Source organism: Mustela lutreola, chromosome 7, assembly GCF_030435805.1.
Source record: "Mustela lutreola isolate mMusLut2 chromosome 7, mMusLut2.pri, whole genome shotgun sequence".
Lineage (NCBI taxonomy): Eukaryota > Metazoa > Chordata > Mammalia > Carnivora > Mustelidae > Mustela > Mustela lutreola.
Genome location: NC_081296.1, coordinates 59288200 through 59360288, shown reverse-complemented (window position 1 = coordinate 59360288; position 72089 = coordinate 59288200). Strand labels below are relative to the sequence as shown.

Sequence of the window (72089 nt, the reverse complement as noted above, 5' to 3'; positions counted from 1 at the left end):
TCTTGGATCAGAAGAATAAACATTGTTAAAATGTCTATACTGCCTAGAGCAATCTATAATTTTAATGCCATTCCAATCAAAATTCCACCGGTACTCTTCAAAGAGCTAGAGCAAATAATCCAAAAATTTGTATCGAATCAGAAGAGGCCTCGAATCACTAAGGAAATGTTGAAAAACAAAAATAAAACTGGGGGCATCACGTTACTTGATTTCAAGCTTTACTACAAAGCTGTTATCACCAAGACAGCATGGTACTGACATAAAAACAGACACATAGACCAGTGGAACAGAGTGGAGAGCCCAGATATGGGCCCTCAACACTATGGGCAAATAATCTTCGACAAAACAGGAAAAATATACAGTGGAAGAAAGACAGTCTCTTCAATAAATGGTGCTTTAAAAATTCGCAGCTATATGCAGAAGAATGAAACTCGACCATTCTCTTACACCGTACACAAAAATAAACTCAAAATGGATAAAGGCCTCAACGTGAGACAGGAATCCATTAGAATCCTAGAGGACAACACAGGCAGTAACCTCTTCGATATCAGCCACAGGAACTTCTCCAAATGCAACGGAAACAGGAGCGAAAATAAACTTTTGGGACTTCATCAAAATAAAAAAAAAAAAAAAGCTTCTGCACACCAAAGGAAACAGTCAAGAAAACAAAGAGGTGGGGTACCTGGGTGGCTTAGTGGGTGAAGTCTCTGCCTTCAGCTCAGGTCATGATCTCAGGGTCCTGAGATCAAGACCCACATCGGGCTTTCCACTCAGCAGGGAGCCGCCCCCCCCCACCCCGCCCTGCCTGCTTCTCTGCCTACTTGTGATCTCTCTCTCTCTGTCAAATAAATGAATAAAATCTTTAAAAAGAAATCAAAGAGGCAACCCACGGAATGGGAGAAGATATTTGCAAATGACAGTACAGACAAAAGGTTGATATCTTCTCTATAAAGAACTCTTCAAACTCAACACCGACAAAACAGACAATCATATCAAAAAATGGAAGAGATTATGCTAAGTGAAATAAGTTAAGCAGAGAGAGTCAATTATCATATGGTTTCACTTATTTGTGGAGCATAACAAATAGCATGGAGGACATGGGGAGATAGAGAGGAGAAGGGAGTTGGGAATAATTGGAAGGGGAGGTGAACCATGAGAGACTATGGACTCTGAAAAACAACCTGAGGAGTTTGAAGGGGCGGGAGTTGGTAGGTTGGGGTACCAGGTGGTAGGTATTATAGAGAGCATGGACTGCATGGAGCACTGGGTGTGGTGCAAAAATAATGAATACTGTTATGCTGAAAATAAATTAAAATAAATCTTTAAATAAAATGAGCAGAAGATATGAACAGACACTTCTCCAATGAAGACATACAATGGCTATCAGACACATGAAAAAATGTTCATCCCCAATTTTATTTTTATTTTATTTTATTTCTTTTCAGTATTCCAAAATTCATTATTTATGTACCACACCCAGTGCTCCATTCAGTATGTGCCCTCCACCACCAGGCTCACCCAACCCCCCACCTGCCTCCCCTCCAAAACCCTCAGTTTGTTTCTCAGAGTCCACAGTCTCTCATGGTTTGTCTTCCCCTGTGATTTCCCCCATATTTTAAATTTGGCTTTCTTTAGTTCTTTGAACATGTTAATCATAACTGATTTGAAGTTTTTGTCGGCTAAATCCAGAATCTGGGTCTTCCAGAGACAGTTTCTATCGTCTGTTTATGTCCCTCTGAGTATAGATATTATTTACTGGTATTTTTTGTATATTACATAAATTTTTGTTGAAAAGTGGATGTTGTATGTAACATGATTTAGAAACTGTGAATTCCAATTCTTCGTCACACCTGGAGGACTTATTTTTATTATTTTATTTACTTAATTTTTTGTTTTTTATTAACATATAATGTATTATTAGGCCCAGGGGTACAGGCCTGTGAATCATGAGGTTTACACACTTCACAGCACTCACCATAACACATACCCTCCCCAAAGTCCATAACCTAACTACCCTCTCAGAACCCCTTCCCCCAAGCAACCCTCAGTTTATTTTGTGAGATTAGGGGTCTCTTATGTTTTGTTTCCCTCCCAATCCCATCTTGTTTCATTTTTTCCTTCCCTACTCCCCAACCCCCCCACATTGCCTCTCAACTCATAATTTGGCTATTGTTGATGATGTTGCTAAAAACATTTTGGTGCATGTATCCCTTTGAATCAGTATTTTTATATCCTTTGGGTTAATACCTATTAGTGCAATTGCTGGGCCATAGGGCAGTTATCTTTAATTTTTGAGGAATCTCCACTACTGTTCCAGAGTAGATGTACTGATTTGCACTCTCCCCAACAGTGTAGTAGGGTTCACCTTTCTCTACATCCTCACCAACATCTGTTGTTTCCTGTGTTGTTAATTTTTGCTATTTTGACAGGTATGAAGTGATATTTCATTGTATTTTTGATTTGTGTTTCCCTGATGATGAGGGTTGTTGATCATTTTTCCTGTGTCTGTTAGCCATTTGTATATCTTTGGAAAAATGTCTATTCATGTCTTTTACCCATTTCTTACCTGGGTTATTTGTTTTGTAGGTGTTGAGTTTGATAAGTTCTTTAGATACTAACCCTTTATCAGATTTTTTTCAAAGATCTTCTCCCCTTTGAAAGGCTGCCTTTTAGTTTTATTAATCATTTCCTTCACTGTGCATTTTATCTTGATGAAGTCCTAATAGTTTGTTTTTGGTTTTGTTTTTGTTTCTCTTGCCTTTGGGGATGTGTCTATCAAGAAGTTGCTTCAACCTAGATCAGAGAGGTTGCTGTCTGTCTTTTCTGTTAGGATTTTGATAGTTTTCATTCTCACATTTAGGTCTTTCATCCATTTTGAGTTTATTTTTCTGTGTGGTGTAAGAAAGTGGTCAAGTTTCACTCTTTTGAGTGGTGCTGTTCAGTTTTCCCAACACCATTTGTTGAAGGGACTGTCTTTTCTTCCATTGGATATTACAATTTGTTGAAGATAAGCTGACCATTCATTTCTTGGTTTTATATTCAGTCCCATTGATCTATGTGTCTGTTTTTGTGCTAGTATCATACTCTCTTGATGACAACAGCTTTGTAGTGTAACTTAAAGTCTGAAATTGTGATGCCTCTGGCTTTGCTTTTCTTCTTCAAGACTGCCTTGGCTCTTTGGGGTCTTTTACTGTTCCATTCAAATTTTAGGGTTGTTTGTTCTAGCTGTGTGAAAAATGCTGGTGTTAATATGATAGGATCAGATTAAATGTATAGATTGCTTTAGGTAGTGTAGACATTTTAACAATATTTGTTCTTCTAATCCATGAATATGAAACATTTTCCACTTATTTGTGTCATCTTCAATTTCTTTCATCAGTGTTTTATAAATTTTCAGAGAACAGATCTTTTACCTCTTAGGCAAGATTTATTCCTAGGAATCTTATGACTTTTCTTTTTGCAATAAATGAGATTGATTCCTTGATTTCTCTTTTTGCTGCTTTATTATTGGTTAATAAAAAATGTAGCACATTCCTATATGTTGACTTTGTATCCTCTGATTCTGCTGAATTGGTATATTAGTTATAGCAATTTTTTTTTTTGAGTCTTTTTGGTTTTCTCTATTGAGTATCATGTCATCTGCAAATAGTAAAAGTTTGACTCCTTCCTTGCTGATTTGGATGCCTACTATAATATGTTTTTTAAGATATATATATATATATATATATATATATATATATATATATTCTAAAGATTTTATTTATTTATTTGACATTCAGGGATCACAAGTAAGCAGAGAGACAAGCAGAGAGAGCAGGGGAAGAAGGCTCCCCGCTGAGCAGGAAGCCCAATGCAGAGCTGGATCCCAGGACCCTGGGACCATGACCTGAGCCAAAGGCAGAGGCTTTAACCCACTGAGCTACCCAGATGCCCCCAAGATATTTCTGACTTATTGCTGGTTCTTAGTACAGACTAAATATTGAAATTAGCATGTAACATGAGTTCTGTAAAAATGAACTGAGTAAAAATCCATAATTACCCTTAAAATAGTTAATCTCAACCTAGGTTGATTGGGTCACTTAGGGGACATTTGTTAATGTCTAGAAATATTTTTAGTTATCTCAGTGTGGGGATTGAGCTTTGCTGCTACTGGCATCTATTTGGTATAGGTCAGACATACTGCCAAAAATCCACAACATATAGGACCCACAAAAAGACTTAGATTCCTCAAACTATAGTGCTGAGTTTGGTTGACAAACCCTGCCTTATGTAAGTTGGTTACCTTCCTATATTTTGCAAATCATACTATGCTTTCAAAACAAAAGAATGTGAGTGCTGTATTTATTTTCTTCTTAATATGTCAAAGGTTTCAGTTAAAGACTTACTGCCTGTTTTCTTGAAAATTTTGTGATTTGGGTTTTGCTTTGATAACAGCTCAGCTTTTATTGCTTATATATTTTTGCTTTTAAAACACTTTGGAAACTTTTTATATTTTGTTGTACTCTCTGTGACTTCCTGCACTCATTTATTTTACCATTTATTGAAAGGAACAGGTGATAGTGTACTTAATACTATTTATGCAGGGGATGCTACAGGGGCTGTGGGAAAATAATTAACATATAGATAATAATGTCTATGAAGAAATGTTTTACTTATAATATTCAATTTTATACATTTTGATAAATACTTTTCTTTCATTTTACATGTGAGAAGCTGTGTAAAATACAAAATATAAGTAGAATTAAGAGGAATGTGGACATATTTCTGATTTCATGGGAAAGCTCTAAATATATCATACTATTTCCTGTGTGTCCTGTAGTGTTTGCATAAATACTGCTTATCAGAATACATTCCCTTCTATAGAGGGAATACATTCCCTTCTTTCTCTAGAGCTGCTGTAACAAATAACAAATTTTGTGGCTTAAGAATCCAGGAATTTATTTTCTCAAGGTTCTGGAGGCTAAAATCCAAAATCAAGGTGTTGTCAGGTCCATGTTCCCTTTGAAGACTCTGGGGAAGATTTTTTTTTCTCTTTGCTTTTCCCATCTTCTGGCATTCTTTGGCTGATGAAACATAATTCCAATCTCTGTGTCTGGCTTCATATAGCTTCCTTCCTTGTGTCTCTTTGTGCCCTTTTCTTTCTCTTATAAGAACAGCTGTTGGATTTTAAATCAATCCTAGTTCAGTGTGATGTTATCTTTATCCTTACCTTGATGACATCTACAAAAACTGTTTCCAAATTAGATCACATTCTGACATTCTGGGCAGACATGAATTTTTGGGGGACACTATTCAACCTCATACACCTTTTATGCCTACTTTGCTGGGACTTTTGCTATGAGATTTATTTTGAGAATGGGATTTAATAGAATGCCTTTTCTATATCTATAAAGAAGTTAGTGTGATATTCTCCCTCTTCATATACTTGATATGGTGTATTCCTTTGATTGATCTCCAAATATTAAAACAACTTTGCATTCCGGGATACAACTAACTTACCCTGGTATTTTCTCTTACATATATCAGTGTTTCTATTTTGTTCTTACTTTTTAGATTTTTGTATCTGTGTTGAAGGGCTATGCAAACTGGTTTATTATTTTCCTTTCTTATAAAGTTATTGTCTTTTTAATACTCTGGTTATTGGAAGGAAAACCTTACTACGGGTCAATAACCACTCTGTTTCATGGTCAAGGAAGAAGGTTCAAACGGGGAGAGAGACAGAGACAGGGAGAGGTGTAGCAAAGAGGAAGGGAATGAATGGGGATAATAGGAAGAACTGACTTGGTCAACTCTCCATGAAAACATGGTAACTGATTCTCTTCCTAGTGGTCTCTATTAGAAGATAGAAAATGGAATGGTCGCAAAATATACCTTGTCATTTTAGTTTGCTCATGGTAAAGGACTCTGGAGTTTATGTTTTATGATACAGAACCCATAACAAAATATTAATGTTTACTCTCTGCTTATTGCAATAAAAAAAAAAGGCATATGTCATGACCAAATACCTCCCTTTTTGTAAGTGATATCCTTCATGCAAATTGGAGACTTAATCTGTTATATCTGGGCCACGTAACATCCTCATGCATCAAAAGAGAACCTGGGGAGTTATATTGGCACTCTCAGACATCTGCTTCACTTGTATCTTGCAGTTACATGTATTCGTGAATTATTAGAAAAGTGTGTAACTGAGTAAGAAGTTTGATAGTTGTGTCTTTGGTATGACAGACCCTTTGTTTTATATCTGTCAGATAAGCTGTTTCACCTTTTAAAATCTATATTTATAAAAGAAATTTAGAATATTTTTCTTGTTACTTTTTTGGAGAATTCCCTAGTGGAATTGTTTAAGTATTCCTTTTTCTTTTTATTGGAGTGGAACATGTCAGCCAGGTTTCAACCATTAGGATGAAATTACACAACTTACTGGAACACTGATAAATCAATTTAAGGAATCATTAGGTGTAACATGTTGAATGAGGTAATTTAAAGGATAAATAGTTGCATTTTCCTCAGCTAATCTAATGCGTGAACACTGGATCCATGAATGAGTTTTTGCTAGTTACTGCCACTGTAGACTGTTTGACCTATCAGCAGCACAGGGAGAGCCTTGAAATGGTACCATGTTTTTTTTTTTTTTTTTTTTTAATTTTTTATTTTTTATAAACATGTTTTAAGGACTGAAATCAATCAGTTGAGAGTAGTTACTGACACTGAACATTTTCTAAACTGGAGAGGACAGAGATTTGTCCTTTGGGATTCATTTATATATTTTGAGTATTTATTATCTTTCCTAATTTGGGCTCTTGGCACACCACTATCCAAGTGTTCACAGTGTCTGATTTCAAGTATGATGCAAGTATGAAGTCTTGCATAATATTTCCTTACCAAGACTCTTCACTTTGTAGCTAAGAAAGTACATGAAAGCATGCAGAACTAAGGAACCTGTTTTTCCTTCCTACATTGCATGATTAGGATCTATGGATCTGATAGAACATTGGAATAGCCTGTCAAAATTACAACTGAAGCACCAGCTTGAAGATGATACTGTAAAGAGTTGGGGGTCTGTGCTCCAAGATATGTGCTTTGATCTATGACCTTCAGATGGTGCTGTGCCCTCTGTGGTTAAAATATACAGGTTTTTGGAGAACAGTGTGGAGATTCATCAAGAAATTAAAAATAGAACTTCCCTATGACCCTGCCATTACACTCCTGGGTATTTACCCCAAAGATACAGATGTTGTGAAAAGAAGGGCCATCTGTACCCCAATGTTTATAGCAGCAATGGCCAAGTTCGCCAAACTCTGGAAAGAACCAAGATGCCCTTCAACAGATGAATGGATAAGGAAGATGTGGTCCATATACACTATGGAGTATTATGCCTCCATCAGAAAGGACGAATACCCAACTTTTGTAGCAACATGGATGGGACTGGAAGAGATTATGCTGAGTGAAATAAGTCAAGCAGAGAGAGTCAATTATCATATGGTTTCACTTATTTGTGGAGCATAACAAAAAGCATGGAGGACATGGGGAGTTAGAGAGAAGGGAGTTGGGGTAAAATGGAAGGGGAGGTGAATCATGAGAGACTGTGGACTTTGAAAAACAATCTGAGGGGTTTGAAGTGGCGGGGGGGTGGGAGGTCGGGGTACCAGGTGGTGGGTATTATAGAGGGCAAGGATTGCATGGAGCACTGGGTGTGGTGAAAAAATAATGATACTGTTATGCTGAAAATAAATAAATTTAAAAAATATATACAGGTTTTATAACCAAAGGGGTAGAGTAAACAGTAGTGTCTCCTATCAGATCTCAGTGAAGTTTTTGTGGAGTTTCTGTTTTCTGTTCTCAAATTTTAGGTTTTGTTGTAGTGGGGGGAATGCTTCTTTTGGGAGACAGTATGGGTTATGATAAACCTAAAATGTTTACCTGCTTTTCTTTCATTTGGGGTTCTTCATATTGGAAGAACAGCATTTAGAAGATTGAGTTACCTCCTTTTTTTTTTTTTTTTTATCACATATTGGTTAAATACCAGGTTGCTGCTTCTTAATGGGTGATACAGTGAAGAGTTTGGCTAAAACTAGGGATCACTGAGCCATGCCTTGTTGCCTTCATGATGGATGATAACAGTAGTGAAGCTACTGTAGCAACAACAGATTGGTAAGAACAATAACTAGAGTTCATACTGCTCATAAAAAGCTGACTCACCTCAGCAGGCAAGTAACATAGATCATCAGAAGAACTGCCTGAAGATAGGGATATTTAGAATGGGTAACAGAGGAGACTATGACTATCAACTATGAGCAATGGTGCTGCTGTATCTTGTCACTACTGTTTTAAGTCTTCTTTTTGTGAAAGTTAAAACAGCCATTACTTTGAAGAATCTGTGACAGGATAAGGAAAGGGGAACTAAGTTCTTTAAAAAGTGGGATATGCTGCGGCAGTTTTTACTTCCAAACAAGATGTTCCTCTATTGCCAGCACTTTATGGTTTCTCCTCTGGCTTTTTATAATGCACAGTATTCTGTTTGGGAAAGATTGGACATGCTAATGAATTTAAAAATGAAAGAGTATTCCAGTAGGGTGGAGTTAAATTGGCAGAGGAATAGGGCATGCTAAGTTTTGCTGGTCCCTCAAATACAGCTGGATAGTTATCAAATCATTCTGAACACCTGTGAAATCTATTGGAGATCTGAGGAAAATGCTGCAATCCTGTAAGTAGAAAAGTGACCACTTTTTGGAAAGCAGGAGGTTCAGAGACTTGAGTCTGGGGTGATATATCTGAGGAAACAATGGAGGGGAGGGAGCCTGCTTAAGGAGGCTAACACAAAGTATTTTAAGTAGCAGACCACAAAATTAGAACTTTTGTAAGTCTGCTACTGTGGGATATGTCCCTGGCTGAGAGGTGCTTATGTGGTGGATGGGGCTGACTAATTTTACTTAGTGTAATATCTCTGGTTCCATCCATGCCATAGCAAATGGCAAGATTTTCATGGCTGAATAATATATTATATATACCACATCTTTATTTGTTCATCATTCCATGGATACTAAAGTAATTTCCATCATTTGGCTACTGCAGAGAATGCTGATATAGATGTTGGGGTGTATGTATCCCTCTGAATTAGCATTTTTGCATTCTTTGTGTAAATACCCAGTAGTATTTTCCAGCACCTCAGTTCCAGTGACAGGTCTCATTTCACAAGCAGACCAAAGCACATCTAATTAAAAGTGGCTGTATTCAGGCCAGGGACCAAACACTTCCCACTATAGGCAAGCAGAGCCTCTGTGGATGACTGGCCTGAAGTACAGAGCAGCCAAAACACAACAGCAGAGTGCAGGAAGCACACACTGGGGACACTCCCTGAAGCAGTAGGCCTTGGGTACTACATGACTTCTTCACAAGGCCATTACTTTCAGAAGCAGGAGATATAAGTGCTTTTCTAACACAGAGAAGAAGATAGAGACTTAAACAAAATGTGAAGAGGAATTCATCCCAAATGAAAGAACAGGATAAGGCCATGGCCAGAGATCTAGGTGAAACAGATATAAGTAACATGCCTGATGGAGAATTTAAAGCAACAGTCCTAAGAATACTCGCCAGGCTTGAGGAAAGAAAGAGAGAGACCATTATCACAGAGATGAAGGAAGTAAAAAAAGAATTAGAGATGAAAAATGCAATAAACAAGATTGGAAACAGGCTTGTTGCAATGAACAGCAGGCTGGAAAAAGTAGATGAATGAATTAGTGACCCCAAAGTCACAATAATAGAAAATGATGAAGTTCAACAAAAGAGAGAAAGAAGAATCATGCAACATGCGCATAGACTTAAGGAACTCGGTGACTCCACCCTATGTATTTTGATGGGAGTATTAGTCTATTTACATTTGAAGTGTTTTCTAAAGCAGGTGTATTTTGCATTCCCATTTATTGATGAAGATTCCATTTTTTCTTCATCCTTGTCAGCACTTGTTAAAATCTGTTTGATTGGAGCCTTCCTGGTTATATGTGAAATGATATCTTAATTTTTTGAGAGATGATATCTTAATGGGGCTTTGATTTAAATTTCTGTAATAGTTAATGATGTTGAGCATTTTTCAATTTAATTAATGATTATTTGATCTCTCTCTCTTTTTTTAAATGTCTATTCTTTTGTTATTTTAATTATTGAGTTGCAAGAGTTCTTTATATATTTGGATATGAGGTCCTTATTTTACATAATTAGCAAATTTATTCCCATTCTATGTCTTGTGCCTTTCTTGATGGTGACATTTGGAACAAAAAAAAAATTTCAATTTGACAAAGTCTAATTTTATTTTATTTTTCTGTAGCTTTTACCTTTTGTATTACATCTTTGAAAGTACTTTTTAGGTAAGAGTAACATTGAAAACAAAACACTTCCAGTAAAGACCATTCTCTGTATTGTGGGTTCGGCTTTTCTGCCTTTGGACACAATTTGCAACATCAGCTCTTCTTCCCTGGGTCTCCAGTCTGCTAGCCTTTTGCATTTGGTAGTCTCCACAACTGGGTGAGCCAGTTTAAAATCAACACACACACACACACACAACTGGACACACACACACACACACCCGGATACTCACACACACACCCATACCCTGTTGTTCTATTTTCTGGAGAACCCGACTAATACAAAATTCATGCTGTGTCTGTTTTCTATCAGTGATTTCCTCTCTTTTGTGTCATATTTTGATTTCTGCTTATTTGGATTTAATGTACTTTTTTTCTCCTAACTTTTTAAGTGAGAAGCTTAGATAATGCTCTTTACTACTTAAAACACAATATTAATCTAAGACATTTCAAAGTTCTCTTTAGTTGCATAACAAATTTGACATATTCTAATTTTATTATAATTCAGTTAAAATATTTTCAGATTCCATTGTAATTCTTCCTTGAAAGTGTTCAGAGATAGGTGGTTAGTTTTAATATACCTGGGCTTTTCTATATATCTTATGGTTGTTGCTTTCTAATTTAATTGAATTGTGGTCAGAGAACATATGTTCTTAAGGTGCTAATATTTAAAGTTTTTGAGATTCCTTTTATGACTTATCTTAGAGAATATTTTTCTTTTGATTTAATTTTATTTTTAATTATGTAAAATAATTTACATGATTTCAATGTTAAAACTGGAAAATAAGATATATTCTGAAAAATCTAGCCCTTATCTCTGTTCTTTGATCTATCTCTTCCTCTCTCCATAAGAAACCATTTTTAATTTTTGGTTTATTGTTAAAAATATGTTTCTATAAGTATTTATAAAATGTATGTTTATAAGTTATATATACATACAAGCCTAATACATGTATCCCCATTTGAACATAATAAATTAACAACCTGGAGATATTCTTTCTCAATTTACTGTTTTTATTTAACATATATCTTGGAGATTCCTCCATAGCTGGTTTTGGAGATATTCCTCAGCAATTTTTATAGTACCATAGTGTTCCATTATGTAGAATTTATATAGTTTTTTTTTTTCTCATTGTCTTTTGGGTATTTTCCAATTTTCTACTGTTAAAAACAATGCTGCCACAAGTAACCTTGTGCATTGGTTATTTTGTATTTTTGAAATGTGTTGTTAAGATAGAATTAGGATTGTTGGGCCAGAAGCTAGTAGCATGGTAGATTTTATAAACAATGTCAAGAGGTAACTATTTTGTATTCTTTACAATGCAGATGGTGCCTCTTTCTGTATAGCTGAACCAACAGTTTGTATTATTAACTATTGAAGTCAGATATTTCATACCTTATGGTCAAAACTGATATTCACATTGGTTTTACTCTGTATATATCTTAATATGAGAGCTTGAACTTTTTTATGTATTTAAGCATCATTTATATCTCCTTAAATGTCAATTGGATATTCATGTTTTGCCCAATTGTTTGATTGTTCGTATTTTTTAGAAGTTCTTTACTGTTAAAGCTATTATTCTTTGTGATGTGAGTTGTAACAACTTTTTTTCTAATATCACATTTATCTTTTCTGCCTTGCTCAAAGGCATTAAAAACTTAAATTTGATATAGTTAATATTATCAATCTTTACCATATTCAGGGGTTAAAAAGATATAATCCATGTTTTCTGTTAATATTTGTATAGTTAAGAAAAAAGACTTAGGCTTGAATTTAGTTAGAAATTGTCCTGGCATATGGCATGAGGAATAGGTCCAATATATCATTTCCTGTATTGTCCAGTTGTTTTACCATGACATTACTAGGTTCTCCCTTCCTCCACTGATTTGAAATACTGCCTTTATCATATACTTATTTTCTTATGTGTTTTTAACCTGCTACTGTGTTTCTATTATTTTTTTTTCCTGTGGCTAACATAATTTTGATTCTCTTATCATTTGACTCTCATATTAATTCAAGCTTCACTTTGGAAAACTACATTCTTTTTTTTTTTCTTAGAATATTTAATCTTCAATATTAGCCTGATTCAGTGATTCTTGCTGGAGAGTGGAGCTATTTACCAGACTCAATTACCAAGTTCTTTTTTTAAAAAAAAAAATATATTCCTTGTACTTCTATCTTGACTTTTTGGCATGTCTTTCTAGCATGGTATGGTGTATGAGCATGGGTACACACTTCCAAATAAATATACACATACAACTATAATGTCTTCAAATGAGCATTTGTTAAGATTAATAGATATCCTATCTTTCAAGTATGTTGGGATAAAATAAGGGTTGAGAACTTTTTGTTTGTTGGCATAGAGGCTTTTTATAATAATGATAGTAGTAGATATTTATTGCGTCCAGATAACTTGCCACAAAATGTGCTGTTTATCTGATTTATATCTATTGTCTCATTATCTATCATAATAACCATATGTATAGGTATTATTATCCTTCTTTTGCACACATGGAAACTGATGGTTAGGCAAGTTAGACAAAATGCATGGTCATGGTTAGTAATGCATAAGTAGAGTTGAGCCCATCTCTTTTGAGTTCAAAATCTATGTTCTTAAAAGCTAACCATGGGAAATGACATGGGTGGACCAAATTGATGTACTTTGTGCCAACCTGTTGAGAGACTCGGATCCTTCTGTGTACATTTTACTGCATATGAGCTCTTCCTGTATGCACAGGATGTAAAGTGCTTATTAGGCAGACTCCCTTTTCCTGTCACTCCTGATGATGAACTCATGGATTATGGGTTGCTCTAGTGATTGGAAGGAACTATGGACTGTAGCAGTGTGAAGAGTTTCTTTTCTAAATCTCTTTAAAGTTATGTATGTATGCACAGGATGTAAAGTGCTTATTAGGCAGACTCCCTTTTCCTGTCACTCCTGATGATGAACTCATGGATTATGGGTTGCTCTAGTGATTGGAAGGAACTATGGACTGTAGCAGTGTGAAGAGTTTCTTTTCTAAATCTCTTTAAAGTTAGTTGATAAATATTCTGAGCACTAAGAATATTTTTTGAGTGAGGCATATGGCAGTTTCTTCCTTGATGTTTTTAGGGAAAATGTTAAAAAAAATTATAAATCAGGCTAGTTTCTGTCTCTCCCTGTATTATGCTCAGGACTGCTCAGGTAGTCACAGGAGTGTACAAATATTGACAGATTTTTGCTATTGTTCTGAGGATTAGTGAGATAATATTTGGAAGGCAGATCAACTTTTTATCTGTACCTAAAAATATAAAATGCAAAATTTCAAAAGGATAAATTGAGACAATGTATGTGAAAGTTCTTAGAAAATTACTAATGTATATGGAAATGGAGGTAAGATTTTCATGAGGTTTACTAAATAATTCATCAACTTTGCTATGTCATTGTCTTAGATTAGCCTTATAGTTACAGGAGATCTAAGACTTTTCCCTAGAGTTCACATTCCATTTTCTCAACCGTTTCATTGCAGTCTTCATGTCCTTGTTCCTCAGTGTGTATATAATTGGGTTCAAGAGAGGAGTGACCACAGAATAAAACACAGCAAGGGATTTATCTAATGACTTGATGGGGAACGGACAGGCATAAATGAAGATACATGGTCCAAAAAACAAAAGAACTACAGTGATGTGAGCAGTCAAAGTGGACAGGGCCTTGGATGACTGGTGTGAAGGGCGTTGTCGGATGGTCACTAGGATGATAACATAGGAGATGATTAGGAAAACAAAAGAACACAGAGTGAGCACACCACTGTTAGCAATGACCATGATATCCAACCTATAGGTGTCTGTACAAGCAAGTTTGATAACCCTAGGTAAGTCACAATAAAAGCTATCAACCTCATTGGGACCACAGAAAGGTAAGTTTACTGCAAAGGCCAGCTGGCTCACTGAATGGAGGAAACCTGTCCCCCATGCAGCTGCCACAAGCCCAACACATACATTGCCACACATAATGGTAGTGTAGCGAAGGGGGTTACAGATTGCTATATATCTGTCAAAGGCCATGGCTATAAGGATCACCAACTCACTCCCACCAAAAAAGTGAAGGAGAAATATCTGAGCAAGGCAGCCCTTGAAAGAGATGACTTTGCGTTGACTGAAAAAGTCAGCAATCATCTTGGGGGCTGTGACAGAAGACAGACACAGGTCAGTGAGTGAGAGGTTAGCCAGCAGGAAGTACATGGGGGAGTGAAGGTGGGAGTCAGAGGCCACAGTTATGACAATAAGAAGGTTTCCACACACAATTCCTACATAGAATACAAAAAAGAACACAAATAGGAAAATCTGCAATTCCTGAGAATTGGAGAGTCCCAGAAAAATGAACTCTGTCACCATGGAGTAATTTGTGTCACTTATTGATTCATTCCAGGAAACAGCCTGTGTAGTTACCTTGGAGAATAGAGTAAGAAGGAAGTCAGAATTATTAGACTCCAATTCAAAGTCTCATTTTGTATTATTCTGCTCACTCATATAATGACTTTCTGTGGTCTATTACACAAACACTTTCAAAATGCACACAATCTAAACCTACTATTTTATCTTACACTCTTCCTGGTGATGCCTTATCATCCACTTATTCAAGTCTACTTAGTATTTCCACTTATCCTAATAATTATCCTAATAAAATACCTTTGTTCATGCTATTCTCTCTGCCAGATTACATCTAGACTGCCAGCCTACATTTAGCTCCTTTTCCTTGAGCTCCCAAACAGTTTTTTATTCTGTAACCACTCTCTTAGCTCTTAAGTAAATGCAATATTATGTGATCTTTACATTTATAGCACCATTTTACAACATCCATTTTTGAAAAAGTACTCTTAGAGGTTTTGTAGCCCATCATGATAATTTTATATTTTGGTCATTGGAAACCTCTCCAACAAACTAAGACAAATCCTTATTCACAGTTTTGCTATGTGAGGCAATTTGTAATGCACAAGTTTTGAATGTAGTCTGAGGACATTTTAATGTCCCTACTTAAGTCTTATTTTTACAAATGTGGATACTAATTATATTCAATTCTTATGGTTATTATGAATTTCAAATGAAGTAGTTAAAGTAAAGTTTTTTTGGAGAGTTTTTGTATTTAGCGAGTGCACAATAGATTTAGATAACTATTAGCAGTAAGATTTATCACCTTCTGATTCATAGAGGAACCCTGGCTCCCCAATAATCATTAATGAATTTTACTTGTATTCTAGAAATAACAATCGTAACAAGAATTTCAGCTCCCTGTTCTTCTGTTTTCCCATCTTTAGAATGAATGTACTGGCTTAAAAGATCTCAACATGCCCACTAATCTAATACTCTATAGGTTATGAGTGAGGGACAGAATTCCAAAATAATTTTCATAGTCTCTCAGAAGCTTGGATAGAAATGTGAGAGCCAAGACAGATGTAGAGATCCAGTCTTAGGAGAAGTTAAAATAAATGAGTATTCTAGAATAGAAGGTGTGAGGCCTTATAGAGAATGGAATTCATACTTACCATTTAGTGATATGGAAGTGCTTAGAAGAAAAAGATTTAATCCAAAATAAAATTAAAGATGAAAAATAGAATAAAAAATAACAGGGAAATAATAAAAGGCGATTCAGTGGTAAAATGAAAAGTGAGAAAAATGCAAAAAAAATATCACATGAGAGATAATATGAAAGAGTTTAATAGGAGATAAAATTAAAAAAAAAAAGGATTCTGGAATGTCTCCTAAGGTATATAATTATGAGTACAGCACAGAATTATTGAAGAATTATGTGCAATTGTTTAATACAAATTTCTAACAGTGAATCGTCTATACATAATAGCCATTGTTAAAGTAGTAAGAACAGGGCATTTGTCAACAGGATGTGGGAGATTTTTTAAAATGATGTAAATGATTTTATTCTGAGTAATGTGGAAATAGATGGGTCCTAAAGAGATCTGAAAGTATAGTGTGTTATTACCAAATTTCTTGGGGAGTAGTAGTATTTATTTTCAACATTTTCCTAATTGTGGATATTGTGTTGCCTTTACACTTTTCTCTTTCATATCCCAATTCCATTATTTAGCCCTATCCACTAATGCTCTCTATTACTCTTTTCAAAGTTCTGTATGAATTTAGCAATTCAATTGTATTTCCACGTATAAAAAGTCAAATAATAAAACAAGCATAACCCCTCTCTTCCCTCTGCTTAGCACAGTAATAAATACAATCTAGCGATCATTGACAACAGAGAGGATGGGATTCCTGTTGTGAGATCATTTCTGATCTCACTTATTGATTAGGATCATTCTTAAGAATCAAAGTATGCAACTTATAGTGGAACTTCATTAATTACTTATGTACTGCAACCATTTCATTTCACTGAGAGGACAAACTCGATACTCACATCTCCATAAGAAATATACCAACAGTAATGGCTGGTAAAACAAAAAGACAGACTTTATAGCATGGTAACAAGAATTCAGATATGCTGCTCCTCAGCAAGAGGAATTTCTTGCTCACTGTGTTAAGACATCTCATTTCCTGAGTGTATGCTATGGAGGAGTGAGTGATGATGATGGATTCTCAGTTACAGGGGACCTGCTACCTCTGTAATCCTTTCAAAGCTCATATCTGATTCCTCAAAAATGGCTCAAGGAGTTTGAGAAGAATTCTATTGATTCTAAGTTAAAGATTAAGTTTATTGAAGTCAAGTTCTCCAGAGTCTTCGACACTGGCTATAGCATTCATGAAGAGCCAGCTACAGCTATAGGGAAAGAAAATCTTTCCCTATGTACTAAATTAACTTAAAATTCAACAATGAGGGTGTTACGTTTGTCCTAAATATCTTTTACCCCTCTTTAAAGAAAAATACCTAAAGTCCTCATAAGTTTCACTGAGATTGAAGTCAGGAGACTTGGGGATTTTAGTACAAAGTTACCGTGTGATTTTGGCATGTGATTCAGAATTTCCAAGACTTAGTTTTCCTGTTTACCAATGAGCGCATTGGACCAAAAGCTCTCAAATGTGAAATTCCATAACTCTAGCCAGCTACAGCTATAGGGTGAGTTATGATTTATGATTTACACCTATATGTGAAAGAAATATCCCAAGCCAGATTGTATTGTAGGAAGGATGGAAAGAGATAAGTAAGACAACACTGCTTCTGGTTATATGGAAAAAGGATCATTAAATAGAAAGGAAAGACTCAGAAGGACTAAACACTTAGAACACTTATGTAACATATACTAAGTTTTATAACACACCTAGGGCAATCCTTGTTAATATTCATACTAACTCTTCTAAATATTTGAACTGACCTCACAGGACCTTCCACTTTCCTTGAAGATGCACATGCAATTGAATTCTGCCAATGGGTTCTTACTAATAGAAACAACTCATTGTCAATAAAATGCTACACTCTGGTTACTTTCACTTTCATCATTCCACCCACCTCCTTCATATCTGGAAGGTGATGAACAATTTTCAGAGCAAGGAAGAGTACAGATTTTCCTTTTTGTACTTTGTCTTGAATCAAAACATTTCCAAGAGAATAAAGTGTGTCTGATTGGTGTTCCTTAGTAAGTCACTTGGTTAAGAGCCAGTTATGAGTTGACTGGAGGCAAGTGAGGAGATCTGGAAATAGTCAGCCTGAAGTTTGAGCACTGAGACTAAATCATATAGTCTCACAGGTTTTCCCTTGAGGATACACACAGAATCTTTTTGAGTCAGGGGCTGTTGTCACAGTTTCTCAGCTTTCTTAGGTATTTCTAGTACTTCACTGAATCTAAGGGTGATTTTGTATTTCTGTGAAAATGAAAGTTTATTTCCTTATATCTATATTTCCCATAATTCTCTTTATATTCCAATATAGTGACATACAATGTGATGTTACTTTCAAGTGTATAAAACATTGATTTGACAATTCTCTACCTTACTCAATGTTAAGTACACTAAGTATAGTCATTGTCTGTCAACATACATTATTACAATATTATTGACTTTATTCCATATGCTATACTTTTCATCTCTGTGACTTACATTCTTTAAAACTGGATGTTTGTATTATGAATCCCCTTTATTTCTCCCATACCCCACCCATCTGCCTTGTGGCATCCACCAGGTTTTTCTCTCTAAAAGTCAATTTGTTTTTTATTTGTTTTGTGTTTGAGATTTCACCAATAAGTGATATCATATAGTATTTGTCTTTCTCTGTTTGTGTGTGTGTGTGTGGGGGGGTGTCTTTCTCTGTTAAAGGTGACTTTTTATTTTTTTTTTTAAGAGTCATAGTGAAAGTAAAAAGATAAAGTTCTAATATTAAAATCTGGATGGATTAAGTAGACAATAAACAATAATGCTTTAGATACTATACAAAGAGAATAGCATAGAGCATTTATTACCACTTTCAGATAAAATATAGGAAAAATACCTTCACCAGTAAAAAGAAAGTGTCATTTATTTTTTACTTTTTTTTTTTTTGAGCAGCTTTAATTACAATTCTGCAGCTACAACTGAGCTGAGTCACCACAATTAATGTTTCTTAAATCATTCATTGGGATGTGTCCAGCTGATTTCTCAGTCATGCTCCTTGGCTCAACCGGCTTCCCAAGTTTTACCTGGACAAGTAAAATAAAGATGTCAGCCATCTTCTTTGTCCTAAGCACCCTGGATTAAATATAGGTATATTATATAAGGTGAGATCTGGGTTGGATGCTTTTCTTTAGGTAATAACATCCTTAAAATGCTTTGATAATTGTAGATACTGTTTTAGGGTGAATCAAGAAATTCTTTGAGGAAGACTGCAAGGATGATAGAAATCTATTGGAAAAAACGGAACATAGACAAATTTTGCATTATGTAAAATAGTAGAGTGTTTTCTAAAGCAACATTGTACAAAATACTTTAACAGTTAAAGACGGTAAATAATTCTTAGGAATTGTAGCATAGTGCTGCCTGCCTATTTATCTAACATAAAATATAATTAGGATGAGAAATATTTCTTTCTTGACTTTTAATGGGTGCTAGTTCAAATAAACTCACATTTTATCCATTGGATCCACAAAATTTCCACAAGAAATATTGATTTCTAGCAATGCTTATAATAAATATGAAAATATTGATAAATAAAATTCAACCATATATACATGTATGTATTTACACAGAGATAAAAAACATGAAAATTGAATGTACTCATTGATGATAATTGCCATTTAGTATTGTAGGTAGGAAGGAATATATAATACTTTATTTTTCATACTTAACAGAAATAACTGCAGCTCTATTTGAAAGTGAAGTTTATTGATACAATACCTTCTTTATGTAGAGTTCTCAGTTTTTTAAGGGCAGTAATGAAACTGTCCTTAATCCATAGTGTTTGTGGTGGTCATAAGGGTCCTGATGGTTCATGACATTCACCTCGTGCTCTTACTGGTGAAGTCTGTTATGGCATCTCGCTAGAACTTACAACTCTTTAACTTAGCCTTCTCATTGCCCCTTCATCTCTGTTCCTTAAAGTATGGATGGCAGGATTTAATATGGGACTGATGGCAAAGTCTATGATGGCAAAAATGTATCCATTGACTTGGTAGGGAAAGGCCACACATAGAGAAACATGCATGGAACAAAACATGAAACCACTACAGGATGTGAGCTGACAGAGTGATGAATGCTTTAGATAAATCTTTTGAGGAATGTTGTCTGACAATTATCAGAACAAAGATGTATGATACAATTAAGAAAAAGAAGGTGCCCCTAGATATGAAGCCACTGTTGGTAGTGACCACAAATTCTAGTTTTTAAGTGTCCATAAATGCAAGTTTAATAACCCTAAGGAAATCAAAACAAAAGCTCCCCACATTATTAGGGCCATAGAAAGGTAAATTTATGACAAAAAGAAACTGAGACACAGCATGAGTCACCCAGTAATCCAAGCAGCTACTATCAAAAGCATGCACATTTTGGGACTCATAGTAGTTAGATAGTGGAGAGGCTTGCAAATTGCTGTGTACCTGTCATATGCCATGGCTATGAGCAGTACCATCTCAACTCCTCTATGACATGAATAAAGAACATTTGTATCATGCAGTTGTGGAAGGTGTTAAAGGTGACTGATTTTGCAACCACTGAAAAGATCAGAGATCATCCTAGGAACTGTGGTAGATGAAAGCCCCAGGTCAATGAAGGAGTGATAGGTTGTGTAAACGAAAATCCAAAATCACTGTTAACGTAATGAAGAGGTTTCCCAAGATAATTCCCACAAAACACAAAGAGAAGAAAAGGAAAAGGAAGACCTGTATTCCCAAGGACTTTACAAGTCTTAGTAACACAAACTCAGTTACCACAGAGCCATTTACTTGGTCCATTGAATCATAAGGAAGGGAAGACTCTGAAGTGACCTGAAAGAAATGAAAGAAGGATCAGCTGTGAGGCACTAAAAACTATGTGTTAACTGTTGATAATTTAAATTGGTTATTGACAGATCTCTTATTTAATTGATAGTAAATTATTAACAAAATCATGGGAACCCAGAGTATGGGTTGGGTAGTATGACCAAAGCTGCACTCAGAGGCCATCTATTGCATTAAATTTGCTCTTATTTATTCGAGTACATGAAGTAATCAGGCAACTTAAGAAGTTAGAAAGGGATGTCCAAATTAAACTCAAGGAATTCAGGTAAAAGAAAATAATAAAAATTAAAAACAAAAATAATATGTATTGTGGGTTGGGCCTGTGCCTTCAGCTCAGGTCAAGATCTCAGGGTCCTGGGATCGAGCCCCGCATCAGGCTCTTTGCGCAGCAGGGAGCCTGCTTCACCCTCTCTCTCTACCTGCCTACTTGTGATCTCTGTCTGTCAAATAAATAAATAAAATCATTAAAAAAATTTTTTTGAAACAAAAAATAGACGGAACTTTTAAAAGAATAATAAAAACTTAGAAATGAGTATAGAATAGTAACAGTTAACATAACAATAGTTAAGACACTTCTGAAGTCTGTTTCTCATAAGTCCTTAAAAACAATTTGCTCAAAAGGAACACATAAATCGTACTTGTAATTAAAATGTTATAGAGAGGCAAAAGGTTTGTATCTTTATAATACAAAAAAGATCAAACCATTCAGTAAAACTTTCAAAACCTGCTATACATAATTGATACCAAGAAAGAATTCACAAATGTCAACTCTGTGTGTAGGTATATTCATTTCTTCTTTACAAATCAAAGAAATATGATAAAATATATATTAGTTTCCTATTAAATTACAAAGAATTTTGTAGTTATTATCAAAACCAGGAAACCTCAATGAAATAGATATATTCATACATTGCTGAGGAAATACTGTCTGATTCAAGCATTAAAAAAAACATTTTGAACTATGTATCAGGAATCTTGATCCTTATCATTTGGTGCAATAGTACTCCTTACAGAGTTCTATTTAACAGAAAAAATTTCTGGCACAGAAATGTTCATTACACTCTTCAGTGGAAAAACTGAACAATTTAAATGCCAAATATTAGTTTTAAATCTGTTACAATATTTGCATATAATGGAATTTAATAGTTACTAAAATAAATATTTATAAAAGAGCTTATAGTAGCACTAGGAAGATTTTTCTCTAGAATATTAAGTGCAAGAAAGTAAACAAATTGCATAGTCAATATTTTAAATAACAGTAAATTGATTCTTATTTTTTTAGAATTAAAAAAATCTCTTTAGATTTGAAATATTATTTGGTATACGTACTTTTGTTGTTTTTATAATTTTTTATTTTTTATAAACATATATTTTTATCCCCAGGGGTACAGGTCTGTGAATCGCCAGGTTTATGCACTTCACAGCACTCACCAAAGCACATACCCTCCCCAATGTCCATAACCCCACTCCCCTTCTCCGAACCCCCCTCCCCCCAGCAACCCTCAGTTTGTTTTGTGAGATTGAGTCACTTATGGTTTGTCTCCCTCCCAATCCCATCTTGTTTCATTGATTCTTCTCCTACCCACTTAAGCCCCATGTTGCATCACCACTTCATCATATCAGGGAGACCATATGATAGTTATCTTTCTCCACTTGACTTATTTCGCTAAGCATGATACGCTCTAGTTCCAGCCATGTTGTTGCAGATGGCAAGATTTCATTTCTTTTGATGGCTGCATGGTATTCCATTGTGTATATATACCACAGCTTCTTGATCCATTCATCTGTTGATGGACATCTAGGTTCTTTCCATAGTTTGGCTATTGTGGACATTGCTGCTATAAACATTCGGGTGCATGTGCCCCTTCAGATCACTACGTTTGTATCTTTAGGGTAAATACCCAGTAGTGCAATTGCTGGGTCATAGGGCAGTTCTATTTTCAACATTTTGAGGAACCTCCATGCTGTTTTCCAGAGTGGTTGCAGCAACTTGCATTTCCACCAACAGTGTAGGAGGGTTCCCCTTTCTCCACATCCTCGCCAGCTTCTGTCATTTCCTGACTTGTTGATTTTAGCCACTCTGACTGGTGTGAGGTGATATCTCATTGTGGTTTTGATTTGTATTTCCCTGATGCCGAGTGATATGGAACACTTTTTCATGTGTCTGTTGGCCATCTGGATGTCTTCTTTGCAGAAATGTCTGTTCATGTCCTCTGCCCATTTCTTGATTGGATTATTTGTTCTTTGCGTGTTGAGTTTGCTAAGTTCTTTATAGATTTTGGACACTAGTCCTTTATCTGACATGTCGTTTGCAAATATCTTCTCCCATTCTGTCAGTTGTCTTTTGATTTTGTTAACTGTTTCCTTTGCTGTGCAAAAGCTTTTGATCTTGATGAAATCCCAATAGTTCATTTTTGCCCTTTCTTCCCTTGCCTTTGGCGATGTTCTTAGGAAGATGTTGCTGTGGTTGAGGTCGAAGAGGTTGCTGCCTGTGTCTCCTCAAGGATTTTGATGGATTCCTTTCTCACTTTGAGGTCCTTCATCCATTTTGAGTCTATTTTTTTTTAATTTTTTATTTTTTATAAACATATATTTTTATCCCCAGGGGTACAGGTCTGTGAATCACCAGGTTTACACACTTCACAGCACTCACCAAAGCACATACCCTCCCCAATATGCTGGGAAAATTGGACAGCCACATGCAGACAAATGAAATCGGACCATTTTGGGTGCACTTGTAAATGGGATTGACTCCTTAATTTCTCTTTCTTCTGTCTTGTTGGTGTAGAGAAATGCAACTGATTTCTGTGCATTGATTTTATATCCTGACTCTTTACTGAATTCCTGTACAAGTTCTAGCAGTTTTGGAGTGGAGTCTTTTGGGTTTTCCACATATAGTATCATATCATCTGTGAAGAGTGATAATTTGGCTTCTTCTTTGCCGATTTGGATGCCTTTAATTTCCTTTTGTTGTCTGATTGCTGAGGCTAGGACTTCTAGTACTATGTTGAATAGCAGTGGTGATAATGGACATCCCTGCCATGTTCCTGACCTTAGCAGAAAAGCTTTCAGTTTTTCTCCATTGAGAATGATATTTGCGGTGGGTTTTTCATAGATGGCTTTGATGATATTGAGGTATGTGCCCTCTATCCCTACACTTTGGAGAGTTTTGATCAGGAAGGGATGCTTTACTTTGTCAAATGCTTTTTCAGCATCTACTGAGAGTATCATATGGTTCTTGTTCTTTCTTTTATTGATGAGTTGTATCACATTGACTGATTTGTGGATTTTGAACCAACCTTGCAGCCCTGGAATAAATCCCACTTGGTCGTGGTGAATAATACTTTTAATGTATGTACTTTGTTTTTTTATAGAAACATCAAAAGGACACCAGGGTGATTTATTTTCTTGAGTATTCTATTCTTGGTTTCAGCTCAGGTCATGATTTCAGGGTCATGAAATGGAGCCCCACTTCAGGCTCTGTGCTCAGCATAGAGTCACCTTCAGATTCCCTCACTCTCCTTCTTCCTCTGTCCCACCCCTGCTGATGGTCTCTCACTCTCTAAAATAAATAAAATCTTTTTAAAAAAATCAAAGAGGAATCAGGTAACATGATGCCCCCAGTTTTATTTTTGTTTTTCAACATTTCCTTAGCGATTTGGGGTCTCTTCTGATTCCATACAAATTTTTGGATTATTTGCTCCAGCTCTTTGAAGAATGCCGGTGGAATTTTGATCGGAATGGCATTAGAAGTATAGATTGCTCTAGGCAGTACAGACATTTTAACAATGTTTATTCTTCCAATCCAAGAGCATGGAATGGTCTTCCATCTTTTTGTGTCTTCTTCAATTTCTTTCATGAGTGTTCTGTAGTTCCTTGAGTACAGATCCTTTACCTCTTTGGTTAGGTTTATTCCCCGGTATCTTATGGTTCTTGGTGGTATAGTAAATGGAATTTATTCTCTAATTTCCCTTTCTGTATTTTCATTATTAGTGTATAAGAAAGCCACTGATTTCTATACATTGACTTTGTATCCTGCCATTTTGCTGAATTGTTGTATGAGTTCTAGTAGTTTGGGGGTGGATTTTTTTTGAGTTTTCCATATAAAGAATCAGGTCATCTGCAAAGAGAGAGAGTTTGACTTCTTCATTACCAATTTGGATACCTTTTATTTCTCTTTGTTGTCTGATTGCTGTTGCTAGGACTTCTAATATTATGTTGAACAAGAGTGGTGAGAGTGGGTATCCTTGTCATGTTCCTGATCTCAGTGGGAAGGCTGCAAGCTTTCTCCAATTGAGGATGGTATTTTCTGTGGGTCTCGACTATTCTCTTACACCATACACAAAGATAAACTCAAAATGGATAAAAGACCTCAATGTGAGACAGGAATCCATCAGAATCCCAGTGGAGAACATAGGCAGTAATCTCTTTGATATCAGCCACAGCAACTTCTTTCAAGATATGTCTAGAGGGCACGAATTGCATGGAGCACTGGGTGTAGTGAAAAAATAATGAATACTCTTATGCAGAAAATAAATAAATTAAAAAAAAGATATGTCTCCAAAAACAAAGGAAACAAAAGTGAAAGTAAAATTTTGGGACTTCATCAAAATCAAAAGCTTCTGCACAGCAAAGGAAACAGTCAATAAAACAAAGAAGCAACCCACAGAATGGGAGAAGATATTTGCAAATGACAGTACAGACAAAAGGTTGACATCCAGGATCTATCAAGAACTCCTCAAACTCAACACACACAAAACAGACAATCATATCATAAAATGGGCAGAAGATATGAACAGACACTTCTCCAATGAAGACATACAAATGGCTATCAGACACATGAAAAAATGTTCATCAACACTAGCCATCAGGGAGATTCAAATTAAAACCACATTGAGATATCACCTTACACCAGTTATAATGGCCAAAATTAGCAAGACAGGAAACAACATGTTTTGGAGCGGATGTGGAGAAAGGGGAACCCTCTTCCACTGTTGGTGGGAATGCAAGTTGGTGCAGCCTCTTTGGAGAACAGTGTGGAGATTCCTCAAGAAATTAAAAATAGAACTTCCCTATGACCCTGCCATTGCACTCCTGGGTATTTAACCCAAAGATACAGATGTAGTGAAAAGAAGGGCCTTCTGTACCACAATGTTTATAGCAGCAATGGCCACAGTCGTCAAACTGTGGAAAGTACCAAGATGCCCTTCAACGGACGAATGGATAAGGAAGATGTGGTCCATATACACTATGGAATATTATGCCTCCATCAGAAAGGATGAATACCCAACTTTTGTAGCAACATGGACGGGACTGGAAGAGATTATGCTGAGTGAAATAAGTCAAGCAAAGAGAGTCAATTATCATATGGTTTCACTTATTTGTGGAGCATAACAAATAGCAAGGAGGATGTGGGGAGTTAGATAGGAGAAGGGAGTTGGGGGAAATTGGAAGGGGAGGTGAACCATGGACTCTGAAAACACAATCTAAAGATTTTGAAGTGGCGGCGTGGGTGGGAGGTTGGGGGAACCAGGTGGTGGGTATTAGAGAGGGCACGAATTGCATGGAGCACTGGGTGTGGTGCAAAAATAATGAATACTGTTATTCTGAAAATAAAAATAAATTAAAAAAAATTAAAAAGAAAGTAAATTGATGAATTGGAGAAGGAATAAGAAAATCCTAGAAAAAATTCTTAAAAGACAAATAAGGAAGATAAAATGATAATCAAAAAAGGCATTGGTAGAAAGTTGCATATCATTGCATATGTTGCTTGAACAAGTTTAAACCAAAACACATTGATAAACTATAAGCACCTGGGTGTGAATTTTAGTTGGGTTTCATTCAATGCTGTAGGTATCTTTTGGCTGAAAGGATGGAAAGTATTAGTAAAGCTGTAGGGAATCTGGCCACTTACATAAAGACAGGTTAAGACTCGGGTCCATATACACTATGGAGTATTATGCCTCCATCAGAAAGGATGAATACCCAACTTTGTATCATTCCTATTGGAGATAAAATATTCCTCAGTCATTCAGGGCCCGGGAATACCCTTCTTTAAAAAAGAAGTATAGATACATATTAAATAAATAAGATGATCAGAATTATAAGTTTGTATAGAATTGGGAAAGAACTTTGAGAGAATCTTGTTCAGTTACTTCATTCAACAGGTAGAGAATGGGGCTCTCTGCTTAGTGGAAAGACTGCTTCCCCCTCTCTCCCTGCCTACCTCTGCCTACTTGGGATCTCTGTCTGTCAAATAAAATTTTAAAAAAAGAAAGAACAGGACAAAAATATTTTCAATAAAAGAAAATTTTTGACACAAATATTTTACAGAAGAGCAGACACTGAAGCAGAGTTAAGTGGGTTAGGGAGAGGGATGCAATCATGACAGGTGCAGTTTTATAATTCAAAAGCATCTTTCCTATCTGCCTGTTCAGCCACAGGATATGCATTTTTAGGAGAAAAAAAATTCAGAGAGCTTTATCTTAATTTCTGTGCACAATCTTTCCTCAAAGACTAAATCTGTATTAGGTTCTTCAAAAAGGGAAATAAGCTAATTAGGTGCAAAGAAGAATGACCTTCTGATGTCTCAGATAAGAGCAATACTGAGCCCAGTATTAGTTTCTCTTGGGGGACTAAATGTTTGAGTCATATTTGTTTTCCCATGAGAAAAATAGAAAAGAATTCCTGGTGATAAATGGGGGTTGAGGGAAGAGGGTAAGTTTTGAAGGTAGGATGTTGGTTTGTGTAAAATATCCCTTTATAGATTTGATGATCTTCAGGATGAATTGTTTGAAAGCACTGAGATGAAGGGATAAGGGTGAAAACATATCTTGAGTGGACAGACATACCTTCACTTGTAGTACCAAACTTGAATAAATAGATATAAAGCCCATTATATGTCAAGATAATTTCTGGGGGTAAGGATAAATTGATCATTTTCCTAATATCAATTATAGCCAGTGTTAAACTGTATATATTTACCTATGGTCCCAAACTTTGAAGTGTTGAGGATAAAGGTCTTCTTGAATGCTTCTGACCCTTATTTTTCCTGAGCTGACTGGTTACAAGTAAAATTTGTATATTATTGGATCCTTTTTTTTTTTTTTTTTTTTTTTTTGCTACCAAAGTACTTTTATTTTTTTTATTTTTTTTGTATAATACTCTCTTTTTTTTATCTTTAAAAAAATTTTATTTATTTATTTATTTATTTATTTAATTTTTTATTTTTTATAAACATATATTTTTTATAAACATATATTTTTATCCCCAGGTCTGTGAATCACCAGGTTTACACACTTCACAGCACTCACCAAATCACATACCCTCCCCAATGTCCATAATCCCACCCCCTTCTCCCCAACCCCCTCCCCCCGGCAACCCTCAGTTTGTTTTGTGAGATTAAGAGTCACTTATGGTTTGTCTCCCTCCCAATCCCATCTTGTTTCATTTATTCTTCTACCCACTTAAGCCTCCATGTTGCATCACCACTTCCTCATATCAGGGAGATCATATGATAGTTGTCTTTCTCTGCTTGACTTATTTCGCTAAGCATGATACGCTCTAGTTCCATCCACGTTTTTTAAGAGATAAAGGTGACACAAATAAGAGGAAAAAAGAGGAAAATGAGGGAGTTGTTTTGAGTTGTTCCTAATGGGAGCATGTTACCTGGGGGAGATACCCATTCAAAGGACCTATAATAAGGCATTGAAACTAGTCTAGTGTATCTTTGTAAAAGTAAGTCTTTATCTATTTTTGATGTGGAGATACAAAGAATCTGATCTCCAGGCTATAATGGGGCCCCAGAGTGTGAAGGATCTATCTTTGCTTAGAGCTGTATTTGTTCAGAGTTGTATTTTATTTTCTCAGTTCGGAAAAAGGAAAATCATAATTCTCTTGACTGCAGATGATAATTTCAAATTAATTTTCAAAAAGTATCGACATTACAAAATATATAAACAATGATATAAACTGGAGAATACTGTGGGCTGATAAATTAAAAAATAAATAGGGATGCATGGTCAAGTACATGAATCAGTATATATAAGATGAGGTAAAGCTATTCATTTGCCTACAAGAAGCACAACTACTCTAAGATGAGAGGAAAATTTCTCCTGTTTCTTCCCAACCCCCTGAGACTATTCTGCAACACAGTTCCCCCACAAAATCATTCTTTCATGTCAGTGTGCTCCAGTCCTGATATTCTTGGATTCTAAGTCAGACACTATCCCAGGCAGAACAACATATTAAGATGAATGAGTACATTTAGGTATAAATAAAGTCGGAGGAGTTTACCAGGCAGACATAGAGAAAGCTGTGATTTGAGAGCCATTCTCTGAGGAATGGATCTTCAGTTTGCTTGGCAGAAGAAAAAGCTGCTGGGTCAAGAGGAGCAAAGGTTGCTAAGATAGGGTTTATGGGACCTAGAATATCAAAGGGCTGAGACCACGGATTTATATAGACTGCCTCAGTTGAGATTGGCCAAGCTTTGAATTGACTTAAGTCTACAAAATGTTCTCATTAGTAGATTTCACCATAGAGTACTGAGGACATACAAGCAGAGAAAATTAATAGAGAAAAGGAGAAAGAAAAGGGAGGAATTACTGTAATCCTATGACCTTTTATTGAATGTACAAAGAAAGTCCAAACAGTATTCAAGAAATTATTCACATTACTTGTTTTTTACTCTTTGTTGGTTTTATTCATTTATTTAATGAAAATAGTTATTGAGCATTTTCTGTGGAGTTGTCACTTGTTTTATAGCAGTAACCATGATGTACCCAGCCCCTTTCTCACATTAAACTTAAAATGTAATGAGGAAGACATACTTTGAATAAGAAATTATGAGTGTGGCTGATGTTATGAAAGTGGCACTAAGGAGTGATATAATATATACAATGGAAAGAGCTCTCCTGGACCCAGGTTCTTGGAAGTGTTTCTTAATAAAATGATGTTGAAACTGAGAATTGGGGAATGAACAGATGTTAATAGGCAAAGCATAAAAGACGGTGGCTTCAGACAAAATGATTAGCTAGTGCAAAGCCTCAAGATGAGAGAGAATAAACTTTATTGTTTTAAGGTTTTATTTATTTATTTTTGAGAGAGAGAGAGGGAGAGAGATGGAGAAAGATAGCAAGCATGAATTGAGGGTACGTCAGAGGGGTAGAATCTTAAGCAGACTCTGTGTTGAGCATGGAACCCGATGTGGTACTCAACTCAAGGCTCCATCTCACAATCCTGAGATCATGACCTGAGCTGAAGCCAAATTTTGATGCTTAGCTGATTGAGCCACAGGGTGCTCAAAGAAAATGAAAATTTTAGGCAATCAGAAGAAATCAAATTGCCTCTAGTATTGTAGATAGGGCAAGAGCATGTTGTTCTCTGAGTCTGGAGAGGAGGATGGGGGCCAGATCTTGGATGTCCTGATAAATTTTGAAAAGGAGTTTATATTTTAATATAATAACAATGGTAAGTGTGTGAAGGGTCTTAAGGGAAATATCATGTGCTTAGAATTATATGTATTTTTCAAAAATTTTCATTCTGAATGCCAATAATGGGAATTAAGGGAGATGAGATTTGAAGGGGGGAAGACATTTAGTGACTTAATATCCTATTTGAAAAATGAATTGTGAAGACTTAGACAAGAATGATGACATTTGGGCACCTCGTGGGTCAGTCTTTAAACATCTGCCTTCAGCTCACGTCATGTTTCCAGAGTTTTGGGATCGAGCCCCACATTGCAGGGAGCCTGCTTCTCCCTCTCCCACTCCCCCTCTTGTGTTCCCTTTCTCACTCTGTCTCTCTTTGTCAAATAAGTAAAAAATCTTAAAAAAAAAAGGAATGGTGACAAATGGAAGAAAACAAAGGATATATTAAAGATGTGTTTAGATGTTGGAATTAATATGATTTGCTGATTTATTAATTGTTGGGGATTAGGAAAGGGAAGAGTCCATTATTACTTCTAGATTTTGCATTGGGGAACTGGGTTAATATTGGTGCTGCTTATTATGACTAGAGGCCTGAAAGAGCAGTGGGTTGGAGGATGAGATGATTGGTTAGTTTCCAATGCTGAGTAGGAGATGCCCTTGAAACATCAAGTCAGCAGGCAGTTAAATTTATGAAATAGGAATTCAAGAAATAATACACTGGCTTAAGAATGCAAGCTTTTAGCTGAGATGGTAATTAAAGCCAAAGGAATAGATGCCCCCAGGGATAGAATATGGAGTGAGAAAAGACCAAAGAGGCAATTCTGAGGAACACTAATTTTGGTCATGGAGCAGATGTGAGAACCCCAGGAAACTGCTACTGGGAAGAAATTCCCAAAGAGTAGAAGGAAAAGCAAGAGAATATAGTTTCTCAGAACCCCAGTAAAATATTTGAAAGAGGGAGTTGTCAGCAATATTGAAGTAAAGAAGAACTTCCCATCCAGATGAATACCAAAGAATTAAAAAAAGTATTAGTGATTAATTTACATGGATAAAGAAGAGATATTACTGGACAGGTTTTTGAAGAAATACAGGAAAAAAAATATAGGCATTATTTTCCTTAATTGAGTAGATTTTATTTAGAGAACAGTAGAAACAAATTTGTCAAAAAGTTATGTGTAACTTTAATAAAGCACTTAGTCCATTTGTAGAAATACTCAATTGAATTGAATATGCCTCACCATTCTTGGCTTTATATTTATTCAAGACTTCAAACTCAGATATAAAAGCTCTTGGGGTCTGATATATATTGCCTGATTGGCAAACCATATTCAAAGAAACCAGAATCTATAAACAGATGCCTGACTGATTATTTCTTTGTGAAACATCTATTATTTCAATGAGTTTCTTTTGTTCCTTGATCATAAACTGGGATAATTGAATTTGTAACATATTCATTTTTAGAATAATAGAGTATGAGACAAAAGTTTACAAATCTCTGGGGTGCCTCCTTGGCTCAGGTGGTTCAAACTCTGACTCTTGATGTCAAATGAGATCATGATCTCAGTGTTGTGAGTACTGGGCTGTGTGCTAGCCATGGAGTCTGCTTAATATTCTCTCTCTGCCTCTCCCTCTGCCCCTCCCACCTAAATAATAATTTTCAAATCTTTGATTTGTATTTACTTAAATTATGTATCATGTTAAAAAGTTTCTCTTAACTTACAACTGTTCGAATCTAAACAAATATAGTATCCTTAAAATAACTAACAAAAAGTAGATTTTCTCCTTATTCTAAGTTAAACTAAAATAAAATAGAAATTTAAAAAAAATAGACTACTGGGGCACCTGGGTGGCTTAGTCGGTTAAAGTGACCAACTGGATTTCAGTTCAAGTCATGATCTCAGGGTCCTGGGATCAAGCCCAGTGGTGGGTTCCCCATTTAGTGGGGAGTCTGCTTGTCTCCATCTTCCCCTCTCTGCCTCTCCCCATACCACTGTTCACGCACCCACTCTCTCTTTCTAAAATAAATTAATCTTTAATAGGCCATTGATTTAGATTTATCCAAATGCACCTTATCTATTAAAATCGTAAGTTTACTCTGAGTTATATTTATCAATTCTTTGAGGTTTGTTTTCATAATTGAGAGTAAATACAATTAGCAAGTCACAGAAAATGTCACCCAGAAAACGGCACTCAAATATTAAGTTTACTTCAGAAAATCAGCTCAGTTTTCTATTCTCATCTCTCCTCTTGATGGAAGTAGGTAAAGTCAATTTATTCTCTGTGGTTAACAAAATAAAGTCACCTCTAACTAAACAATCAATTTATACAGGGGACCTTTGCTAAACTGCCACCTCCTAAAAGAATTCTTACCGTTGCAGTGATAACAGTCACATAACTTGCTGTGTTCTTGGTGAACCTGAAGCATGTTGTATGTGGATCTGCTCCATTCATTGTGAGATCCCACTAGGACCCACAATCCGTTTGCCCAGTCTTCTCATGGCCACTCTCATGTCTTTGTTTCTTAATGTATAGATGGCAGGATTCAAGAGGGGGGTGATAGAAAAGTCAACAATGAAAAAGTATTTATCCAATGATGTTGTAGGAAAAGGCCACACATAGAGAAACATGCATGGTGTAAAAACCAAAATCACTACAGTGATGTGAGCTGACAGTGTGACAAATGCTTTGGACAAGTCCCCTGAAGAACGTTTCCAGACAGTGACCAAAATGAAGATATAGGATATAATTAAAGAGAAGAAGGTAGCCATGGATATGAACCCACTGTTAGCGATGATTACAAACTCCAGCTTGTAAGTGTCTACACAAGTGAGTTTCATGACCCGAGGAAAATCACAGTAAAAACTATCTACTTCATTAGGGCCACAGAAGGGCAAGTTTATGACAAAAACAAACTGAGACACGGCATGAATTATCCCCACTATCCAGGCAGCCACTATAAAGGAAACACACATTTTGGGGCTCATGATGGTCAGGTAGTGGAGAGGCTTACAGATTGCAGTGTACCGGTCATATGCCATGGCTATGAGCACCACCATTTCACCTCCACCCACGAAATGAATAAAAAATATCTGTATCATGCATTTGGGAAAGGTAATGATGTTGCAGTTAGTGAAAAGGTTAGAGATCATTTTGGGGACTGTGGTAGAGTATAGACCTATATCAAGAAGAGAGAGGTTGGCCAATAGGAAGTACATGGGTGTGTGTAAATGAGAGTCGGTAATTACCATGAACACAATGAAGAGGTTTCCCAGGATAATTCCCATGTAGAATACAGAGAAGAACCAAAAGAGAAAAAGATGCATCTCCCATGAATTTGAAAGTCCAATCAATACAAATTCAGACACCACAGAGTCATTTGTTGCATCCATTGGTTCAATCAGTAGAGAAGATGCTGAAATATTCTAAAGGTAGAAAATAAGGCAGAAGTGATAAATATGGGAAGTGAACATTGATATGTTGTTTGCCCATCATTGATTTGTGTAAAATATGTTACATGTGTCTAATTTTGAAGTTATAACACCTACAGAGAGGGCAGGAGAAGGGAAGATTAAAAAAATAGAAATGAGGTAATAAAAAGTCCAGCTAGGGTGACAGGAAAGAAATCATATGAGAATAAGTAAGGCAGGTAAAATGGAGGAATTAGGAACAAAGAGTAACATCTGCCTGGTAGAGATTCTTTACCATGTTTATTTTGCAATTTTGGGCTTCTTCAGTCTTCTCCTTATATGTTTGAGAAAATGTTTTCTGTGTCTTAAATAGTCAGCTATGATTTGAATATTCAAACTCTTAATCATATTTGTGCACATGTATATACCATAGCAGAATGTACTGTCTGATTATTCTTTTACTTTGCACTGCAAAATTTCAGGCATTAATCACTCATGGAATAGTGAATAGTGACTAGCCAATGAATTTAAGAGTGTTGACTCTATGAGGACTCATAGCTTAAAATGAATAGGCTTAGTTCTCTGATAGTTTCCAGTATTGCCCCTGCAACCAGTGATTTGGAGAATTAAGATGTACCTTAAATTGGTAAAATTCTAAACCCCAGAGTGGCAGCAGACTCAGAAAAAGGGCTTCTCCTTACTTTGCTAGGATTGAGAGAGCATTTGTGTTTTTGATATATCTGTTCTAGCATTAGTGAGTAGCAATTCAAACAAAATATTTACTCATGATACACAAAAAGCATGTAAAAAATACAGGACTCCAGAGAGTCATGAAAGATAGAGGTCATGCAATCAGGTCTTCCAGTATTTGAAGCTGAGCTTAGCTAAAATGCTATTTGAGGGTGAGTAAAATTGCTGCAACTTTTTCAAGGGGAATATATGTTTTGACTGTGAATAGGTAGAAAGATGAAGATGTGTATATATAATCTATCATTATTTAAAGTGAAAAATTAAATGTACAATTAAAAGATACAATTAGATATGAGAAGATTCAGAAAGGGGAATTTGATAAGATTAGTTTCAAAATGAGTTTGGCCATTATAAATGATGCAAATTTACAGTTGTTGAGATGTCCACTAAATTATTAAGTAACAAAAATTTTTTATAAAGGACTATGTATTATGTGATGTGCTCATTATTATTATACACTACAAAAATATGCAAGTATTTTTGCAAGATCAACATTGCAAGATCACTTTGGATAATGACATTTTAGGTCATTTTAATAATAAAAACTATGATCATCAGTGTTTTGTAGTTTTCTAAATTGTCCATGTTTTTTTTTTTTTTAAAGATTTATATATTTATTTTAGAGAGTGAGAGGGAGATCATGAGTAAGCAAGGCGCAGAGGGAAAGCTTGAGAATCTCAAGCAGACTCCCTGCTGAGCACAGAAACCTGGTCATGTGTTTGAAATAAAAATTTGAAAAGGAGGAAACTGACCTATAAATACAGAGAAGAGACTGGTAGTTGCCAAGGGGAAGGTGGTGGGGTTATGGGCAAAATAGGGTAAAGAGGAGTGGGAGATGAAGGCTTCCTATTATGGAATGAATAAGTCACTTGGATAAAAGTTACAGCACAAGGAATAGAGTCAGTGATATTGTAGTAGCACTGTGTATTGATAGATGTTAGCTACACTTGTAGTGAGCATAATCAATAATAATCATGAAAAGGAAATGAAAGCAACAAGAGAAATAGGGGCAAGAAAAGGAAAAAGAATTCTGTGAAATATGACTGAAGTATGCATATATGTGACACAAGGTAATTATTAATTATTACCATTATTATTATTTTGGTACTAGTTTTTTACTTTAACTACTTCTGGTTAAACCAACATCTTTCAGCCAATAAATGACAATTCCTGGGTATGCTATGAAGAAAACCTTCATGCTTCATACCTAATTCCAACCAGAAGTGTACCTGCTTCCTTGTTTAGAGAACATTAATATATGTGAAAGAGATTTGGGTCAAGGAATATAAAATATTGGCAACTGGATGGCATTTTACAGAATGAGGATGTGTTTGTTATTTGTAATAGGCAAGTCCTACACCAAGAACAGGAAATGTATAATATAATACATTATTTACCTTGCCAACTGAAATTTCTTGTTCCTAATATTTCCTTATGTTTTCAGGTAAGACTGAAGAAATCTGTCTGAAGAGAAAAGCTAGAAATTTTTAGTGAAAACAGACTTACCAGTAACTCTTCATACTACTTTGTTTTGATTACCCTGCTTAAAGAGGATCTCATCTTTCTTTCTTTTTTTTTTTTCCTTTTCTTTTTCCCATTCATTTTCTCTTTTTTCTAATTTAAGCATAGTTGACATACAATGCAGCAAAAGTTTCAGGTGTACAGCTTAGTGATTTGACTAATGTTTAAACATTATGTTTTGTTCAGGACAAGTATAGCTACCATCTGAAGAGGATGCCATCTTTTGTTCAAGACTTACAAGAAATTACCTCTAATATTTAGTTAGTTTATCCTGAAATACTGTGTTGCTGCTTAGTGTATAAGGGAAGAGTGAATTTAAACCAGTTAATAATTTTTAGTTCTTTCTTTCTCTGATTGACTTATTTCACTTAGCATAATACCCTCTAGTTCCATCCACGTCACTGCAAATGGCAAGATTTCAGTTTTTTGATGGCTGCATAGTTTTACATTGTATATATGTACCACATCTTCTTTATCCATTCATCTGTTTATGGTCATCTAGGCTCTTTCCATAGTTTGGCTACTGTGGACATACCTTTCTTAGAGGTATGAAGACCTCTTAGACTTCTTTCTTAGAGGTATTGGAGAATCAGAAATTCTCTGAAAGCAGAGTCCCCTAAGAGTTGGTTGCTCTCCTTGCTGGATATTTTGGCTTTAACATTCAGAACATAGGAAGGATATTTTTCAAGTAGGCTATGCAGAAAATCAGATAGAACTTAGGTCTTTAGACTTTAGTGATTAAACATAGCCTCTCCTCTAAGAGGCCAAGATCAATAATTAAAACCATCCTAAAACTGAAAGCGTAGGAGGCAAATTGGTTCAAAACTCATTTTGCCAGTGTTCTGTCACTAATGTACCATACTCATGAATTTTCTTTTAATCTCTACTCTTAACCATCTTAGCTTGCTTCTCACAGAGGTTCTTTTCACAACCGATGGACACCAGTTCTACTAAGTCATATTCATTCTTATCATTCTCCAATTCTTGACCCATTCATTGGCTAACATCATTGGATGATTTGATCAGATGATCAAATGTGTCAAATGGAGGGAACTGACTCACCCCAGCTTTTCCTGCATTAAGGCAGAAAATAATTTCCATTGTTGTAATCTGTTGGAAGCATGGGTGGAAATGGAGTGGGCAAGACATATTTGGTACCCACAGTGGGAAAGACATATTTGGTACCCACCTAAGAGGATGAAGCAAGTGGTGAGAGATGCAAGATCCTTGAGATACCAACCCACCAAAGAGACATCATAAATATCAGTCATTTCAGAATATTCCTTAGGCTTCAGGCATAATTTTGTGATTAAAATAGAACACTGTTCAATAGACTAGAATAAGTAGATAGAGGAGGAAAGTATGCAAGTGGGAAAAAGGGAAAGAAAGTAGAATGGAAGTATAAGAAGATAGAGATTGCTGTGGTATTGCTCAACATTAGGAATATTTGTCTGACCTACCTGTTCTGTTCTTAGGTATGCAGCCGCATTTGTAGAAACTCAATACTTTTGATTTCCGCTGTGTAGTATAATCACCTCTCAGACAAAATATATGTCTCTTTCCAGTAAGAATACAGTTAATTAGTAGCAGTAGGTGGTAGTGACCTACTGATGTTTCTGAGATTTCAAATTATCAGCCTTATATTGATTTCTCTTGGGAACCAGGCCATGAGTTATGTTAATTGGCTCAAGAGAAAAATAGAAGAGTTACTTATTGATGGGAAGTAAGAGAAGATGCATGATGTTAGAGTATCTCCTGCTTATTTCGCAAGTTAATATTCTGGATGTGTGGGTGATAACTCATTTAAGACAGACTATGTGGAAACATGATCTTAGATTTACTGATTTGGGAAGACTGAGAAGTTTCTACATTTGTTGCAGATGTCCTCATTATGGAGTGAGATAGAGTGAGCCCTATGTATGAATATTTCTTTCCAGAACAAGCAAGAGTATTTATCCAAGGGGAACAATCCCATAAGCATACTAAATTGTTGGACAAATGAAAAGATAAAAATATACTATTCCAAATTAAATGTTAGCAAATTATGGCCCATGGGCCAAATTTGGACCATAGCCTCTTTCTCAAATTTATTGGAACACAGGCACATCCATTTGTTTATGTATTGTTTATGGCTTCTTTGTGCTACCAGAAGCAGAGTTGGCCGACATACGACCCACAAAGTCTTTGGCTTGTTCCATAAGAAGTTTGATGATACTACCCTAAATTAAGCTTTAGTTTTGGCCAGAAAACCCTGAGGTGGTAAATGAGTTTATTCCAGACACCTTAGGAGAAAAGAGAGGAGGTGGGGACCAGATGCTCAAGTACTAGTGGTGAAAGGTCCTGAACCAAGCACTGCCTCCACTTTAATTGTAAATATTAGTGATATTAAGGGAGTAAGAAAAACAAAAAGGAGTGCAAAGCTTTAATAATCAGGACAGTGACACAGGGAGTATCATGTGATTAGAACAAGATGTGCTTGTGATGTGCGTGTCGGCAGGGAGTATGTGGAGCACATGACCTTCAAAGATAAATGTTCCTCCTAAGTATTTACTCCCTGGATGAAGGAATTGAGCTGCAATGAGGATCTAGCTGTTTTCAGCCCAGAAACTTCAAAGGAGGCCCAATTTGCCAAACACTCTTTCTTTGCTTTTGAATTAGTCTCAGTCAGGGAGGCATGTGTTTATTAAATCTTATTTAGTCAGGTGTTATGAATTCCCACATTTATCAAGTTGGGCAGAAGAAGAGGGTATAGTAGAAGGATCATCCACAGTGATCTTCATCACTTCCTATATACTCAGGGGTAAAGATGCAGATGAAGGTCGAGAAGTAAGCTCATTGGAGTTCTATACAACATTCCCCAGATACATTGCACTCAGGACTGACTACACACTTGTAGGGCTGAACACAAAGTGAATATGTAGGGCTTTTTCTTAAAAAAATTATTTTTAATTTCTTGAGGAATCTCCACACTGTTCTCCAAAGAGGCTGCACCAACTTGCATTCCCACCAACAGTGGAAGAGGGTTCCCCTTTCTCCACATCCCCTCCAACACATGTTGTTTCCTGTCTTGTTGGTTTTGGCCATTCTAACTTGTGTAAGGTGATATCTCAATGTAGTTTTAATTAGAATCTCCCTGAGGGCTAGTGATGATGAACATTTTTTCATGTGTCTATAGCCATTTGCATGTCTTCATTGGAGAAGTGTCTGTTCATATATTCTGCCCATTTTTTGATATGATTGTCTGTTTTGTGTGTGTTGAGTTTGAGGAGTTCATTATAGATCCTGGATAAAAACAATCTGAGGGGTTGGAATTGGCGGGGGTGTGGGAGGTTGGGGTATAAGGTGGTGGGTATTAAATAGAGGACACAGATTGCATGGAGCACTGGGTGTGGTGAAAAATAATGAATGCTGTTATGCTGAAAATAAATTAATTAATTAAAAAATTATTAAACCAAGACACCAGTCTTTCCCATCCCTTCCTAAAAATTAAAGAGAAGGGAATGCTCCCAGACACATTCTACAAGGACAGCATAATTCTGATACCAAAGCCAAGTAAAGGTACTACTAGAAAAGTACAGGTCAATATCTCTGATGTATTTAGAGGCAAAAATTCTGAATTAAACTCTAGCAAACCAAATTCAGCAACATTAAAAGGATTATTCATGGGATGCCTGGGTGTTTCAGTTGATTGAGTGTCCAACTCTTGGTTCCAGCTCAGGTAATGATTTGAGGGTCATGAGATTGAGTTCCAAGTCAGTCTCCCCACTGAGTGGGGAGTCTGAGATTCTCTCCCTTTCCCTCTGCATCTCTCCCACTCACATGCTTTCTTTCTAAGATAAAATAAAGAAGTCTTAAAAAAAATAAAAAAGGATCATTCACCATGATCAAGTTGGATTTATCCCTGGGATATAAAAGGATAACTCAACATATGCAATTGACCAATGTAATAAATTACATTAATAGAATGAAAGAAAAGAATCATATGATTATCTCAAGAGATCATGAATGAGTACCTGTCAAATTAAATATTGTTTATGATCTTGCACGTTAGTCCCAATCCACACTTATATACAAATAATGATGTGAGGTAATGGGTTATTTGACAATCTATGAGATCTCAACCTCCCTTGGAGGTTCAGCTCAGACTGTTACATCTTAAAATTAGAAACAGATGATGAGGTAAATTGGGCTTAAATGAGGTAGACTTTCTCTGTTTTATTATATCAAAAAGATACACCCTCCTCTGCACTCACTCTGACTTAATGGTCCCCTTTAGAATTCAGTTATACTAACAAAGAAGTGGGGTGAGAATTGGGTAGTGGAGTGCAGAATAACTGCTCAGTTCAGCTCATTCATGTCTTTAAGAAATAATCTAGCTCTTACCCCAGAGAAGCTGGGCAATGTACTAAGTGCTGGGGTAAATCAGTTGTACTTGATTTCTATCAAGAAAGAATTCAGCCCATGCTTTATTTTCTGTTCACTCCCCTCCCTCTGCTCCCTGCCCATTTGTCAGGCACCATTTGATGAAGAGCAGTTCTCAGTGAGAGAACAGTCAGAGAAAAGCATAAGGAACCCAAGGCCAGTTTCACTGGCACTTTTCAACAGTTGCAATCCTCCCACCCTGTTACTCATCTCTGCCACTCCCTGTTTTCCTCTGGACCCACACGTTGGCATTAAAGGGCACAGGTGTACTTATTAGCTCATTCTTACATAGTCTTCTAAAAAGCATGGTACTGAAAATAGACCTCTATCTTATACAACCCACAAAATTTAACTTTGAATGAATTTAAGATGTAAATGTAAGACCTGAGACCATGAGAGTCATAAAAGAAAACTTGGGAAAAAAGCTTCGAGAAATGGTCTTGGTAACGATGTTTTGGAAATCACACTTAAAGTATAAGCAACAAAGTCAGAAACAAACATGTAGGACTACATCAAACTGTACTTCATTTCTGCACAGTACATCACTTGTGCATAGTGAAAGAAACCATGAACAAAGTGTAAAAACAACTTATGGAATGGTAAAAAGTGCTTGCAAACCATATATCTTATAATAGTAACCTCTCAAAGAGTAACAGGTCAAAAGTAAAAAAAAAAAATCAGTAAAAAATGGACAAGGGAATTGTGTAGGCATTTTTCCAAAGATACATAAATTGCCAACAAGTACTGAAAAATACTCATTGCTGGTCATTGTAGAAATGCAGATAAAACCCACAATGTGATATCACCTCATGCCTGTTAAAATGGGTATAATAATTAAAAAAAAAACAAGAAGTAAGAAATGCTGGTATGAATGTGGAGAAAAGGGAACCCTTGTGCACTGTTAGTAGGATTATAAATTGGTAAGTCCACTATGGAAAGCAGTATAAGAACTCCTCAAAACAAAAACAAAAACAAAAACACTAGGGCACCTGGGAGGCTCAGTGGGTTAAGCCTCTGCCTTCGGCTCAGGTCATGATCTCAGGATCCTGGGATCGAGTCCCGCATCGGGCTCTCCCCTCAGCAGGGAGCCTGCTTCCTCCTCTCCCTCTCTGCCTACTTGTAATCTCTCTCTGTCAAATAAATAAATAAAATCTTAAAAAAAAAAACTAGCATATGATCCAGCAATTCCACATATAGGAATATATTCAAAGGAAATAAAAACTAACTTGAAGAGATACCTGCACCCCTCATTCATAGCAGCATTAGTTACAGTATCCAAGACAAAAAGCAACCTAAGTGTCCATTGAAGAGTGAATAAAGAGTAATGATTCATCACTAGCCATCAGGGAGATTCAAATTAAAACTACATTGAGATATCACCTTACACCAGTTAGAATGGCCAAAATTAGCAAGACAGGAAACAACAAGGGTTGGAGAGGATGTGGAGAAAGGGGAACCCTCTTACACTGTTGGTGGGAATGCAAGTTGGTGCAGCCACTTTGGAGAACAGTGTGGAGAGTCCTCAAGAAATTAAAAATAGAACTTCCCTATGACCCTGCCATTACACTCTTGGGTATTTACCCCAAAGATATAGATGTAGTGAAAAGAAGGGCCATCTGTAGCCCAATGTTTATAGCAGCAATGGCCACGGTTGCCAAACTGTGCAAAGAACAAAGATGCCCTTCAATGGACAAATGGATAAGGAAGATGTGGTCCATATACACTATGGAATATTATGCCTCCATCAGAAAGGATGAATACCCAACTTTTGTAGCAACATGGACGGGACTGGAAGAGATTCTGCTGAGTGAAATAAGTCAAGCAGAGAGAGTCAATTATCATATGGTTTCACTTAATTGTGGAGCATATCAAATATCATGGAAGACATGGGGAGTTAGAGAGGAGAAGGGAGTTGGGGGAAATTGGAAAGCGAGGTGAACCATGAGAGACTATGGACTCTGAAAAACAATCTGAGGGTTTTGAAGGGGCGGGGGGTGGGAGGTTGGAGTACCAGGTGGTGGGTATTATAGAGGGCACGGATTGCATGGAGCACTGAGTGTGGTGCAAAAATAACGAATACTGTTATGCTGAAAATAAAAAATAAATTAAAAAAAAGAAAACATTAAAAAAAAAGAAAATAGCTAAAGATGTATGTTTTAGAAGTTCTCATAAAAAATCAATTGTAAAAATAAAAAAGAGTAATGATTATATATCATGGAATATTGTCCAATCATAAAAAACAATGGAACTCTACCATTTGTGACAATAAGGATGGACCCTGAAGGCATTACGGTAAGTGAAGTTAGTTGAGACAAAGACAAATACTGTATGATCTTGTTTATATATGGAACCTAAAACAAAAAGCAAAAAACACAGAATCTCAGAAAAAGATATAATTTGTGGTTATCAAAGGAGGGGAGGAGGGGGAATTGGAAGAAAGTAGTTAAAATGTACAAACTTATGGTTACAAAATAAATAGTAGGAATGTAATCTACAACACGTGACTGTTAACACTGCTGTGTGATGTGCAGGAAAGTTAAGAGGGTAAATCCTAAGAGTTCTTATCATGAGTAGAATTGTTTTTTTCTTTTTATTGTGTCTGCATGAGATGATGGATGTTTACTAAGTCTACCGGAGAATCATTTTACAATATATGTAATCAGGCCATCATGTTATACACCTTAAAAATCTTCAGTGATGTCTATTTCTCTATAAATCTGGAAAAATGCTCTTACAGGGCCCCCTTATCTGCAGGAGATACATCCAAAAGCTCCTGTAGCTGGAAACTGCAGATAGTCCCAATTCCTATATATACTGCATATTTTTCTGTGCATACATATCTATGATAAAGTTTAATTTATCAATTTGGCACATAAGAAAATAACAACAATAACTACGAATAGAACAGTTTTAAAAATATATTGTAATGAAAATTGTGTGAATGTGTTCTCTTTCCTTCAAAGTATTTGTTGGTACCCTACTCACCTTTATTGTTCTTGTGATGATTAGACCATTAAAAGGCTACCTGATGAGATGAAGTGGGTGAATGATGTATATAGGCAATATGACATCTTTAGGTTACTAGTAACATTCTGATGAGTCATCAGAGGAGTACCATCTGTTTAGAGATCACAACAGTTGTCCACAGGAACTGAAATTGCAGAAAGCTCAACTATGAATAAAAGAGGGTGCCTGGGTGGCTCAGTGGGTTAAAGCCTCTGCCTTCAGCTCAGGTCATGAGTCCACATTGGACTCTCTGCTCAGCAGGGAGCCTGCTTCCCTTCCTGTCTTTCTGCCTGCTTCTCTGCCTACTTGTAGTCTCTGTCTGTGAAATAAAATAAAATAAAATAAATCTTTAAAAAAAGAGGATTTCTGTATTTTTGTTGATCTTTTCTATTCTTTCTAGTCTCTAGTTCATTATTTCTGTTCTGATCTTTATAATTTCTTTCCTTCTTCTAAGTTTGGGCTTAGGTTGTTCTGTTTCTGGTTCTCTGGGGGTTATGCATTGGGGTGTTTACTTGAGATCTTTCTTTTTTCTTAATGGAAACATTTATCACTATAAATTTTCTCCTGATGACTACTTTCACAGCACCCCATAGGTTTTGTTATATTGTATTTCCATGTTCATTTGCTTAGAAATAGTTTTGATTTTTCCATTTGTTTCTTCTTTGACTCATTGGTTGGTCAGTGTTATGTTGTTTAAATGCCACATATTTGTAATTTCTTCAGGTTTCTTTCTGGTATTGATTTCTAGTCCAGATCATTATTGTTAGAAAATATATTTGGTATGATTTTAATCTTTTAAAGTTTTTTGCACTTGTTCTGTGACCTAACACATGATCGATCCTGGAGAATGTTCTATGTGCCCTTGAGAATTTGTGTTCTGTTGCTCTAATTCATGTTCTGTATATATCTGTTAGATGTATTTGGTCTAAAGTATTGTTCATGTTCAGTGTTTCCTCATTGATATTGTCTGATCTATCCATTGTTGAAAGTGGGATCTTGAATTTTACTATTGTTTTTGTATTGTCTACTTCTCCCTTCATATCTGTTAGTGTTGACTCTAGCTGTACTGATGTTCTGTGCATATCTATATGATTGTTGCAGCCTCTTGTTAAGTACCTCCCTTTATCATTACATCATGACCTTTTTTGTCTCTTGTTTGGACATGAAGTTTATTTCATCTTATATAGATATGGCTACTCCTGCTCTGTTTTGGTTTCCAACTGCATGAAGTATCTTTTTCCATACATTTACTTTGAGACTCCATATGTCCTTAGGTGAGGCTAGTCTCATGTACATGGGTTTTCTTTCAGTCATTTAGCCACTTACATCTTTTGATTGGAGAATTCAATATGCATATCTGTTTTGCAAATATTTTTTTCTCAGTCTTCTCATTCTGTTGGTATAATCTCTTGTGATTCAGAGTTTTTAATCTTAGGAAGTCCAGCTCATCAATGATTTCTTGATTGTGTCTTTGATGTATCTAAAAGGACATCACTGCTATTTTGCAAACTATACCAATATCAAATCATTATGTTGCACACTTGAAACTAATGTTATGTATCAGTTATACTTCAAAAAGAAAATAAAAAGTCTTCATCATATCCAAGGACATCCAAGTTTTCTCTTATGTTATCTTCTAGAAGTTTTATATATTTTTCATTTTAAATTTGGGTCTCTTATCCAGTTTGCATTAATTTTTTGAAGGATATAAAGATCTGTGTCTAGATTCTTTTTTTTTTCTTTTTTTTCATGTGCACATTCAGGTGTTTTAGCATTATTTGTTGAAGAGATTATCTTTGCTGCATTGTATTATCTTGTTCCTTTGTAAAAGGTCAGGTGAGTATATTTATGGGTGTCTATACTAAGTTCTGTATTCTGTTCCACTGATTTATCTTTTTTTATATGTATATGCCAATTCCACACTGTCTTAATTACTGTAGCTTCATGATAAGTTTTGATGTCAGGTAACATCAGTCCTTGAACTGTGTTCTTCAATATTGTGTTGGCTATAGGGGCCCTTTGCCTCCCCATGTAAATATTAGAATCAGTTTGTAAATACCTATAAAATAAATTGGTGGGATTTCTTCTCTCTGAGAAACTTATTTGAACTTTTCTTTTGATGGAGGTCTCCTGTCAAAATTCTCACATTTTTTATTTCTCTCAGGAAGTCTCTCTTTTTTCTTGACATTTGTAGAATAGTTTTTCAGGGTGCAGAATTCTAAGTCTATATATAAAATATCTATGTATTTTAGTACTCTAAATATTCTACCTTATTCTCTTCTTGCTTGCATGATGCCTGAGGAAAAGCTGGATGGAATTTATTGTTTGTTTGTTTTTTAAATAGGTAAGGTGAAGTTTTTCTCTGAGTTCTTCTAGGATTTTTTTCTTTATCTTTGATTTTATTTCACTCATAAATGATATTAGTGGCTGTGTTTTCAGGGAACATTTATCCAGCTTTGGATTTATGGATCTATGGTTTGGTGCATGACTTTAACCTGGGGGAAATTCTCAAACATTATTGGTTCCCGGATAGGACAAGATGGCGGGGAAGTAGGAGGAGGTGCCGCTTCAACCTGTACCCTAAAGTGATTACCTACCGAAGAATTCTGATCACCCATGAAACCAGCCTGAGATCAGAATTATACATGTCTGGATCTCTACGGGGGCAGAAGATGCTAATGGGCAGGTAAAGTGGAGTGGGAACATCGGACTAATATCGAAGATAAACAAAAGGGAGAGGGAGCCACCAGAGGTGACCTACTAGAAAGTAATACCCCAATATGAGAGTGCCCTGTGACTGGGGGCCAGCATTAACTTGGAGTTTGAAAGCACTCAAAAAGAGCAAAGTATTACAAGGGAGAAATTGTGGGAATTGGGGTGGCTAGAGACAGGGGATTAAGTCCCCGGACCCAGGACAGCCACGCTTGGTGCTGAGCCAGAGAGAGTGAGGCAGAGAAACCAGATCTTGGTCCCTGAGCTGCCAGCACGCCTGAGAACGTGTGGGGTCCAGCTCCCATGAGGCGCTGGGAGCCTCGCCAGCCAGCAGAAGCACAGCATTTTTACAGTTCCCACACAAGTGCTGTGCTGGGCTATCAGAGTCAGAGTCACACCCCATCCCCTCCCCTGAGAGAGGTGCATGCAGGCGCCAGCCCCATGCTCTCAAACCTGGAAAGACCATGCACTCCCAGCCCAGGCCAGTGGGAAAATCTCAGTGTGCAATCACTACATGGAACCTCTCTAGCAGTCCGGAGCTGCCCAGACAGCTGCCGCTGTTGTGGTTTTGGGTACAAGCATGAGTTCCTCTGTCCCCAGGGACCGGTACTCAGAATGTGCTCTGCCAGCGGCCCAGGGGGGACTTATGTGCTCTGCTGAACCCAGAAGGGAACAGAATGAGGCTTATCCCTGAGAGGGAGGTCTGGGTACAGTTTGGCTTTTCTCTAAACCTCCAAAAACCGTCAAAAGCTGTCAAGGCTAGAGAACAAAAACAAAAACAAACAACAACAACAAAAAAAATGAACAAACAAACATAAAAACCTCCAGAGAACAAAGCCTGAAAAACTGGTTTCATCAGAGCCCACCCCTCTGAGGGGGGCAGGAAGACTTAACAAAGGGAACATTGCCTGAAAACCCATGTTGCAGGCCACTCCCCCAGAAAGCCAAACAGGAAAAAAAAAAAAAAAAAAGAAAAGAAAAGAAAAGAAAGACGACAGGAGAACAACCACCACTACTTCATAGATACAACTTTTATTTTTAATTCATTCCCACTATTCTGATTCATTTTTTTAATATAGATAATTTTTAACCTATTTACCATCACAGTGAGATGTCCAGTACTTCAAATTCCAAAATAACCTTTTAACATGAACTTTTTGATACTTATACCCGTGTTTTTCTTTTGCTTTTCTATTTTTATTTTTTTTTATAATTTTAGTTTAGTTTAGTTTAGTTTATACTTTTTTAATTTTTATTTTTTAACATTCATATAGAGTTAAACTTCAACGTAATGCCCTTTTCCCAATCAATGCTACCCTTATAGGCAAACCAATTTTTAATCCCCCTTTATCTTAGGAAAGTTGAGTCCTTTAACAAAGATATCAAGATACATCCAAGAAGAATCAAAATAACCTTCTTCAGAAATGTCTGTTCATGTCCTCTACCCATTTCTTGATTGGATTATTTATTCTTTGGGTGTTGAGTTTGCTAAGTTCTTTATAGATTCTGGACACTAGTCCTTTATCTGATATGTCGTTTGCAAATATCTTCTCCCATTCTGTCAGTTGTCTTTTGATTTTGTTAACTGTTTCCTTTGCTGTGCAAAAGCTTTTGATCTTGATGAAATCCCAATAGTTCATTTTTTCCTTTGCTTCCCTTGCCTTTTGCGTTGTTCCTAGGAAGATGTTGCTGCGGCAGAGGTCGAAGAGGTTGCTGCCCGTGTTCTCCTCAAGGATTTTGATGGATTCCTTTCGCACATTGAGGTCCTTCATCCATTTTGAGTCTATTTTTGTGTGTGGTGTAAGGAAATGGTCCAATTTCATTTTTCTGCATGTGGCTGTCCAATTTTCCCAGCACCATTTATTGAAGAGGCTGTCTTTTTTCCATTGGACATTCTTTCCTGCTTTGTCGAAGATTAGTTGACCATAGATTTGAGGGTCTATTTCTGGGCTCTCTATTCTGTTCCATTGATCTATGGGTCTGTTTTTGTGCCAGTACCATGCTGTCTTGATGATGACAGCTTTGTAATAGAGCTTGAAATCCGGAATTGTGATGCCACCAACGTTGGCTTTCTTTTTCAATATCGCTTTGGCTATTCGAGGTCTTTTCTGGTTCCATATAAATTTTAGCATTATTTGTTCCATTTCTTTGAAAAAGATGGATGGTACTTTGATAGGAATTGCATTAAATGTGTAGATTGCTTTAGGTAGCATAGACATTTTCACAATATTTATTCTTCCAATCCAGGAGCATGGAACATTTTTCCATTTCTTTGTGTCTTCCTCAATTTCTTTCATGAGTACTTTATAGTTTTCTGAGTATAGATTCTGTGTCTCTTTGGTTAGGTTTATTCCTAGGTATCTTATGGTTTTGGATGCAATTGTAAATGGGATTGACTCCTTAATTTCTCTTTCTTCTGTCTTGCTGTTGTTGTAGAGAAATGCAACTGATTTCTGTGCATTGATTTTATATCCTGACACTTTACTGAATTCCTGTATAAGTTCTAGCAGTTTTGGAGTGGAGTCTTTTGGGTTTTCCACATAGAGTATCATATCATCTGCGAAGAGTGATAATTTGACTTCTTCTTTGCCGATTTGGATGCCTTTAATTTCCTTTTGTTGTCTGATTGCTGAGGCTAGGACCTCTAGTACAATGTTGAATAGCAGTGGTGATAATGGACATCCCTGCCGTGTTCCTGACCTTAGCGGAAAAGCTTTCAGTTTTTCTCCATTGAGAATGATATTTGCGGTGGGTTTTTCATAGATGGCTTTGATGATATTGAGGTATATGCCCTCTCCAGATGGCCAACAGACACATGAAAAAGTGCTCCATATCACTCGGCATCAGGGAAATACAAATCAAAACCACAATGAGATATCACCTCACACCAGTCAGAATGGCTAAAATCAACAAGTCAGGAAATGACAGATGCTGGCGAGGATGCGGAGAAAGGGGAACCCTCCTACACTGTTGGTGGGAATGCAAGCTGGTGCAACCACTCTGGAAAACAGCATGGAGGTTCCTCAAAATGTTGAAAATAGAACTGCCCTATGACCCAGCAATTGCACTATTGGGTATTTACACTAAAGATACAAATGTAGTGATCCAAAGGGGCACATGCACCCGAATGTTTATAGCAGCAATGTCTACAATAGCCAAACTATGGAAAGAACCTAGATGTCCATCAACAGATGAATGGATCAAGAAGATGTGGTATATATACACAATGGAATACTATGCAGCCATCAAAAGAAATGAAATCTTGCCATTTGCGACAACATGGATGGAACTAGAGCGTATCATGCTTAGCGAAATAAGTCAAGCAGAGAAAGACAACTATCATATTATCTCCCTGATATGAGGAAGTGGTGATGCAACATGGGGGCTTAAGTGGGTAGGAGAAGAATAAATGAAACAAGATGGGATTTGGAGGGAGACAAAACATAAGTGACTCTTAATCTCACAAAACAAACTGAGGGTTGCTGGGGGGAGGGGGTTAGGGAGAAGGGGGTGGGATTATGGACATTGGGGAGGGTATGTGCTTTGGTGAGTGCTGTGAAGTGTGTAAACCTGGTGATTCACAGACCTGTACCCCTGGGGATAAAAATATATGTTTATAAAAAATAAAAAATTAAAAAAAAACAAAAAACAAAAAACAAAATAACCTTCTTCATCCACACTGAGAATTTATAACCACTCTCCCATCGTTTTCTTCTGCCAGTTTCTGTGTATTTGTGATTGTCCTGATAGTATATAAATATTATACTTGAGGTTCTTTTTGATGTGGTCCTTTTTGTTTTGTTTTGTTTATATTTATACATATATATATATTTTTTTCTCTTTTCATATACTTTTATCAGTCTTTTTGTTTGTCTGTTGTTGCTTGTATATGTCATAAATCTTACCTTGGGGCCTATTTGGGCTGAGCCTTCTCTTCTATCTTTCTTTTTTTCTCTGTCTCTTTCTTTTTTCTTTTTCTTTTTCTCTTCTTTTTTCTCTCTTTCTTTTTTCTTTCATTTGGGTGGGGACTCCTGATTTCTCAGAAGCATTTCAGGGTGCACCTTGACTGCACCACGGTCGATACATCCAGCTACATCTGTTCAGCCATCTCGGACCAAAATGACTAGGAGGAGGAAGGCCAAAGAAAAGAAAAATTCAGAGAATGGGCCTTCTGTAACAGACCTAATGGCTATCGATATAGACAATATGTTGGAAAAGGAATTCAGGTTAACAATTATCCAGGCAATAGCTAGGTTGAAAAAATCCATGGATGACCAAATGGAATTGATTAGGGCAGAACGAAAAGCCACCAGGGATGATGTTCACAATGTTGGGACAGAACTGAAAGCCACCAGGTATGATGTTCACAATGCTCTCAGTGAGTTCCAATCTAATCTAAATTCTCTAAAAACTAAGGTAACTGAGACAGAAAATAGAATTAGTGATCTGGAGGACAAATAGATAGAGGGAAAGGATCAAGAGGAAGCCTGGAACAAACAGCTTAGAAGCCACGAAAACAGAATCAGGGAAATAAATGATGCCATGTAATGTTCCAACATCAGAATTATTGGACTCCCTGAAGGGGAGGAGAGAGAAGTCTAGAAGATATAGTGGAATAAGTTCTCCATGAAAATTTTCCCAATCTTGTGAATGGAACCAGTGTTCATGTACTAGAGGCAGAACGGTCTCCCCCCAAGATTATAGATTATCGAAAGTCCTCAAGACACCCAATATTAAGAATGAAGAATTATAATAGTAGACAGGCGCTCTTGAAGGTAGCTAGGAAAAAGAAGCTCCTTATGTACAGAGGAAAGCCCATCAGAATAACGTCAGACCTATCCACAGAAACCTGGCAAGCCAGAAAGGGCTGGAAAGAGGTATTCAGGGCACTAAATGAGAAGAACACGCAGCAAAGAATATTTTATCCAGCAAGACTGACATTCAAAATAGATGGAGAGATAGAGTTTCCAAGACCGGCAAGGCTTAAAAGACTATGCGACCACCAAGCTGACACTGCAGGAAATATTAATGGGGCTTCTATAAATCAGGAAAAATCCTAAGAATATCTTTGAACAGAAATATGGAGACAATCTACAGAAAGAAAGACTTCAAAGGTAACACGATGTCAATAAAAACGTATCTATCAATGTTCATTCTCATTGTAAATGGCCTAAATGCATCCATAAAATGACACAGGGTTGTAGATTTGATCAAATGACAGGACCCATCCATATGTTGTCTACAAGAGACCCATTTCGAACCTAAGGATACACCCAGCCTGAAAGTGAAAGGATGGAGAAGCATCTTTCATGCCAATGGGCTTCAAAAGAAGGTTGGGGTAGTGAATCTCATATCAGATAAATTAGATTTTAAACTAAAGACTGTAGTAGAGATACAGAAGGACACTACATAATTCTTAAAGGGACTATCCACCAAGAAGATCTAACAATTGTAAATATCTATGCCCCCAATATGGGAGCAGCCAATTACATAAGAAAACTAATAAGATAAAGAGTCGTATTGGTATGAATATGTTAATAGTAGGAGATTTTAACATGCCTCTCTCAGTAATAGACAGATCATCCAAGCAGAAAATCAATAAAGAAGCAAGAGCATTGAATGACACATTGGACCAGATGGACCTCATAGATATATACAGAACATTCCACCCTAAAACAACAGAATACTCATTCTTCTCAAGTGCACATGGAACCTTCTCCAGAATAGACCACATACTGGGTCACAAATCAGGGCTCAACCAATACCAAAAGATTGAGATTATCCCCTGCATATTCTCAGATCACAATGCTTTGAAACTGGAGCTCAACCACAAGGAAAAGTTTGGAAGGAATTCAAACACCTGGAAGCTAAAGACCAACCTGCTTAAGAATGCTTGGATCAACCATGAAATCAAAGAAGAACTTAAATGATTCATGGAAACCAGTGAGAATGAAGACACTTTGGTCCAAAACTTATGAGATACAGTGAAGGCATCTCCTAAGGGGGAAATACATAGCCATCTATCCTCCCTCAAAAAAATAGAAAAATCCAGAATACACCAGTTGTCTCTACACCGTAAAGAACTGGAGAATCAACAACAGATTAACCCAAGTCCACACACAAGAAGGGAAATAATCAAGGTTAGAGCAGAGATCAATGAGATAGAAACCAGAGATACAGTAGAACACATCATTGAAACTAAAAGCTGGTTTTTTTTGAAAGAATCAATAAGATCGCTACATCATTGGCTAAACTAATCCAAAAGAAAAGAGAGAAGGCCCAAATTAATAAAATTATGAATGAAAAGGGAGAGATCACAACTAACACCAAGGAAGTAGAAACAATCATCAGAAGTTATTATCAACAGTTATATGCCAATAAGACAAGCAACCTAGATGAAATGGATGCATTCCTGGAAAACTATGAACTTCTAAAACTGAATCAGGAAGAAATTGACAACCTGATTGAGGCTGTGATCAAAAACCTCCCCAAAACACAAGAGCCCAGGACCTGACAGAATTCCCTGGGGAATTCTACCAAACTTTCAAAGAGAATAGGTGTATTCTCCTGAAGCTGTTTCATAAAAAAGGAAGCAGAAGGAAAACTTACAGACTCTTTTTATGAAGCCAGCATTATCCTGATCCCCAAACCAGGAAAGACCTCACCAAAAAGGAGAATTTCAGACCCATATCCCTGATGAATATAAATGCTATGATTTTCAACAAGATTCTAGCTAATTGGATCCAATAGTACATTAAAAAGTTTATCCACCATGGCCAGGTGTGATTTATCCCTGGGTTGCAAGTGTGGTTCAACATTTTCAAATCAAACCACATGGTTCTCTCAATCGATGCAGAAAAAGCATTTGACAAAATCCAGCATCCATTCCTGATTAAAATGCTTCAAAGTATGGGGATAGAGGGAACATTCCTGAACTTCATAAAATCTATCTATTAAAGACCCAAAGCAAATATCATCCTAATGGGGAAAAGCTCACAGCCTTCCCATTGAGATCAGGAACACGACGAGGATGCCCACTCTCACCACTCTTGTTCAACATAGTATTAGAAGTCCTAGCAACAGCAATCAGACAACAAAGAGAAATAAAAGGTATCCAAATTGACAATGAAGAAGTCAAACTCTCTCTCTCTTTGCAGATGAGATGATTTTTTATATGGAAAACCCCAAAGACTCCACCCCCAAACTACTAGAATTCATACAGTAATTCAGTAACATGGCAAGACACAAAGTCAATGTACAGACATCAGTGGCTTTTTTATACACTAACAATGAAAATACAGAAAGGGAAATTAGAGAATCGATTCCATTTACTATAGCACCAAGAAACATAAGATACCTGGGAATCAACCTAACCAAAGAGGTTAAGAATATGTACTCAAGGAACTACAGAACACTCATGAAAGAAATTGAAGAAGACACAAAAAGATGGAAGACCATTCCATGCTGTTGGATTGAAAGAACAAACATTGTTAAAATGTCTGTACTGCCTAGAGCAATCTATACTTTTAATGGCATTCCGATCAAAATTCCACTGGTACTCTTCAAAGAATTGGAGTAAATAATCCTAAAATTTGTATGGAATCAGAAGAAACCCCAAATAACTAAGGAAATGTTGAAAAACAAAAATAAAACTGGTGGCATCACGTTACCTGATTTCAAGCTTTACTACAAAGCTGTGATGACCAAGACAGCATGGTATTGGCATAAAAACAGACACATAGACCAGGGGAACAGAGTAGAGAGAGCCCAGATATGGACCCTCAACTCTGTGGTCAAATAATCTTTGACAAATCTGGAAAAAATATACAGTGGTATAAAGACAGTCTCTTCAATAAATGGTGCTGGGAAAATTGGACAGCTATATGTGGAAGAATGAAACTCAACCTTTCTCTTACGCGTACACAAAGATAAACTCAAAATGGATAAGAGACCTCAACATGAGACGGAATCTATCAGAATCTTAGGCAGTAACTTCCTCAATATCAGCCACAGCAATTTATTAAATTAAGTAAATTAATTAGTTTTTCATAATTATAACACTACAATTATATAAATAATAAATAATAAATAAATATAATAATATATATTATATAATATATAAATAATAATATATAATAAATTATATAAATAATAATATTTAATAATTAATTTAATTTTAATTAAAAATTGAAAAAATATTGTTTAAAACATATTTTTTCTTTCTGTTTGTTTTTCTCTTTCTTCTCCTTCTGGATTCCCATTACACATTTTTACCTTCTTTAGTTGTCCTACAAGCCTTAGATATTCCTGTTTTTTTTTTTTATGCTTTGTTCTCAAGGATTCTATTGATATATCATCTTGATATATCAAGGATTCTATTGATATATCATCTTGCTCAGGATTCTATTGATATATCATCTTACTCTCTTCTGTGTTCATTCTACTAATAAGTCCATCAAAGGCATTCTTTATGTCTGTTATAGTGCTTTTAACCTCTAGTCTTTCTTTCTTTCTTTCTTTCTTTTCCATTAGGATTTCCATCTCACTGCTTTCATTGGCCACTTGTTCTTGCATTCTGTCTGATTGGTCCATTAGAGCTCTTAACATATTAATTATAGTTACTTTAATTTTCTGGACTGATAATTAAAGCATTCTTTCTTTGTCTAGTTCTGATGCTTGTTATGTCTATTCAAATTTTGTGCTTCCACCTTAATTATGTCTTGTCATGTCTTCTTTTTTTAAAGATTTATTTATTTATTTGACAGACAGAGATCACAGGTAGGCAGAGAGGCAGGCAGAGAGAAAGGAAGGGAGGCATTCTCCTTGCTGAGCAGAGAGCCCAATTTGGGGCTCGATTTGAGGACCCCGGGATCAAGACCTGAGCCGAAGGCAGAGGCTTTAACCCACTGAGCCACCCAGGCACCACTTGTGATATCTTATTGATAACTAGATATGATGTACTTGATTTTAAAAAAAAAAAACTGCTATAAATAGGCATTTGGTAATGTGGTGATGAGGTGTGAGCAGAGGGAAAGCATTGTGTAGTACTAGAATTAGGTCTTGATTTGAGTAAGTCTGTTTCTGGACTGTAAACTTCACAAGTGTTTCTCATTTTATTTCTTTTCTCTTAGATGGGACATGATGGCTAGAGTGGTTGAAGATGGGTATTGTCTTCCCCAGGTCAGTTAGACTCCTATAATAACTTAGTAGGCAAGGTTTTGGTTAACTAGTGTCCCCTGAGGTCAAGGCTTCTAGAGAAAAACAGAGTGCTCTGGTACATTTCTAAATGATTCCTTTACCCCTCCCTGTGCCAAAAGCCTGAGGGAATTTTTTCTCAGATAGTTATTGGGTGAATCTGGTCCAGCTGCTTAAAGTAAATTTCATAATATAATTGATGTCACCTCTGGATAGGTCCCTCTCACCAGTTCTTAACACAGAGGTCTCTACCCTCCAGCAATTCATCAGTTATGGTTTATCTTTGTGTCTGCTTGGCAAGCTATGCTGTCCTTATTTGCCTGCCTATCTCTCTAATCATGGGGAGCAGTTTGTCCTGTCTCCTCCCCTCTCTTCTGGATCAAGAAGAATTGTTTCTTTTTCACTCTGTTCTACTTTTAACTTATTATGATGGAATAGTGATTCCAAACTCCTTACATGCAGAACTATAAAGCAGAAATCTTTACATTTGTTTTTGACAAATTTAAAGCTAATGTGGTAAAATATAGTCTTTTTTTTATTCATGTTTTCTATTTTTGTTGCCTTGTTGAAAATTGCACTTTTAATGCAACTGCTATATACATTTCACCATACTGAAATTTATTTAAAAACTGCTTTATGACATAATTTAAAAAATATTTTGATCCAGTTAATTTATTTTGAAATATATGTATCTGTTTTTTGTACGTGTGGTGTGAAGAATCTAACCTTTTTGTTTGTTCAGATGCCTAGTTATTTGTCATTATATGGATTTATTCACATCTATTTAGAGTCATAGAATCCACATTTATTATAGGATAAAGCTTAAATCTCTTCTGGACTTTCTTTACTATTCTAACCATTATATTTTTATTAGTGTAAGTCTGCATTCAACAGCACTGATTTCCTACCTCAAGTTTTTCCTAAATGCTAACATACTGGTTTCTGGAGTTGATATTTCATTCATTCTCTTATTTTCATACCAAATGGTTTAACCAGTTTATTTTATGTATTTAACAAAAGCAAAAGAAATTAACCTAATACTTTGATGGGAATTTTCTAATTACTCTAGTTTATGATATTTGTCCTCATAAATGTGGGTTCAGTTTTATAATTTTCATACAACTAGAATTGTCACTTAAAGTGGATAGTGGTTACTTAACACATGGGCCACAATAAGATGATATAAATTGGTTTTTTGTTTGTTTTTTGTTTTTGTTTTTGTTTTTTTTTAGCCAGAAAAAGCAGGAAGAAATACATGTAACTTCTTATTTATGTTTCTATTCTTACTATAGTTCAAGAATAGTGTTAAATAGCTGAATTGATAACCTGGCTCAGCCACTGGAGTACTTGCACAATGGGTGATGGATGAAGTAATTATAAATAGCTGGGATGAGTCCACTTCATGTGTTCTTTCATGTGCAATGGGCCAATATGAATGAAGTAATTATAATAGCAAGGATGAAATCTTTTCATGGTTACTTTCTGTGCAATAGGCCCTTGGATGAAGTAGTTATAAATGGCAAAGTTGAAGTCTTTCCATGGATTCTTTCAATATGGTCTCTTTTCAGTTAGGCAGGTATAGTGGCAGGCACTATTGAATGTCCTTCTGGAAGGACAAGTGGATACTGAACACCATTGTGGTTTCATCTTTTGACACATTTAATCAGCAACTCAATTGCTAGCTGTTTACATTAGATCAGCGGATGTTTACTGGATAAACATATTTTCCAAGTATGGTTTTGACTGTCCTTACAGCAGTACCTTGGCCTTTAAGTGATCCAAAGACACACAGAATGTCTAATGTCCTTTACAACATTGTTTAGGAGAAATATATATATATATACACATATATATACACATATATATGTGTATATATATGTGTATATATATATATACATATACATAACAATTCAGTATAATGATGTTTGTGATTCATTACAACAAATTTACAGGTTATTTTTAGACTTTATATAGCAAGCTTAGGATGGCAGATGATGACTTTGTTCAGGATATGTTAAATCGGTGGGGTCTGAGTTGAGATGGGCCACCATGCAGTTGGATGTTTAGTTGTAAAGCTCCAAAAATATATGTGGTCAACAAATTCTGGAGTGAGATTCTCTTTGCACAATCATTTTATTGCTGTTTTAATGTCTTTGTTCCTTAAATGCATAGATGGCTGGATTCAAGACAGAGGTGATAGAAAAGTCAATAATGAACAGGTATTTGTCACTTGATGATGTGGGGAAAGGCCATACGTAAAGAAGCATGCATGGAGTGAAAAATAGAATCACGACAGCCTGAAGCACATTTCTAGATGGTGACCAAAATGAAGACATAGGACAAGATTAGCAGCAAGAAGGTATCCATGTTCATGAAGCCACTGTTGGCAGCAACAATAAACTTGGCTTATAATAAACTATAATGAATATTATAAATTCATTATTCAATATAAATTGAATTCAATATATTATAAATAAGTATAATAAACTGTAATGAAGGCAAATTGAGACATAGCATTTTAGGATTCATGATGTTAAGATAATGAAGAGGCTTATAGATTGCTGTTTACCTGTCAAATGCCATGGCTACGAGTAACACCATCTCCACTCCTCCCATGTTATAGATGAAGCATATCTGCTTCATACAGCTTCGGGAAGAAATTACTTTGCATTCATTTAAAAGCTCTTGATTGTCTTGAGAACTATGATAGAAGAAACACCCACATCAATGAGGGACAGGCTGGCCAGCAAGGAAGGACTTAGGAGAGTGTAGGTGAGAATCAAAGATTACCAAAAAGAGAACAAAAATGTTTTCCAACATGAGTGCTAAGTAGAGCAAAGCACATATCAAGATGAGAAAAAGTTTTTTTCTCCCAAGAGCAAGAAAGGGCCAGTAACACAACTACAGAGTCATTTAATCCACCCATTGACTGGGACAGGAAAACTGATTTTCAAGTGACCCGGGGATAAAAATGAAAAAGACTAAGTATTACTGTCAGCAACATGGATTTCCTGTTTTGTTAATTAAGTTAGATGTTATTGACTGAGAGAGGAAAAAGAAAGACTTGGAAAAAATAAGGTAGCAACAAATTCATTATATAGAGGGGGTATTTGAAGGAAAAAATGTGACACTAAATTTTGCAAATAGAGCAAGAGGGATTCCTTTAATTTTAATTAATTCCTTTAATTTTAATCCCATAGTTAAAACTCATTTTAATTTTTCTCAAAGATTCTGGATCATTTTCCTGACCTTTTCTCTAAATGTGTTCTCTTATGATTATTATCTTTTCCATCACATCCTTATTAATACTTCCACACTAATTTTATATCCTCTTACCTGAACATTTCTTAGCCCCTTAGGTTTTTCCTTTTCACTGCAATTAGAGAGATCACCATGACAAAAGTACTTGAACATATCCCATCACTCCCTACATGGGCTTTTTTTCTTTTCTTTTCAGTGTAACAGAAGTCATTGTTTTTGCATCACACACAGTGCTCCATGCAATAGGTGTCCTCCTTAATATCCACCACCTGGCTCCCCCAACCTCCCATTTCCTGCCCTTTCAAAATCCTCAGGTTGTTTTTCAGAGTCCATAGTCTCTCATGGTTCACCTCTCCTTCCAATTTCCCTCAACTCCCTTCTCCTCTCCATCTCCCTATGTCCTCCATGTTATTTGTTATGCTCCACAAATAAGTGAAATGATATGATAATTGACTTTCTTTTTAAATTTAAATGGAACTCAGGTGCACAAGCTCATTAAATTTTTTTGAAGATTTATTTATTTGTTTGAGAAAGAAGAACAAGTGAGAAGAGGAGAGGAGAGAGAGAATATTCAAGCAGACTCACTTCTCTTTCTGAGCCTGGAGCCTGACTTGGGGCTTGATCTCATCACTCGTGAGATCATGACCTGAGGTGAAACCAAAGAGTCATATGCTTAACCAATTGAGCCACCCAGGCACCCCCAGACTCAATAACTTTAACACTCAGTTCACGACATGATTATTATTATGTTTCGTTCATGACCACTTTTAGTAAACTGATTACTTCATGACAAATTAAACTAAACTAATATATTGTATATCTCAGAGTAAAGATTAGTAAATATACTTATGATTAATACTTAATAATCAAGTCTAATGATCCCAGAAAACAGAGTTGAGTGTCTTCAATATTTAAGACATTGTTTTAGATACATTATTATTTTCAAGCCTCCTAATGACTTCATAAGATAGGTTTAGTTTTATTATCACCATTTCATAAATGAAACTTAGCCTCAGAAAGATGAGGTGGCAAAACCAGTAGTGTATCAAGAGTTCTAGGATTTGAGAATATATTCTTCTAACCAACCCTCTGGGCTCACCAAGGTCAGCACTTCCAAAAATACTCTAGCTCTCCTCAAGGTTTTAGATGCATCAACTTTTTACTGTCATCTCAACTTTTCAATTCCCTTGATGGGTTACACATAGAATCTCTCCTTCAAAAATCAAATCTGTTAGGGATGAGATGGAGGGCAGCCTTCTTATTTTTCTTTCTCTCTCAAACCTTCACAGGTGAATTTATTAATCTTACACATTCCATTTATTGAACAAGCCCAAACAAGCTAGCTTGCATGTCAGAAAATCCTTTTAAAGATCTCACCAGGGATTCAGCATACAATAGTCTACATGTAAAAATATCATATCTAATAATCAGTTTTCAGTCTTTGTCTTACATATTTGTTCTCCAAATTTGGTACTTTTGATCTTGAATTGTTTTTGAAATTTCTTCTGCCATTGGTTGTTGTGTACGTATTGACTGCCTATCCCAAAGCCTTTTCCATAGAGTTTGTGCTAAGAGAACACCTATCTGATTAGATATTTGATGGACATTTCTGAATTTTGGAAGAAGGTAGGTTCTTATCTTAGCCCTGGGATGAAATCTGATAATCTATGTACCTTGGTCATGAATTGGTGTAAGAGAGGCATGTTGCTGTTTTGATGAAATATAGAACAATGTCTCTTGTGGAAGGCTTTCTTTCCCAGATTAAAGTGGAAAGATTAATATGGAGAAGTCTCTTTTTCTGGCTCTCTTATCCCTGCATTCAATATTAATGTGATGCCCAAAGATGCAATAACCATGAGCTTTGGGCATCTACATGTTACAGATGATATTATGAATGGATAGAAAAATAATCCAGTGAAAAGTTCTTTGATGTCAGCAAAGGTCTAACTTCTGATAGCTTGTAATGTGAAAAAAATAAAAACTTACTTTAAGAGTCTGTAAATAAGGCAATGCTACTTAAAACTGGATGCATTTTTAATATTTGTATATCTAAGCTCTCTTGATTTTTCTCCTATATCTCTAACTTCTTTCTTGTGTTTTTCACTGATGCATGGATTTTTTTCCCTACATATTTTTGAGTGCTCATGTAACTCAGGAGACATAAAATATATATTTTTTCATTTCAAACTTGATTTGTTGTTTTAACTACTCTCCACTTGTAAGGATTTCTATATTTGTAGTTCTATTCCTGGACTCTAGCATAATATTCCCAAGACTGTACTTTAGTACATGAATGACATCCCTTGAGCACTTCAAAGTTAAATTGTGCAAGTCTGAGCTCAGGATGTTATCCTCTTTTTAATGTCTTAGGAAATATCATGACTATTATCTTTCAGGTGCTTAATCCAAGAATCTCTGAGGCACCTTTTCTCCTCTTTCACCTTATATGTCAGATAGCAAATTGTACCTCCTTCCTGAATATTTCTGTTTTGTGTCCTTCTCTTCATTTCCACTGTCAGTTTTATTTCAGATTTATTTATTTTTCATTTCTGAATTATCTCTCTGCCTCCAATCTTAGCGAAGTGTAGTCTGTTCCATACTGTGCTTTCAGATTTATCTATCTAAAAATCAGATGTGGTCATATTTTTAAATGAAGCCTTTGGTTCTATCATCCAGGATATTTCAAATTCAATTGCATATCACATAAGAATCTTTATGGACTGAACACATTAGTATAGTTTTTTTTTTTTTTCACATTTCTCAACTCTTTCATATACTTTCATGTGTATTATTCCTGCATTACAGTGTGGAGCCATCTTTGGCTCTTAAGCCCATAGACTTGGTTGCCATTCTGGGTTTGCCACTTGTGAACTATATAAACTAGGGTGCACTAGCCAATTATGCTGATGGCATTTATTTGTCCATAAAATGGGAGGTGTCTAACTTATTTCAGTAGATGTTATGAAGATTTGAGAGTATATATGTAAAACTATGTGGCAGAAATGTTAATTCCCTTTTTCTTTATCTTTCAAAATGTAGATCAAATGCTAGCTACTCTGAAGTATATCTTGGCTACCCCAAGTAATGTCTATGAACTACTGTTGTACCCTATACTTTCTTTATAATAAAGTATAATTTCTTATGCATATTAGTTCTTTGGTTATCAATTATGATTTCTTTGAGAAAAGGAGCCTTTCACCCCACTAATTAGCACAATTTCTGGCACAAGGTAGGCACTATTAAATGAGAGTCTTCACTAATATCATAATAGGAAGTTCAAGAAGACATGGTAAGCAAAATCAGGGGCTTAAAAGCTCCTCTGGGAGATTTAGTGGAGAGGAAATTTTTAAATGACTTTGAAAATTAAGCTCACTGATACCTGCACACAGCTGGGAGAATGGAAACCAGCGACCTCCTAGTCATGACAATGTCTTCACAGAGTGACCTCAACAACCCACATTCCCATGGAGATCCTAATCTAAGTAAAAGTAGCAAAAGTACAAACTTTCCTCTTCATTTTTTGCCTCAAATAAAATGTCATTACAGATATCTGGAACTTTCCTCAAATTACAGTGTAGTAGTATTGTGTGCTATGGAAATATTGCTGAACAGAAAAGCATCACAATATGTTTGGAAAAATTCAGTAATTTAGAAGGACGAGATAGTTATCATAATAGCCTATGAGAAGCTATTTGCTGCATGAATAAGGAAGAGAACTTTTATATATACTTAAAACTATGTTTATAAGATTTTAATACAAAATGAAACAAATTTAGAACTTGGCATAAGTGAAACTTAAAAGGTATATACTTTGTCATTAAGTTAAAAAATTATAAAACACAAAAAATTACATGTTATGTTAATTTATATATGGAAATATTTAGACTTTCTACCACAATGTCTCTAGGTTATGGGATTTTGGTGATTTCATTTTTTTCCTAAATATGAACTCTTATTTTCAATATTTATTATAAGTGAAATTCATAGATTTTCTAATTTCCAAAGAAAATTTGAAATTAGTGGAAGAAATAGGAAAAATGATATAGGAGCAATTTTATAAATAGCAGTATTATGTAGGAACTAAAAGCAAACATTCTGGAGACAGACTACCTGGATTTGAATCTCCAACTCCTTGATTTATGAACTACATTGCTTCACTTCTCTGTCCCTGAATTTTCTCATCTGTAAAATAGGCATGATAATATCACTTAACCTTGTGGTGGTGTTGTTAGGAGTAAAGGAGTTAATACATGGAGAACAATAGAGTGTGTTGTGGTATATAGAAGTACACCATAAATTGGTTTTTTTTTTTGTGGGGAGGGGTTAAAAATTTATTTTTTTAAATTTCTTTTCAGTATTCCAGAATTCATTGTTTATACACCACACCCATTGCTCCATGCAATACATGCCCTCCGTAGTACCCACCACCAGGCTTACCCAACTTCCTGCCCCCCATCCCTCCAAAACCCTCAGATTGTTTTTGTAATAATGATGATGTTTTTTAAAAACTTGATTATTCCATGCTTTCAAATACAGATCTTGCTATGTTGGAATGAAATTTCCAACAAAACAGTGTTTTATTTCCATGAATCTAATAGAGGAAAAAAAGGGATGAAAAATTGAAGCCCCTTTACATGTCAATTTAATAAAGATACAGGCTCTTTGAAGAGAAGTTCACCTCACAATACAATTGGAATTGTGAAAATGAGAACAGAATATATATAAAACTATATGAGTAAAAATGATTCAAATAAAGAGTATGAGCAAAAACAACCTTGAAATAAAGGAGAAAGAAGGTTTGGGAACAAAATATTATCAGTTGCTGAGGAATTAGAGAGCAGGTTTATTTGTACCTGCTCAGGAGCAGGTCTCACTCAGCAGGAGCTTCAAGGGATTGAGACACACAATTCACACCCTTTTGAATCACCACCATTTCTTAAGACAGAAATTTATAAATAGTTCCTACCATTTGGAAGGGAGTCAGTTAGCTGGACTGGATGGTAGGACTGGGTAAAGTCTGTAATTTCTTCTAATGGAAACCATGACTTTGTGTATTCTGGTTTCCCCAAAGGTAAATAATCTCAACGTGCAGAAGAGATCCAGGGGGAATAGAGCAGTTTAATGTAATGATCTGTGATTCTGTGCTCTGATATATTTTTTTCAAATTAGAGAATTTTAGGTTAACTGTCCCCCATGGCCTAGAGTGATTTTTTGCTCGGTTCATGTCACGGCCATCCAGAAAAAGCTCCAAGACAATGCTGCCCACCCGAGGGCCCCTGAACAGGGGAGCTTACCCAGAGCAGATTTGAGGGAGGGGTTATGGCCGGGCATCAGCCTCCGACTTTCTGGGCCGCTGTGGTGCTGAAGTTTGGGGATGGCCTCAATGGGGACCTGAAGGTTTCTCTTGCTCTGAGGGTTTTCTGCAGCTTCAAAAGACACCATTTCTTCCTGGGTGGCAGGTGGACTCATGGCCTGTGACTTAGGGCTCCCCAGTTGGAGGGCTCAAGGAACAGGACCCTGGAAAAGGAAGACTGAAAAAGCAGGGAAGGGTTAGGGCCTGGGTCTACGAGCATGGCAGGCCCCATCTGCCAGTGCCAGGGAGGGTACCCCCGGAGGCTGAGTAGCAGGAGGCATTGGCCTCGCCTGCACCTGACTCATGGAGGGCTTTCTGGCAGGGTTCAAGCTGTGACAACTCGGGATCCTGGGCCAGGCCCACGGGGCGGCTCTGCAGAAATGTGGTGCACAAAGGGAGTTTGCTGGGCATTTTCCAACCAATTCTCACCAGCTTTCTGCCCAAATTGATATCAACATGGGCAGAAAGCTCGTAAGAATTGGCGGATATTGGGCGGCCCTTCGGACCACACTGTCTCCCGTGGCCTAGAGCAATTTCTTGCTCGGGTGCATGTTGTGGACATCCGGAAAATGCTTCAAGATGACCCTGCCCCCACCTCCCCGGGCCACTATGCAGGGGAGCTTTCCCAGAGAAGAGTTGAGGGAGGGGTGGTGGTCTGCCGTCAGCCTCCGACTTTTTGGCTGCTGTGGAGCGGAAGGTTGGGGTTGGTCTCAGTAGGGGCATGCAGGTTTCTCTCACTCTAAGGCTTTTCAGCAGCTCTGAAAAGCACTGTTTCCTCCTGGGTGGCAGGTGGACTCATGGCGTGTGACTCAGGGCTCAACACTTGGAGGGCTTGAGGGTCAGGGCTCTGGGGAAAGACATCTGAAAACCCAACTCAGGTTAGGTACAGCGCCTAGGGTCATTGCAGGCCTGATCTGCCAGAGCTGAGGTGGGCTCCCCTCAGGGCTGAGTTGAGAGCATTTATCCAGCACTGAGGCAGAATCTGGCTTTATTACCGGGGGCTGGTGATGGTTGGTGTAGTTCTTGAGGAGCATGCATGTTTCTCCTGCTTTACATGTTTTGTGTAGCCCCAATGGGCATGATTTCCTCATTGGTGGCAGCCGGAGTCCTGGGGTGAGGCTCAGGTGTCCCCAATCTGGAGGGCTTGGGGGCTAGTTTTCTGAGGATAGAAACCTTGAAAGCCAACATCAGGTTAAGTTTAGGGCCTAGGGGCCTGGCAGACCTAATCCGCAGGACTGAGGCAGGTTCCCTGATTGGCTGAATGGAGAATGGGGTTCAAGTGGTACACAGGGCCCTTGGTTTCTTTGTCGTTCGGTCTGTGGTGAGGGTGGCCTCAGAAATGCATGCGTGTCTCTCGAGATCTGAGTGTTCTGGGCAGCTCCGAACCAAAGGGTTTCCTCCTGGATGTCAGGCAGAGTCCTTAGGTGTGGCCAAGGGGTTCCCAGTATGGAGGGCTTATTGGCCAGGTCTCTGGGCATGGAAGCCTGAAAACACCAACTAGAGTTTGGGTTAGGGCTTAGGGGTATCCAGGCCCAATCTGCCGGCGCTGAGGTGAGAGCCCTGGGGAATGAGTTGAGCACAAGGGTCAGGCTGTGAGTTTGTGAGGTTGGGGGAGACATGCGGATTGTTCCATTCCTATGGTTCTACATAGCTTCAAATGGCACAGTTTCTTTCTGGGTGGCAAGTGGACTCGTGGGGTGTGGCCCAGAAGTCCCCAATCTGGAGGGATAGTGCCAGTGTGGCTTTAGACCTGTGGAGGGTTTGTGAGCTGCATTAGGAGTCTGTGGAACACCTGGCAGTGCCAATTCATGCCACTGGGGGGAGTGGTGAATGTGGTGCAAGAGAGCAGGGTAGGCATGGCAATGCTGCTTGCCACCACTGGAGGCAGTAGTGAGCTGCTGTGGAAATACACCAGAGGCGGAGTCAGAGCAGCCTGCTGGCTCTGAGAGCAGTGGGGAGGTGCTGGGTGAGAGACCCTGAAAGGTAAGGCATTGCAGCTTGTTTTTACAGGACAGAGTGTTGAACTGAAGACTCTCTGTTTCCCCAGGCTCAAGAGTGGTGTTAAAAACCGCTGGAGCCAGGCTCCCACTCAGCACTGTGCTCCATTGTCCCAGGTTTGATGGGAATGTGCTGTCAGGATGGTTCAGGAGGGTCCTCCCGGTGGGGGTCTGGAGCCAGGGGGAACCAAACCCGACATATGGTGTTTTTGGAACCAAGAAGTTGAGTGTTTGTTTGGAACAGTCTATTTGCTTCTCCAAAATGGACAAGGGCATTGGCTGGCTTTAGAATGAAGTGAATGACCACTTAAGAAACAAGCATGTGTCTCTCCTTCTCCCAGGAATCAGAGCAGGTGTTCAGGCTTTAGGTGGGAGGTGCCTGCTTATGCCCACCTGACAACCCTTCTTTGCTCTGGCTCCACAAGACCTGAAGTTTGGAAATCAGCATCTGAGTCAGTCATGCAACTTGTCCCAGGACTTCAGCATTCAGAGAAAACAATAGGCTTATGGGGCACAATGCCACATCCATGCCAGCATGGGAGGTCAAACTTCTCTTTCACCCCAAACATCCGGGGTTTTCTCTAGTCTCCAGGGAGCCCAAAAGTCACACTAACGCAGCTGTCAGCAATGGTGAATGGGTGCTAGAGTTCCTGAGTTTCCCTGCAGGGAGCATCTGGCAGGGGATCTCAATTTCTCTGTTTATTTCTGGCTTACAAAGGTATCTGGAACATCTCTTTCCTAGGCAACCTCTTGGATATGAAAGGGAAGATGAGATGGACTCGGTGTGTGTTTGGAACCTAGAATGTGTTCCTTCATCTTACAGTGTTGATTCCGTGTATGCTAGGCTGTGGTGGAATGGCCAGCATCTAGAGTGAAGTGGCTGTGGTCAGATAGAGGCTTGGATGATGGCTTATTCTTTGTTCAAGGTGATGTATCCTAATGGATTCGTCTTTTTTATCCAAAGAGTTCTGATGAGGGCAGAGGGAACATTCAAAAGGATTCCAAGGAGACTTGTATGGTTGAAAAGGGAATCTTGACTTTCTACTTTCACCCAGTGGACCATCTAGAGAGTTGGACATGTCATCCTTTCTCTGCAGTTTCATGGATGGTGAAGTCAGAAAGAGAGTCTTTGGGAATTCCCCTGGATAGAGGTATTCTGATGGCTTCCCAGGGCATGGCGTCCGGAACCCTGGGATGAATTTCTGGGGCTGCTTCCCAGATGCTGGGTGAGTCATGTTATCTCCCAAATTTTCTGTTTCCTCCTCAGGAAATTGCTGGCAGGGAATGTTCTGCTTCCAGCGGAAGCCTCCTGCACTGTCGGTGGGCATGTGGGTTGTTGCAGCCACTCTGGAAAAGAGCACGGTGGTTCCTCCAAAAGCTAAGAACAGAAAAACCCTAGGATCCAGCAGTTTCCCTCCTAGGTATTTCCCTAAAGGACACAAAAATGCACATTCAATGGGATACAAGCTCTGTGATATTGACACCAGCATTATAAACCATAACGAAATGATGGAGGGAGTCCCGATGTCCATTCACTGATGAGTGTATATATGTATATATGAACATAGATATATAATCTCCCACATCTTCTTAATGGAATAGGAGCCAGGTTCAGAAAGAATGAAATCTTACCATTTGCAAGGATGTGGATGGATCTAAGGTGGCTTTAGCTCAGCAAAATCAGTAAGAAAAGACCAATAGCCTATAATTTTACTTCTATGGAATTTCAGAAAGAAAGCAGATGAACATAGTGAGGGGAGAAAGATAGGTCAATTAGGAAACAGACTTAAACTTAGAGCACAATCCAAGGGTTGCTAGAGGGCAGGGGTGGAGGGGAAGGGTTAAATGTGTGACAGCTATTAGGGAGGGTACTTGTTGTGATGGGCTCTGGGTATACTATGCAGGTGAGGAATCACGAAATCCTACCCCTGAAGCAAAAGAATGAACACTGCTGGAAACAGATTGGAACTGAAGTCAAGGAAGGAAAGACCATGTTCTACTTTATGAAGAGTGAGGTAAAAGTGGAGTAATTTTTGCTCTCCTGTTCTGTTGATGAATATTTTCAAACACACTGTGGTAGGATACACTAGTTTGTGTTTGCATAAGGAGCCCTCGGAAAGCTTCCAGGAAAGATGCAGATGTCAGAGCATGTCCGTGTTCCATGGATATGTTCCTTACAGTTTGCCCAGGTACAAAGGTAAGTGGAGAGAAATATGGGAAAAGAGGAAAGGAGGTGTTAAGCATTCAGGAGGTAGACTTCCCCATTTCTCATGAAAGCCTTGGGCCAGTGTAAAGTGAGAAGAGGGGATCCCAGAACTTTGTGGCAGGCAGGAGAGTTCCAGGTCTGCCTAGAGCTGACAGGGGTCCCTGTGGAGAGCTGAGCTAGGGGTCTGGCAGGCCTGACATGCTGGTCCAGAGGTGGGTTCCCCGAGGAGCTGAGTTGAAGATGGGGGTCAGGCGGCGCATCAGGCTCCAGGGCGCTGCAGAACGTGGGGGAGTACTCATGGGGACACTCAGTTATCTCCGGCTCTGAAGGTTCCATGCAGCTCCAAACAGACTGGTTTCCTGATGGGTGGCAGGCAGACTCCTACAGTGTGACTCCAGGGTTCCCAACCCAGAGGGCTTGTGGGAACAGGCCCCTGTAGAAGGAAGCCTGAAAACACAACTTAGGGTTAGGGTTATGGCCTTGGGGAATGGCAGCTCTGATCTGCCGGTGCTGATGCGGGCTCCCCTCGGGGTTGAATTGAGGGAATATATCCTGCAGTGCAGTAGAATTGGGGGTTCTGGCCAGGGGTACCACTGATGGTAGGGGTGGTTTAGAGGGTGTGCAGGTTTCTTTCTCTTTGAGGGCACTGTGGAGCTCCAAACGGCACAGTTTGCCCCCCACATGGTAATCGGATTCTTGGGTTCTTGCAGAGGTGTCCTTAATCTGGGGAATTGGGACCAGGTCTCTTAGGATGGGAGCCTGAAAACAGAAACTAGAGTTATGGTAAGGGCCTCTGGGCATGGCAGGCTTGATCTGCTGGTGCTGAGGTGGGCTCCCCAGTAGGCTGATGTCAGAGTGGGCATTAGGCATCATGTCCAGGGAGGCTACAGAAGCTGGGGGTGTCCTCAGAATGGCATGCAGGTTTTTCCCAGTCTGTGGGTTCTGCAGATCTCCAAAGGGCATGGTTTCCTCATGTGTGTGAGACACAGTCCTGGGGTGTTACTGAAGTGCTTTTAATCTATGCCAGCATGAGTCTCAGAGATGTCCATCAGCAGGCTTGGGGAACAGGCCTCTGGGCATGGAAGCCTATACACCCCACTTAGGGTTAGTGTTAGAGCCTAAGGGCATGGCAGGCCCAATGTGCCAGCGCTGATGTGGGCTCCCCTTAGGGCTGAGTCCAGGGCATGCTTCCAGAGGCACAGCAGAATCTGGTTTTATGGCTATGGGGGCCTCTCATGGTGGGGGTGGCTTTAGGGGGGCTTGCATGTTTCTCCCCATCCAAGGGTTCAGTGCAGTGCCAAACCACAAGATGTCCTTCCACGTGGTGGGTGGGGTCCTGTGGTGTTGCTCAGTAGTCCTTAATCTGGGGGACCAAGTCTCTTTGGATGGAAGCCTGAAAATCCAAACAAGGGTTATGGTAAGGGCCTAGGGCATGGCAGACCCGATCTGCCAGTGCTGAGGTGGGCTCCCTGGTGGGATGAGTTGAGGGTGGGCACAAGGCAGGGGGTCGGATTCCAGGTTTGAGTCCGGGGTGGGGGTCAAAAATGCTGGGGGTGGCTTCAGGGGGCATTCAGGTTTCCCAGCTCTGAGGAATCTACGCAGCTCCCAATGGCACCACTTTGCCCTAGGAGGCCGGGGCATGCCAGGGTGAATCTGGTGGGTTTGTGGGCCAGGCCTCAGGGTATGGAATACTATACACCCCACCTAGGGTTAGGGTTAGGGCCTAGGGACATGGCAGGCTGGATTTGACAGCACTGAAATTGGCTTCCATTGAGGCTAAGTTTAGGACATTCATCTGGCCACCCTGAAGAATCAGGGTTTGTCCCCAGGGGGCCACCAATGGTATGGATGGCTTTAGGGGGACATGCATGTTTCTCCTCCTCTGAGGGTTCAGCGTAGCTCCAAAGGGCATGGTTTCCATCTGTGTAGAGGACAGATGCGTGAAGTGTCACTCAGGGGTCCTTAATCTGGGGGCCTAGGGGCCAGGTCCCTTGGAATGGAAGCCTGAAAACCCAAAGTAGGGTTAGTGTTAGGGCCTTGGGTCACTGCAGGGAATATTTGCTGGATCTGAGGTGGGCTGTCCTCAGTACTGAGTTGGGGGCAGATTTCTGGCATCACAAGTATATGGTTTTATGGCCAGGGGGGCTGCGATGGTCAGGATAGCTTTATGGGTGCATGCAGGTTTCATCCCCTTTGAGGGCTTGACACAGCTCCAAATGGCATGATTTCCTACCATGTGGCATGTGGAGTCATAGGGTGTAACTCAGACCTCCATTATCCACATGGTGTTGGGGTCAGGAGCCTTGGAATAGAAGCCTGAAAACTGAAACTAGGGTTTATTTAGAGCCTAGGAGCATGGTAGGCCAGATATGCTGAGACCAAGGCAGTCACACAGATGCTCAGTAGCAGGAGGCAATGGACTCGCATCACCTGGCTCATAGAGGGCTTTCTTGCAGAGTTCCTGCCGAGACCTCTAAGGACCTGACTCTAGATAAAGCCAGTGTCAGTGCAAATATATGCTGCAGGAAGTGAATTCTCCAGGGGATTTCCCACCAATGCTCACCATCTTTCTGCCCAAATCAATATCATGAGAATTGGCTGGCATTGGGTGGCAATTCGGACTGCCCTCTCCCCCGTGGGCTATAGCAATTTCTCGCTCAGTGCATATCTGGGCCATCCAGACAACAGACTGAGATGAAGATGCCCACTGAGGGGCACTTCCCAGAGGAGATTTCCCATAGCAGAGTTAAGTGAGGGGTTGTGGCTGGGCGTAAGCCTCCGATGTTTCAGCCCGCTGTGGCGCCAAAGGTTGGGGATGACCTCAGTGGGGTTATGGAGGTTTCTCTCACTCTGAAGCTTTTCTCCAGCTCCAAAAGACACCGTTTCAGCCTGGATGGCAGGTGGACTCATGGTGTGGGACTCAGGGTTTCCCAGTTGGAGGGCTTGAGGGACAGGACTCCAGAAAAAGGAAGAATGAAAAACCAGGGGAGGGTTAAGGCCTGGGCCAAGGGGCATGGCACGCCCCATCTGCCAGTGCCAAGGAGGGTACCCCTGGAGGCTGAGCAGCAGGAGGTGATGGCCTCGCCTGCACCTGGCTCATGGTGGACTTTCTGCCAGGGTTCGAGCTGCGACAACTCAGGATCCCGGGCCAAGCCCAGGGGGTGGCACTGTAGACATATGGTGCATGAAGCGAGTTCACCAGGGTTTTTGGCCAGTTCTCATGAACTTTTGACTAGGACAGAAAGCTCGTGAGAATTTGGCGGGCATTGGGTGGCTCTTTGGACCGTCCTGTCCCCCATGGCCTAGAGTGATTTCTTGCTCCAGGCATGTTGAGGCCATCCAGAAAACATGCCAAGACAACACGGCCCATGGGGCACCTGGGTGGCTCAGTGGGTTAAAGCCTCTGCCTTTGGCTCGGGTCATGATCCCATGGTCCTGGGATCAAGCCCCACATCAGGCTCTCTGCTCAGCAGGGAGCCTGCTTCCTCCTCTCTCTTGGCCTGCCTCTCTGCCTACTTGTGATCTCTGTCAAACAAATAAATTAAAAAAAAAAATTAAAAAAAATTAAAAAAAAAAAAAAAAAGACAACACAGCCCACCCAGGGGCCTTGGCGCAGGGGAGTTTTTCAGAGCAGAGTTGAGGGAGGGGTTGCGGTTGGGTGTCCGCCTCTGTCCTTTTGGGCCACTGTGGCGTCAAAGGCTGGGGATGGCCTCAGTGGGGGCATCAAAGTTTCTCTTGCTCTGAGCCTTTTCCCACTCTGAAAGGCACCATTTCCACCTGGGTGGCAGGTGGACTCATGGCGTGGGACTCAGGCTTCACCAATAAGAAGGCCGGAAGGACAGGACCCTGGAATCGGAAGACTGAAGGAGAAGAATAAATGAAACAAGATGGGATTGGGAGGGAGACAAACCATAAGTGACTCTTAATCTCACAAAACAAACTGAGGGTTGCTGGGGGGAGGGGGGTTGGGAGAAGGGGGGTCGGGTTATGGACATTGGGGAGGGTATGTGCTTTGTTTGGTGAGTGCTGTGAAGTGTGTAAACCTGGCGATTCACAGACCTGTACCCCTGGG

The 72089-nt window shown here is 37.9% G+C and overlaps 2 protein-coding genes and 2 pseudogenes across 2 annotated transcripts; all 4 read right to left on the bottom strand.

Moving 5' to 3' along the window:
- Window positions 1-13815: 13815 nt before the first annotated feature.
- On the bottom strand, window positions 13816-14784 carry LOC131835287 (olfactory receptor 4F4-like). The gene has a single exon (XM_059179644.1). It carries the CDS (start codon window positions 14731-14733, stop codon window positions 13816-13818), a length of 918 nt encoding a protein of 305 aa, XP_059035627.1. The 5' UTR covers window positions 14734-14784.
- A 5038-nt stretch (window positions 14785-19822) lies between these two features.
- On the bottom strand, window positions 19823-20714 carry LOC131835286 (olfactory receptor 4F6-like; annotated as a pseudogene).
- Window positions 20715-32634: 11920 nt separating this feature from the next.
- On the bottom strand, window positions 32635-33576 carry LOC131837150 (olfactory receptor 4F6-like). The gene has a single exon (XM_059183402.1). The coding sequence runs from the start codon at window positions 33574-33576 to the stop codon at window positions 32635-32637; it is 942 nt and encodes a 313-aa protein (XP_059039385.1).
- A 23638-nt stretch (window positions 33577-57214) lies between these two features.
- On the bottom strand, window positions 57215-58126 carry LOC131837149 (olfactory receptor 4F15-like; annotated as a pseudogene).
- Window positions 58127-72089: the final 13963 nt, after the last annotated feature.

Coding starts and splice junctions, on each gene's coding strand:
- LOC131835287 (XM_059179644.1), bottom strand. CDS start 14,733: ATGGTGACAGAGTTCATTTTTCTGGGACTCTCCAATTCTCAGGAATTG.
- LOC131837150 (XM_059183402.1), bottom strand. CDS start 33,576: ATGGATGCAACAAATGACTCTGTGGTGTCTGAATTTGTATTGATTGGA.